Source organism: Patella vulgata, chromosome 6 (assembly GCF_932274485.2).
Source record: "Patella vulgata chromosome 6, xgPatVulg1.2, whole genome shotgun sequence".
In the NCBI taxonomy this organism is placed as follows: Eukaryota; Metazoa; Mollusca; class Gastropoda; family Patellidae; genus Patella; species Patella vulgata.
Window position 1 is genome coordinate 50,017,762 of NC_065884.2, and position 55,360 is coordinate 50,073,121.

The 55,360-nt window shown below is 33.4% G+C and overlaps 4 protein-coding genes across 6 annotated transcripts in view; 2 read left to right on the forward strand and 2 right to left on the reverse strand.

Moving 5' to 3' along the window:
- Positions 1-233: 233 nt before the first annotated feature.
- LOC126823624 (uncharacterized) lies at positions 234-4,310 on the reverse strand. The gene is made up of 4 exons (XM_050552573.2): positions 4,045-4,310; positions 2,861-3,032; positions 2,245-2,370; positions 234-745 (listed from the first exon to the last, which is right to left on the reverse strand). The coding sequence occupies exons 1-4, from the start codon at positions 4,284-4,286 to the stop codon at positions 536-538; spliced, it is 750 nt and encodes a 249-aa protein (XP_050408530.1). The 5' UTR covers positions 4,287-4,310; the 3' UTR covers positions 234-535.
- Positions 4,311-4,691: 381 nt separating this feature from the next.
- LOC126823607 (N-alpha-acetyltransferase 25, NatB auxiliary subunit) lies at positions 4,692-31,501 on the forward strand. Its single transcript, XM_050552534.2, has 28 exons — positions 4,692-4,823; positions 7,469-7,554; positions 8,795-8,933; positions 10,379-10,575; positions 11,121-11,226; positions 11,353-11,433; positions 11,570-11,681; positions 12,959-13,045; positions 13,422-13,597; positions 13,921-14,033; positions 14,492-14,554; positions 14,979-15,114; positions 15,673-15,762; positions 16,054-16,164; positions 16,468-16,537; positions 17,060-17,159; positions 17,501-17,548; positions 17,850-17,953; positions 18,344-18,396; positions 18,750-18,822; positions 19,344-19,386; positions 20,605-20,805; positions 21,735-21,864; positions 23,975-24,031; positions 24,314-24,399; positions 25,104-25,214; positions 26,596-26,745; positions 27,132-31,501. Exons 1-28 carry the CDS (start codon positions 4,769-4,771, stop codon positions 27,252-27,254), a joined length of 2,901 nt encoding a protein of 966 aa, XP_050408491.1. The 5' UTR covers positions 4,692-4,768; the 3' UTR covers positions 27,255-31,501.
- Positions 31,502-33,321: 1,820 nt separating this feature from the next.
- Positions 33,322-37,907, reverse strand: LOC126823626 (microsomal glutathione S-transferase 3). Its single transcript, XM_050552578.2, has 6 exons — positions 37,748-37,907; positions 36,940-37,104; positions 35,892-35,956; positions 35,515-35,572; positions 33,826-33,898; positions 33,322-33,437 (listed from the first exon to the last, which is right to left on the reverse strand). The coding sequence occupies exons 2-6, from the start codon at positions 37,075-37,077 to the stop codon at positions 33,325-33,327; spliced, it is 447 nt and encodes a 148-aa protein (XP_050408535.1). The 5' UTR covers positions 37,078-37,104; positions 37,748-37,907; the 3' UTR covers positions 33,322-33,324.
- Positions 37,908-40,416: 2,509 nt separating this feature from the next.
- LOC126823619 (ADP-ribose pyrophosphatase, mitochondrial) overlaps positions 40,417-55,360 on the forward strand; it is a 22,623-nt gene continuing 7,679 nt past the window's right edge. Inside the window, exons 1-4 of one of the 3 annotated variants that reach the window (XM_050552566.2) lie at positions 40,417-40,513; positions 41,277-41,434; positions 52,676-52,902; positions 54,229-54,327. In XM_050552566.2, the coding sequence (XP_050408523.1) occupies positions 41,336-41,434; positions 52,676-52,902; positions 54,229-54,327 (425 nt within the window). In that variant the 5' untranslated portion in view covers positions 40,417-40,513; positions 41,277-41,335. Of the gene's footprint in view, positions 40,514-41,276; positions 41,435-44,219; positions 44,346-44,455; positions 44,554-52,675; positions 52,903-54,228; positions 54,328-55,360 lie in introns of those variants that run through there. The other 2 variants (XM_050552567.2, XM_050552568.2) reach the window with 2 other exon arrangements.

Consider the following 55,360-nt stretch of genomic DNA (forward strand, 5'->3'; position numbering starts at 1 on the left):
GTGGTCATATATTGTCGTCACCCCTGTCCATCTGGTGTCCACAATGGCGATGCTCTAAAGGCTTAAGTGAATATCCAATTGACTGTAAATTTATGCACAGTATTTAAGGTCATGAGACGAAAATTTCCGATAATTTCTGCCAGAGTTACGACACAAATTTTATAGAGACGGTCAGCAGCAAAAAATAGTACATTGAACTGCATATACTTTATCACAGATATAAAGACATAGAATATTGTATGTACTGTTTATTGTTAGCTTTATACATTTAAATTAATATACAGGGGCCTATCAAATGATTCTAGTAAAGAGTATAGTTGGCAGGCTTGTTTTGATTACATATGTATATCCTGTTTATGTCATCTGCAGAGAATGTTGCGAAATTTTCAGTTCATCATTTTTGGACTGATATTTCTTTAGAGATTCGATATATATACAATATTGTAGTTGGCCAACGATGATCTAAGGCTACAAATCTGATCTGATCGTAACATTGTTTTGTCGAGGAAGTGTTATTAAAGTGTATTAATGAATATCACATTTTTACAACAGTAGGTCCTTTATGGTCATAAAAGTCTAGTCCAATACGCTGAGAAATATTTGAATCACAGAGAGGATAAACTTGTTCACTGGGCGTAAATATTTTCCACAGCCCTTCTCTTAATAACACTTCATGTTCTTGATGAACAAATTCGGTAATGTCCTCTATTTTCACCAACCAATCACTTGATAATTTACGTAATGTCTGTAAATGAAAATTAAAGAAAACATTTAGAAATTAATGTGGTTGTGGGTATTGATAGGGGTGATTTTAGGAGCTTGCAATTCAGTCAAACAATATAATAGGTAAGTAAAACGTTATATTAAAGATACATTATGGGAGATTAGATAAAGAGCTGGCAGTTCTCACTATAGGCCTAATAGTTAAAACTAGATTATTTAAAGGGAATTTGCTGAAAATTTCAGTCAAATTGATCCATTCTGAACCGAGAATTTAGCGATTGAATTTCAGGCCTAGCGTCGATCATTACTAAAATTACTAAAGTCGGTATGACAAAAACATAGTCTTGATTATCTATTTTTTGATTTAATCATCAATGGGCGTCGAGCAGCAGATCAGATTCCAATCCAGTAAATATCGCAGGCTAGTGATGACATCGAGAGTTGATTATGGCCTGGATAAGTTAATTAATGTCTATTTAATAATTTGGATAACATTTCAGGCCTAAAGAAAGACCTGCAATAGGCAGATGTAGCTCTTGTGTAATGTATGTTTAAGCCATTGATGAAAAGTTGTGGTTTGCCAAAATGTTGCATGGTCTCAAATCAGACGAGTATAAGTATTATATACTCTTCAAAAAAAAAGTAGGGGATATTGAAATGCAAATACCTATGCAGGTTGTGATATGATAAATAGTCATGGACACTTGACATGCTTTGAGAGTATGTTCACAGATGAAGAACTTATCGCCCCAACAGAACCACTGAGCTGCCCATGCGACACGCAATAGCACTATACACGCGTGGGAGGTGTTCATTGTCAAATTTGACACTTCAAGGAAGGGTTGATGAAAACTGTCGCTTGCTGGTTTATCCTATCCATGTTTGCTTTCCGAACGGTTCTTGCATAAGATTTACTGTTTAGCGTATCTTTGCTTTAGTGTGTTACGTTTAATTTGATCGGGAAACGTGTTCATCGACGTCACCGACAACACTGCAAGAATTGGCTGTGGAACTGCAAGAGGGGTGGGTCAGATTGACCCAAATCGTGATTGGACGGTTGATTAGGAGCATGCCACGACAAATTGCTGGATGTCTGAGGATTGGTGGAGCAATTAATCATTATTAAGACCAAAATCAAAAATGTCCATTTTCACTTTTGACGGTGTATCTCTTTGTGAGTGAAATGGGGCCGTCAGATAAGTCGCCCATATGAACTGTTTATGTTCATGTGTAGGCAATTAGCCTGTTATTAACATACACTAGTAACCTCTAATAAACACAGCAGTGCATTTTCGCAGTTTTGTATTGTTTCTGAATATCCCCTACTTTTTGAAGAGTATATATCATAACGCAGCAAAGTATAAAAGTGAACTGTTTATTTTGTTCAGTAACAATTACAATTGAAAATACTAACATTTTACTTTGTGATTAGTTAAACAAAAGGGCATAGAGTTTAATGTGATATTGTAGCCAAATTTATTATGGATGTTTATTTAAAAATAGAAATGCGTTCATGCTCACTTCTCCTTTAAGACCGAGTTGAATCGCTCGTCTTCCAAGTTCCTTTTCTCCTGTCGGAAGATGATCTGGATCCCATTGTAATCTAACTTCTATCTTATCTGATTCCAAACCTTTAGATTTCTGTAACTGAAAATGAAAATTAAAAATGTTCATGTTTTCAAAGCATTAGGTGTCTATGAGCTTATACACACCATACTGTTGGCTTTAGTACTCTCTGAACAGGGAGCCACAGTGACTCAGTGAGTAAGAAAAAGAACTGAAATGGGCTTTAAGGTCCTAATAAATATGGGCTTATGCCATACAGTGTGGTGGTGTTGATGCGGTTTTAAACGCTACAATCGTTATAATGCTCAACCTGTGTCAAACATATACCCTGGTTAAGATACGCTACAAATTCTCTCTAGCATCCTCCACACACCCAAAATTTCTCCACTGATCACACAACGAAATCAACATTAAGTGTATGTGTCATTGTGTGTCTATGGTACCCTGTTCCTCATGCAAAAACATGTGTCTCCACGGACTTGGAATGTTTCAAGCTATCTCCCAAATAAAGGACTAGTTTAATTAAACACCCATATGTAAATACAATTCCTCATAAAATGATATACAGTACCTTGGCTGTGTAAGCTTGTGATAAAATTTCTTCAAAACCGGTTCTAGAAATAGTTATAGCTAACACCCTTTGTTGGTTGACTTTTTTCGCCCATCCACACCTATACATCATCCATAAAAAGTTTGTTTTAATCCAAGACATTCTTGTAAAACTGTAGTCGGGGCCTCCAAAGCTATCAATGAAAAAAGACAAAACTGTGAATTGAAGTTGAAAATATGTAAAATCATCAACTCCGCAGCCCCCCCCCCCCATCAAACTCTAGACAAGCCCCTAGCTCCCTGAGAGAGAGAGAGAAATGGGGTTTAACGTCCACTCGACACAAACAAGGTCATTTTGGGACTAACATATGGTTCAGTTTTATTTCAATAATTCGCTTGCGCATAAGGGTCTTTAGCAGTGGGAGGAACCGGAGGACATGGAGAAAACCCATGAAGTTGGACAGGTGACCCTCTTGTCATGGGGAATCAAAACCACACCAGTTGACTCAATAACAGAACTCATGATACAGCGTGCACGTGCTAACCATTCGGCCATCCACCCCCCCACCCTAGCTCGCTGTAGTATTAATACTACACTACCCAACCAATGATATGTAACAATACTGTAGTTGTGGTTAGATAGTAATACTGTGATTCCGGGAAGATGAGTCTAGCATGTGTCTCAAAAACCTCTGATTTTTTGCGTCTCGTCAGAATGGCTATCTCGGCATAAATGGTTTAAATGTGTATGTTAGATCACAATTTAAGGTCTGTCATTTAGTAAAGTGGCTCGGTTTCGATTACCCGCTTGTACCTGACAAGGAGTAGGTCTACGGGTATTTCGGTTTCCTCAAACAGCTAAAGACCCTTTAATTACTAGTTACTTTAGCATATTTGCGTTACTAAAGTAACTATTTAATTACATGCAGGCGAATTATTGACATGAACATAAACACTGTGAAGGGGTATTACATGATATAAAATAAAATGTCAAAATGTGGTTTATGACTGTTTTTTTGCATCCCATTTCAAGTCGGTCAGGTTTTTTTTAACTGATCAAGGGTGATAACTCAGATCGAAATTATGCACATAGTCAGAGGAGGTGACAACAATAAACGATCCTATTTTTAATGTGCAGGGCGAATAAAATCTGACTTGCAATATTTCCTACCTTTTAAAAACAAATGAAGTAAGCTAGCTACTTACGTTTGATGATTGACAGCATATTTTGCAATTGATGGATTAAAAGCTTGATAAACAACAATGGTTTCTTGGTCAAACTGAGCTAAAATATGCTTTCCTTCAGTAGGCCAGATTCGTTTTTGTTCAGCATATAACTGGATCTTCAAGCTGGTTTTACTTTTTCTAGTCTCAATATCTGAGTTTTTATCAACGTCGTCTGCTTTTTGAACTATACCACCCTGTCGATCTAACCCAGAACATGCCATAACTAGTTCAGTATTATTTGAAGATCCGATTTTACAAAACTTCAAATAAGCTTAGGCACGCTTCTGATGTACAAAAATGAAATGAAATAGTTGACGTCGGGGTTTTTGTTAAAATATATTATTACACAGAAACGTGAAATCGCCGCACTTAAAAGTGCAAGATTGGGCTGTGTTACTAAATTTAGCGATGACATGAATTTCGCTGTGTATGGAAATAATCCCAACAGACGAGGCTACACCTTTGTTCTTCTGTGAATACCTCTCTTGAGCACATTGTTTGTCTTAATAGTGGTCAGGCTACACCAAAAGTCGGCTATCAAAGGGTAAAGAGAAAGGCTGAGAATCCGTTTTTTTCTACTCTAGTTATTATTGTAGCCCAGCGCAGACATGTGTTTTCTAGTTTATTTACGTCACGTGGTATTGCTATTAATAAACAGCTGATGACGCGAGATTTGTAAAAGCCTGCGAGATCTACTAGCAAAATGGCGTCGCGTAGCCATGTGGATGTCAATGAAAGAAGATTAAGACCGATTTATGGTAAATTTAACACCAAATGACTATTGAAAAACCCTAATTTAGTGCCAACGTTCTGTAAATTAAAAAAGGAGTATCAGGTTACCCCCTAGCATATTGTTAAGAGTTAATGAAATTAGTTTTTTCTTGCAAACACTGACAAAAAAGTATCTGATTTTTTTTTATTTCGACAATTAAATTTGCTTATCATGTTTTTGTAAATGGACTCGAGTGAGATCAAGTCAAGACCTCAACTGTTATGTCTACCAGTTTAATATAGGTTGATGAAGGATAACAGTTGTAATACACATATCTTCGTTTATAAAGCATAACGGTCGTTAGGATTTTACTCTTTTGACAGATCTGTAAAATAAACCCTCTCCATGCGCTCCAGAACTAGAAGCAAAACTTTAAACTAAATTAAATAGTAAATGAAGTTCCAATCGGAACGTTCTCTAGAGGGACAAAGTCCCAGTCCTTCACATTTGTAAAATTGTGCAGGAGCCATAAAAAGCTCCTGCCAATTTCAGAAATGAGAAAACAACCCCCGTAAAAAACTCTTCTTAATTTGCAGGAGTCTTTAATGACTCCTGTGAAGGAATGTTGAGCCTAAGGTGTGTCGGGAGGACCAGGAGCGAAAGCGCACCTTTAATGTGAAGGACTGAAGTCCTTTGACCGCTCCTTTGACCGTTACTTTTCACCACAAAAAAGCTTTTTTTAGCTCTACATATACCGGTTACAAAATAAGATCATCCTTCATCAAAAATTAATATATTTAATCAATAATTTAATACATGAATTACCTATTCCAAAAAAAGGGCGTCTCACTGTTGCATTGTGGGAGATCGGTGAGCAAACTCACTCGTAGACCGCCATTACTTTGCATTGGATTTCTCTGACCAAATTTCGAAAAACGCCGATTTTACGTTAATTGTAGTGATGGGGGATATTTCATATGATGTGATAGAGACACAGATGGTTGATGCACGTAAAGAATACCTCAGAAAGCACATTTTGAAGTATACAGATCGCAAAAAGGTAAAATTAAAACTTCAAAACAAACAGCTGTCAAAACTTAACCATACAACAAGACTAATAATAGTAATTAATATTAAAATATATAAATGAATAATACTGAACGTAATAAACATGGTTTTTATTAAGCATTCTTAATGTACCCTGTGCTATTTATTTCTATGCAACACTGTACACTCACAGTTTGAGTATTGACCTGCTAAATGTGACAGCGATCAGCTGATTGATAGGAAGGTTAAGTTTTGACAGCTGTTTGTTTTGGAGTTTTCATTTTACCTTTTTGCGATCTGTATACTGCAGAATGTGCTTTCTGAGGTATTCTTTACGTGCATCAACCATCTGTGTCTCTATCACATCATATGAAATATCCCCCATCACTAAAATTAACGTAGAATCTGCGTTTTTCGGAATTTGGTCAGAGAAATTCAATGCAAAGTAATGGCGGCCTACGATTGAGTTTGTTCACCGATCTCCCACAATGCAACAGCGACACGCCCTTTTTTTTGGAATGGGTGATTCATGTATACCATAAATGCATAAACAGCAAAATATAAAAGAATGATCAATCATGATCATGCACTACTAAAATTAAAAGTATAATACAATACAGTTAAACAAATCAGCAGATACATTTAATTAAACATTGTTCAATAATAACAACACATGAAAAATAAAAATGACATTTTTGCCAGCTGGCACGTTATGCTGGTGTCATAATATGTGTTTTATGAATTCCTAGTTTCCTGCTATAAATTATATATCTTTTTATCAAGATTGTTGTTATTATGTCATCGGTGGAGATAAGTTTAACTTCATTGCTGTTGTCAGTTGTGAGAGAAGTCGTACTGCCGTTACGGGACTTGTGCTCGTAATGGCAGACAAATTAAAATACAAAAGATGTTCTGAAAATAGTGATACATGTGTATGTATACTGTACTTAAGTTTTGAAGTCAGTGTCACATTATATACAGATGAATTACTTAACCAAAATCTACTTCTCCATTTATATCATGGATGCATGGATTTGTTGATACTTTGTACATGTAGGTGGTAATTAAGAAGAAAGATGTCTCCTTAAACATGTATTGTGCAAGAGCTAAATCTGCCTATTACAGGTCTTTCTTTGGGCCTGAAATGTTGTCTAAATTATTAATTGGACATTGATTAACTTATCCAAGCTATCAATATTTACTGAATTTGAATACATTTTGTGATGGATAATTTATCGTAAAATCGTTAATCGAGATTGTATCATACCAATGTCAGTAATGACGACCTAAACTAGCCTAAATTCAATGGTTAATATCTTGTTCAAAGTGAAGCAATTTGACTGAAATTTTCAGCATGTTTTGTTTTCAATCTCTATTTTTTAACTTTAGCAAGAACTGTCAAATGTCCCTTGAATTTGAAATTTATAGTTAATTTAAAGAGTATTGTTTTTGTTATCTGTATTTTTTTTTTATATCCCTTCCACAAATAATTTAAAGGGGCATATCAACATCCCTAGGTAGTTTAATTACGAGTATCAATGGAAAAGATGAGTTATAAACAATGCTTTAAGATAACCTATAACATTCCTAAATTACAGCTAATACAGCTAAATGTTTGTTTTTTTCTTTCTTCTCTATTTTTAGATAGCTTAGATAATGGTAACAATAAGAAGGCTATTCAAGAAGCTGAAAAGGTTTTAAAGAAACAAAAAGATTTCCAATGTGCTAAGGTAATAAAGAAGAAAATAATTTGAATTTATCTTCTAGATAATAGGTTTAATATCGGAAAAAAAAACATGAATTAAATAACTAAGCTTATACTTTAAATTGCCCTCAAAGGAGAGCAACCATTCACTCACATTAGACATGGTACAAACCAGAATAACTGACAGAGTCTCGTTTAACATGGTGACTAGGGGGCGCCGCCGCCGTGCCCTGCCAAACTGTGCCGTCTACTGAGCCCAAAAGTTGAAGACTGGGCGGCAACATACATACGTTTTGAAAATCGCTGACACGGTTTTTCTCATGTGCCAATACTATATCATGGTGCGTAGGTTTACAAAATCGTCTTTCTGATTGTTTTATGGGTATATTTCTGTCTGTGGGTCTGCTGTTTTGATCTCGATTTTACAGGGTATTAATCAATCCATGGTTTAACAAGATGCCAAAACTAATAGTGTATCAAATCTCCGAAACTATTTTATAAGTGCTCAGAAATCGATGTTTTCGTGGGTCGGGCTGCGTCCGATATTACCGCGCACAACCAAATCCTTGGGCGAGGCTCTGATAACTTATACAAACTTCGTTAACTGGATGCTTGTCTACTTGGCTCCAAATAAAATTTTGGAAGACTGATTCCTTCCTCTCCTCAAATTTTATAATGGTAAAATTGAAATGTCCAAACTTCTGACTAATCAAAACGTGTACAATCTGCACTGCTCAAGTTATTGCCCTTTGTAAATAGGTCAGTGTTTATGAGATATTTGGGTCGCCTGTCCAACCTTGTGGGTTTTCTCCGGGTCCTCTGGTTTCCTCCCACTGCTAAAAACCCCTACGCGCAAACGAATTATTGAAATAAAATTAACCATATGTTAGTCCCGAAATGACCTAGTTTGTGTCGAGTGGACGTTAAACCCCATTTCTCTCTCTCTCTTATGAGATATTTGATATCAACTTGCCATGTGTTGAACTAGTCATATAGAGTTCGACATTCTGTGACACATATTTTTCACTGTAATTGCTCTTTTCAGAGAAGCTTTAAAGCTTCTGACAAATTTGCTGAGATTGTTCAAAAGGTTTTGAGGGAGAACTGCTAAAACATACTGGTTTTTATTAAGTGATAAGTTTATGCTGGAGAAATTTTCTGTTTTTGGAAAGTTCATGCAACTTGCAATTGGCTGCTATTGTATTATGTTGGATGTAATTTTTCATGCCTGGTCCAATAATTACCTATCTTATTTATTTTCTTAGGTTTTAAAAGCCTTGGCTTTATTAAGATTGAATCGTCATGAAGAAAGCTCTGTTATTTTACAAGAGGTTCATGCCCAACACCCCACAGAAGATTCAACATTACAGGCTATGTCTATTTGCTATAGAGAAGTACATAAATGTAAGTCTGTATATTTCAAGTGTATTTCAACTTTTAAGCAGTGACTTAACATAGTAGCTGCATTTAAAGATACTTTCCCCGCGTACAAACTGTGTGATTTGATGATATATTTGGACTAAAAACATGTTCAAACTAATTAATCTATCAAAAATTTGATTAAAATCCCTCTCAAAACATTGAATTCGAATTAGCAGCATTTTTCCCTGCGTACAAATTGTGTGATTTGATGAAATATTTGGACTAAAAAAATGTTCAAACTAATTAACCTATTAAAAATTTGCCCTCTCATAACATTGAATTCATTGGGAGATACTGCAAACTATAAATAAACTGTTGTTGGATGCCATGCCATGTCAGTCGGCTCAATTCATTGAGGGAGGGTCCATTTTTTTAGAATGTATTTTTCGTTACTTACCCTCTATTTATCATACATATTGAGGCCTAAGTAAATTCTTAATTGTTTTCTGTTAACTACTTTTTCTGAGGTCTTTTGTACATTTTTTTAGAATGTATTTTTCTTTACTTACCCTCCATTTATCATACATATTGAGGCCTAAGTAAATTCTTAATTGTTTTCTGTTAACTACTTTTTCTGAGGTCTTTTGTACATTGACACCCCTCAATGTTCCCAAAACTGCCTAATCATTTGATAAAGAAATAACAAGCGCTCCCTCAGTCAAGCTAGCACACAATAAGCCGGCAGACAACAGTCGGGTTGCCAGTTAGTGATACCCTGACATTTTTGCCCAGTGCTTGCCCCATTGGTTTTTTTCGGATTATCCAGTATTTTTCTAGTAAGATTGGGCATCTATACTTCCATATACAGTAGAATCTGTATTAAGCAGCCACTCAAGGGAATTGTCATGACTTGTCGCTTAACGGGAGTGACCTCTTAATAAAATCACAGTGTTTGTTAATGCTGACATCAAGTAAATTATTACGCTTGGATGCATTGGGAGCAAACATCAATACTTGCATCAGTAGATTTGGCCGTCGATGAAACTTTCTTAGAACAAAAATTCTCAGATATATCTTCTGTAAACATTTCATTTTGTACCATCATTGATACTAATGTATAATTGTGATGTATTCAATTCAATAATATTTATCCATTTTTGTGAACGCTTACAAGGAATTGTCGCTGAATAGGATTGGCTGCTCATACAGATTCTACTGTATACCAAATTTGCCATACTTTTATTGGAAATAACCGCCTGATAAATACTTTCAGGACAATGTATCTTTAACATGTATGGTCAATTATTTCTTAGTACCAGTACCTCAAGTGTTACGAAACATTATCAACCCAATGAAATTAATGTCATAATCATTGTATATAGATAATACAGGTCATTTTATCATGTTGTTCAGATTTTAATTTGAATCTGTACAAATTAAATCAACACAGAACCATTTGTCTGATACTCTAAAACTTTACTTTTCAGTGGATCTTATAGCAGATTTGTATCAGAATGCTTTCAGTGGTAAACCTGATAATGAAGATATATTGTCAGCCCTATTTATGGCACATGTACGTCTCGGTGATTATAAAAAACAACAGCAAACAGCCATGCAATTACACAAACTCAAACCACATAAGAACCCATATTATTTCTGGGCTGTTATGAGTATAGTCATGCAGGTAAGATAATTAATGACGACATATCAGATATATAAGGGGTTAGTTATGTTTTTGTGAAAGTCTTTTAGAAATCAAATCTTTGACTGGTCCTAAAAAATAAACGAAGCTCTTTGGTACATTTTTTAGAAAATACAGACTTCCAATTTTCTTAGATGTCATGGTGATAAGTTCCGCACTGTTTTCAATTGACTAGATACCCATGTCTACATGCTTGCCTAAGTAACGGTGGTAAATGATCATCACGATTATCATATTACTCATGCAGTCAATAGATTTACTTAAATGTGGTTATGTAACCCTTTTAAGCAAATTCCAGCCATTGTTTCAGGCAATCTACATGTATTTGGGTTTTTTTTTTGTACATTTGATATGTATAGTTTACTTAGACTCACTTTATCAACAGCTTCTTTAAATGGATCATGTATTGACAATAATATTAACAGTTTTGTCGTGGTTTTTGACTGATAATGCAGTGGAGTCAGGTTTTTCATATAATCATTCTGTATGATCGCGAAATGAATTTGATTGTGGATTATTTTTTTTAGGCTCATACCTCACCAGATAAAAAATTATCAGAAAAAATGTACCTACCATTAGCTGAGAGAATGACAGAAAAATATATTAAAGATGATAATATTGAAGCTGAAGCAGGTACGGTATATCAAACAAGTCTCCAGATTGGACATTTCGATAAAACTGAAAACTGAAATAATTCTTCGGTAATGTCGATGATATTGGTTTAACTTTGAGTGAATTATTTTTTCTGTTCCTTTTCAGAGGTGATGCTATATCTAATTATTTTGGAATTGTTAGGCAAATGGCAAGAAGCTGTTAATCTTTTGGAAGGTCCCCTAGGAGGTATGGTTAAATTATAAGTTTTTCCCCTTAATTTTTATGGTTGATGAATGTTGAAGCTAAAATTATTCCTGGTAAAATCATAAAGTCATTTGATTTTGTGTTTTTATGTAATAATAGATTGTGGGCTTTTTTTCAGGAAAGTTTGTAAGTGAATTTAATTTAAAGGATATAAAACTAGCCGAGTTATATAGTAAGTTAGAGAACTGGTCTAAAGCTAATATCATCTATAAAAGATTACTTCAATACAGGTACAGAATTTAATCTTATGTACTATTCTACATGCCCCATTATCTGCAGGTTTTCCTTTGTGAATTATTATATGTGACCCGTGCTGGAAAACTGTGTCGCAATAGTTTATTTTCTTGATTATCAAAGAAGCAGTCACAAGATTGAATTAAAATAAGGATTTGCGTGTACAATAGTCTATTTTTATTTTCAAGTACCGTACCGATATCAAAATATGAATTCCTGATAGACTGATAGAATGATAGAAATTTCAATTTCATTTGTAAGAAATGCTTATGTTCACTTTCATGCATTTAGGCGGCGGTGTAATGACACAAATAATGTCAGACTCTATCAGTAAGATTTTCTTCGAAAAGAAAATTATTGGCTATTTGGTTTCCATTTATATTAGGGTCTATAAATTATTTTTTTTTTAAGACTAAACGAGGTATCAAATAATCACCGCTTGTATTGATTATTTGGAATAATGATTTGTCAACGGCCTTATCATTGGTAATTATCAATCATCTAATCATTAATCTGTGACAATTGATTAGTATTACACAATGACACGATCCGAGACTTGCATGTACCCCAAAAAAATTATTGCCAAAAACAAATTTCTATCGTCAGCTTGAGCCTTGAGACAGCCATGATACCATAATACATGATATTTTTCTTCAGGTATATATGATCAATTGTATTAAACTATGATAATATTTACTCATTTTTAAAGATATTTCACACTAATCTATAATGTTCAGAAATAGAATGGAATAAATTGTCTGTAGGACTTTTAAATTCCATAATGTATGTTATTAAGAGAGCATTAGTAAATATTTATCTGAAACTACTGAAAAACTGAAGTTTATTTGGGTTACCACTCACCCATAAAATAATGTTTATGTTGTTAAAAAGTATCCCAGGGCTTCAGATAGTTCACAAGATTGGGATAAGAGTTTGCAAGAGTCATTCACCAGAATTAACCAGTTTTACTTTCTATAATATATGTGATCTGCTCCTACAAAATCAGGCTCTTGGCCATTTTTATAAAAATAGAGCTGGCAGCATATTTGAATAGTCCACACCCAAGACTTTCAAAAAATGCAATTCTTTTTAAATTTGTGTTATCATCTGGAGTTGAGTTCGGCTCATTCACAACAACAAGAATGCATACAGTTTATGCTTTTGTGCCCGTAGTACAAAATGAAGTTGTGCGACCTTTGCCTAGTTTCGTGTGAGCGGGTCACATATGTAGGACTTCTCCTTTGATTGTATCTTGTTTGTTTTTGTATTTCAGTCCTGATCACTGGCAATATTGGTTAGATTATTTAAAGTCTGCTCTAGCTCTCATAGAGTCTAATGATCAAATAGAAAATCAAAATGGGTAAGATTTATTTAGAGGAATTTTAATATGAGGCACTTGTAAAATTATATGCTGTGTTTTGTCATAGTTTGTAAATTGGTTAGGTGCTAATGGTAAAAGAATACGACTGCTTTGATCTAAGTAAAAAAAGTTAAATTTGATGCATCGGTAGAATTGCTTGTATCTGTTTGGTTAATTGTTTGGCACATTTACAGAATTTATATCAGAGATCTGCAGTTAGTTCTTTTTGTTCAAATAGTCATTTTTGTTGACCGTCTAATTTAACAATGAGGGTATGGCTGTTCGATACTTGTATGTGTAATATTTTACAAATTGATCGGACCCAGGACCTATTCCAAATTACCTTCCATAATTTGGTTTTAAATTTTGTTTACAGAAAGGACGAAAATGAAGAAACGGCTGATGATTCTGTTGAAAAGATTTTAGAATTAATTGAAGAATTATCTACCAAAGGTTGTAGTCCAGACCATTATAATCGAGGGCCATTCTTAGCTAGAATAAAACTAATTAGTTTATTAGAGAAAAAAGACCCAGAAAAAAGTCAAGATGTGGGTAAGTTAGAATCTCATTTCTGATTTGAACTGATTACTTTGAAATAAAAAGGAATTGGAATAGTTACTCCCCTACCGAAGGGTGATATAGGTTTGTTCTGTCTATCTTCCAAATTCTCGGAACAAATAAAAAGAGATAAGTGAATGAATCCTGTGATGTAGTGAATCAAATATATTTTTCATCAGATTCAAAGTGGTCGACATACTGTCAGAACTACAATTATGGCTTGTTTTTGTTTTGATATTATGCTTCTGTTTATAGTCTATTATCTAAATGTATCTTAACTGAAATGCCAAAAAAACCCAAAAAAACTCTTTTTCCAGGTTCTACTTTGCAATTGTTAATAGAACATTTTGAGAGATTTGGTGATCGTTCTTGTTGTTTTGGTGATTTTACTTTGTTTTTAGATCAACTTACCGATTCTCAAAAACTTCAGGTAATAATTACATCTGTCATTATATACAGCCATATCCTAGTCTCTACATATATAACTAGTTAGTCTTCATCAAGTATTGTTGTTTTGATCCATGCTTGTAGGTGACAAAAAGTTAGGTTACCTGCCTAACCTTATGCTAAAGAGTCCTACATGTAAACAAATTACTTAGTTAAACAGATGTTAACTTCAAAGGCTGGAAATCAAAATTGCATTTTTCTCAGTCAGTACTGAAGCAGCTTAGCTCGGATGAATTTAAAGATTATTAAAAACATAATACAACTAGATTAAAACGAAATAAAGAAAAGTCAGTGGCATTATGTCTGTGATAATTAAAGTGTTTAGTCATACTATCTAAAATTTTGGTTGATGAAAGAGTAAATTATCTCATATTAGACGTTTTATGTTATTCTTGAAGTAGGAATGATCAGTGCAGGAGTTATTTTTCTGAATTATTTCAGTTTTTCAACAGTATTAAAGAGTCAATTCCTCTAAATGGAAAACCCAAAGAGCATGCACAGGATGTAAGTATCATTTAAAACCTTATGTCTTAATTAACAGATTTTGAAATCCGTAATGAATATGTATTTTAAACATTTACAGCTTCATACTTTGCAACTGGATAATCTAGTCTTTTCTTCTAATTGAGTCAGAGTATAAGCAGTAAGCAAGATGATTCACAACTAACTCAAAAGTAGGGCAAGGCTCCAATTAAGCTGAATATTTCTTTTATCAGAAATTGATAGTAAAAATATAATGTTCAAAAAGAATATAACTAAACTACAATTTCTTGATCATATTCAGACTTTAATATTGGGTTTAATATATCATTTGTTTATATCACAATGCTAGTTTAATATATCATTTGTTTATATCACAATGCTAGTTTAATATATCATTTGTTTATATCACAAGGCTAGTTTAATATATTATTTGTTTATATTACAGGTTAAGTTATTACAGAGACATCTAATAGTGTTACAAGTAGAGAGATATTTAGGTTATTTAGATCCCCTACCTATACCAGATAAATTAACATTAATACATGATCTTATAGATAGATATAGACAAGGTTTACAACTTAGTAAGTACACTTTTCTTTACATAATTTAAAATGGTTTTAGTTCTTGCTGTGATTTAACAGGACTACCTTGGAGTTTTATGAGTTGTCAGTTGGTACAATGGAACTTGATCTGTTTCAAGGGTGAAAATGGGATAACATATCAGATTTTTGACATTGCTATATTTATTGTTACTTATATAATTATTGATAATTGCATGATTTTCCTAGATCTGTATACATGTATCAACATGGTTGTGTGTATTCATTTTGATTTTTTCTTATCATCATTGTGTCTACTTTTATATTTCGGTGTAAAAAAGTGCACTTGTCTTTGGGATGATGTTTACCTTGTGGCAAATGCTGTAGTATTTGCATAATAGCAGTTACAGCAAAAGTATGAAATACTAATTTTTGGATCATAAGTCAGTGTGTCGGGTCAAAGGTCAGCCCATTGAGTCAAAGGTCAGTAGTGGGTCAAAGGTCAATAATAGGTCAAAGGTTATTTGCATAATTACTTAATTATGTCTTTATATTTTAAATCTAGTCATATATTTATATACTTCTATATGTTGTTTACAGGTCAAGATTTATTAATAACAGATTTACAGCATAGTGATAATTATCTTCTATTAGCTGTTCATTTATTGGTGGATTTATGGCGGGAAACTAGTAAGTATGTTTTTGTTGGGTAATTTGTAGGTGTTGTTTTGTTCACAGTATTTTTACTGTGTTTCATGTTTTGTCAGTCACAGGTCAACTGAGTATGAAACAGACTCAATCACTGTGGCTGAGATAGTTCCTCACAATTTTACAGTTTGATTTCCACTTGTCAGTGGTACAGGATGAAGGAAAATCATCCTGTTTACTGGATGAGATGAAAAAATCGAACTCCCATGTATGCTATTGGAATAGTGTGGCTGTATTATAACAATAGAACAATCTTTGTTTTTTTCCTTGTAGATAAAGATGAATATATCTGGCAAGCTCAGGTTCAGTTAGAACAGTGTATTAAAAAGAGCCCTTCAAACTTCCAAGCTAAATTAATTTTAATTCGTCTCTATTGTACTATGGGTAGGTAATTATTAATATTCACTTAGAACCGTTTACTATTAAGTTTAGAAGAAAAACATTAAGTTAATTAATGTCTAATTAATAATTTAGATAACATTTCAGGCCTAATGAAAGACCTGCAATAGGCAGATTTAGCTCTTGCATAATGTATGTTTAAAAGGTCATTGTTGTGAGCTAGTTTTAATTCCAATCTCAAATCTTTTCAAATGTTGTTTCTATGACTGCTGATTATTGTGTGGAACATACTGCTTTATTAACGTTTGTATTATTATTGTTAACACGGTTATTGTTTGATGTTTTCAGGTGTATTTGGACCATGTCCATCCTTATATGACAGTATAGAAATTAAACATATAATGAATGATTCTTTAGGGTAGGTATTAGTCACTGATACAGGTATTTATTTTGATATCCTTGGCACAGTTTATTTATAAAATTTGTAACATTCCCATAAATTTTTATTTGTCATTACCACTAATACCAGTGCATAATTATTTTTTTGTTTTTGCACTATGATTAAGTGGCCTTCATATATCTCAGAAGGTACCTGTTCATTACAGTCATGCTGCCTGAATAGGAAAAAATTGCCCAGTTTCCTTGTCTGAAGGTTTCAATTCAAAATATGATCGCTAGGTTTGCTCAACAGGTTATGTAACTCATTTTAAGAATTTCATTGTTTAGTTATGTGACTAATGATCATGGCGATCAGTTTGCACAGTAACTTTGTAAAGTATATAGGTATCCACTCATTTGAGATATTCAAACTTTCTGTTCTTTTTAAATTAGGAATGGTTTTTGAGAAAAAAATTTTTTTTCGTAAATGGACTGTGTTAGTAGACCTATTTTATTTGAATATATTGTTATATATATTGTGTATTTTATTTATTTTTTACAGACATATAGTATTTAATCATGTAGCTAGATTAGGGCATTTTGTGGCAGCATGTGCAATGTACGGTACTATGTTACGTTTCTTTACTGTTAACCATAAAGAGGTGGGTTTCTTTTATTTTGGTTTAATTAATTTATTGTCCATTTTGATATCTAATGATTGTTGGTATTATCAGAGTATTATATTCTATGTTAGGGATGATTTAAAAGGCCAGATTAGTCTTGATTTACATGTTTGTTGTTCTAAAATCGGATTACATTCAATTTCTATTTAAATAAAATAAGTTAGATTAGTTCAGGAGTCAGCTGAGAAAAATGCTGTTTTGTACATATATTTATAATTGTTGAAATATCGCTGAATGTTTGATGTTGTAAATATGAAATATGATATTAATTAAGAACAATATTGTATGTACATCTGTCAACTAATCATATGATATTTCAGACAACAGAATACCTCATTTCATCTTATAAATATGGCTCCTTCAGTAAGGTAGGTATTCCTGGCGACATTCCTAAAAGTTCTAAACGATGGAAAAATATTTACCAATCCTAGTTGAGTGAATGGAGAGGCACCATAATGAGCTATAAATATACAAGAAGCTAACAATCATTATACTAGCTAAAATGAGTCATATTAATCCGGTCTCCTGTAGTTTGCAATGTATTCCTAATTTAATTAAAAGAAGTTACTATTCATCCATGTATAGTTGGATTTTATGATTAGTTTCACTATCAAATGAATTAAATTATTAATATTGTTATATCTCTTATGCTCATTTATATTCTTGTAGATATATGAATTTGTAAAGTTTCGAGAAAGATTGCAGAATTCTTTACAGTTTGCTAGTGCTACAGCGGAACGTTTATTACTTGATCTCATCTTTGAAACAAATAGGTAAGATTTACCCAAATATCAGATTATAAAGTTGGATCAAATCACTTGTTAAAGATATGATATGAATTTTTTAAAAGTTTGCTGGGAGACCAAGATACAAGTAAAACCGATTAAAATGCAATACGACCAGATTCTACATACCTCATGTTATGTGGATAATCGGCGAGAATCCAATCTAAAGAGCGGTTTCAGTCTACACCTCGAGCCAAAAAACAAAACACCGAAACACATTTTGATGAATATTGAAAATGCTTTTGATGTTTTCTTTTTAAATTACATCTAAATAATGTGCAGAAATTGTGTAGAATGTGGTTGTGTGTGTATACTAGGTATTTATAATAACTTCATTGATCGTATACGGTTTGTACTTATTTTTTTTTTTATTTTCAGTCATTCAGTTACGGAACAAATGATAATATATATGGAAATTAGTCCTGAAGATGGTAAGGATTATTAATATTTTCTTCAAACACAATTTCTCTACTACAGGATGACTACAGACATGCATTGTGTTTGGGTGGAAGATTTATTGATTTCACACTGCCATTTCTAATTTCTTAGACCATCAGTCAACTACTGAAAATAACTCATCCACAGTGTGGTCGCCCCCGTCCTTCAGATGAACCTATCTTTATCCATGAACAGTGTTTTGTTTTTATCATCTATATTACTGTCCAAGGAATATATTTTGACTTTTGTTTTTGTTAAATTTGAATATCAAAAATGATTATTGTTAGCCCCTTGGTTTTATGTAATGCAATATGTGTGTGTAAAGAATATGTACTGTTCATTTCAGATAAAACTAATTTTGATGAACTAAGAGATAATCGTGATTATAAAGTAATGCTCAACTGGGATAATCCCTCAAAGTAAGTATTTATTCAAAATTACAGTTTGAGTTTTTTAAATGTCCTAGATTAGCTTTAAGATACTTTCCCACAAAAGTATTTATTGGGTTGTTTTTTTCCAGTAGAAGTATGTCATCTTTGGTATATACAAATACAATGTTTTTGAGAAGGATTTGAAGCAAAATTTTGATAGATTAAAAATTAGTTTGAATATGTTCTAGTCCAAATATATCATCAAATCACCCAGTTTGTACGCGGGAAGGTATGAGCAGATTTTAAGCGAGTTACTTTAATCCATTTTGGGAGACCGGTTTTCGAAAAGAAACATTTAACTATTTAATGAAATAGTAGACATTGGGTAGTGTTCACAATTTTCACACCTCCTGTCAAATTTTTATAAACCATAGCCTTGAAACAAAACAAGATGTCTCTATGAGAATATCAAAGATACTAGTTCTTTGTATAAAAAATGTAACTTTTAGGGGACACCCTCATCTTATGTGATTGTTTTGTTAGTATTATACATTTTTATGTTTTTACAGATTCAATGTAGAAGAATTACAAGACAAATCTTTTGAAGAAGAGGTTGGTATTAATATGTAGGACTACTTTTACAATACTAATAGTTTGGTTTAGTTACTTTTGACTGTCAATATTACAAATGTGACTGATGGCAGCTGTCTTACATTAGCTAAATGTCTTTGATTTAGATCAAAGTAAAGTGTCTAATTGGGTTAATCTGATGTCCTAATTTGATTACTGTTAAATTTGAGCTTACTGTACTGGTAGAATTCAAAATCTGTTGAATTTATCTGGCTTTATCTATAGACGTAAAATTTTCAGTGAAGACAGATGCAGTGGACATCATACGGGATCGATACGATATGTCGGATTAAGCAGAATGTCGGAATACTCAGTTTTCTCAAATCCGGAAGTATTTTTGTAACTTCGACAACCGGAAGTATTATTATTATAATGTAGCTTCGAATCCCCAGAACGTTATTCCCTTCAAAAATGATAAACCTTTCTGTACATTTAAAATTTTATTACATTCATTTTTAGTTCATTTAACATGCGTAGGCATTTTGAATAGGTCATGTCTGTCGTTAATTTATCTTTTTCATCGTCTTCAGTTGATCGCACACTTGTCTTTGGTGTCACGTGTTTATTGATAATCTGTCGTTCTATGTCCAGGTCATCGTCACACGGTTCTGATAGATCCGCAGGGTGAACAACCTTAAGTATTCAGGTTCAATCGGCATGCGCAACGAATGTTGCCAACAGGTGCTAGGAATATTTTTACGACTGAATAATTCGTGGGTATTCTTGAGTATTTGTCATAACTGTCTTACAAGTGATTATAAAATTATCAAAATAATCAAGAAAGACCTGTGCGAGCGAGTTTTAATCTCACCGGTGATTGCTTGTTAACCTTTTGTGGCTTCACACACCGATTGAAGGCCAGATTATACAGTGTTGATTCAATGGAAATCATGTGACGGGACGACTGATGTCGTAATTCGGAATATTCAGAGTACTGATTACTCATAGATTATTTTATTGAAATAATATGGAATTAAATCGGGACATGAAAATGATGTCGGATTTCAAAGAGTGCCTGAGTATTCAGAGGTCGGATGTGACAGAGTCCACTGTACATAACAAATCAACATATTATTATAAACCCTTTTTTGTTATACCTAATTCGAAAAGGTCTAAGTTTGGGAGTTCTCCTGAAGTACAATTCTCAACATATTTTTCATTATGTATAACTTGCATTTCCTGGATTTTGTTCATTTTCAGAAATGTTGGTTACGTGTGCGGAATTATTTACTAAGGATATTAGCAGCAGCAGTTTTGATTGGTCAGGAAGCTGGAACAGATGGTAAAATGAATGGTGTGACAGAAATAGAAAAGGAACCTATGACACAGACATTACAAGAACTTTCTGCTAAACTAGAGAATCATATAGATGATTGTGTTATGTATAAAGAACAATATCAGGTATATATTGTCATCATTGTTGACTTTTGGATTTAATCAAGAACCTTCTAGTTTATTCAGTACCTCCGTTTGAACTTGGCAGGGGTGATGACTACAAGACTGAAATGAAATGGGGTTTAACGTGACTACAAGACTGAAAATAGGGTTTATTCATTGATGGCATGAAATTACAGATCTGATGAATTAATTGATAGTGCACGTAATTTGAAGTAGACTAGATCTATTGGCTGACCATTGGCAGTGTTAGAACAGATCCCTATTGATCAAAGTTTGCATGTTTTTATCTCCAAGTTGTCCCTGTCCCTAGCATCTTTTACATTTTCTACATTTTCTAAGACTTCTTTTTACATCGAAACATGTTATTACCATTTTGCTACCCTTCACAATGCTGTTGTTAATTACCTAACAACACCAATCTGATTTAAATACAGATCTATATTTCGTTTCGTTTTGTTTTTTTTTATACTTTCGATGGCCTACACTACTTGAAGATCTGACAAGTTGTACTCGAAGGTTGTGTCAGGGTTCGTACAAGCGACTTTCGACCCTATGACGTCAAACATTGATTAATCAATCAGCATTGGCATTTCTAGTGCTTTACCCACAGTTCCTTGCATGGCATGCCAAGAAGTTTTTGTAACAGACTGTTTCATTGGCTTATCCCTCACTTCAACCAAAACGCTGGTAATATAACAACTCTTCCATATCCTAGTGTAGGAAAGACTTTGAACTATAAAAAACGAAACGAAAAAGGATCTTTGTGTTAATCAGATTGTAACAACACTATATATTTGAATTAGATAATAAGAAAACATTGTCCGAGCATGCATAACACATGAGGTGTGGATAATACATATGAACTGTAATTCAGACTTAAATGGTAGAAATGAAAAACAATGGGAAATTGTTAATTGTTTCTTTTATTTCAGGTACCGTATGTGTTACAAGCTCCATTTAGAACTCGACTATGTTACTACCTCATAAATGACCATCATAGAGTACTAATAGAGATGGTGGATGCTGTTTTATATACACATAAATTACAACAAAATAATCTAGGTAAATTAAAATAACCAGCTTGTTATAATATCTTTAAGCCATTGTTAATACCACAATATTAGTGTTGATTATAGCAATTTTATTCCTTCAGACAAAACACCACCATCAACCGCATATCCATTCGCACTTTCCGGTCACTCGATTCCATTCCGTGGCACATACTCTCCCAAATAACTCACTTTACATCATAGACATTAATGATTTACGTTACATCATAGGCAATACTTAAACATCAACACAGATAATTATTAACAGCCATAAGATTACTGAGGATATTTCAACTTTTTTTTTTCCACTTGTCAGTGGATGTAGAACAGAGGACCTTGTCAGTGGGTGTAGAATTTGAAGTGTAGGTGAAAAATGAAATGAAATGGGGTTTACTGTCCCGCTGTTCTGCTCCGACTGGACTAATGAAGACGGGTATAAGCCATACAGTTTGCTATGAGGGAAATTTTGCACAGACAGCGGTGCTACGGCCTACTCTTATATCAAATTCCAACTGTCAAGGGATCTTTTGAGTGCACCCCAATGTGTACATGGGACCTCCGTTTTTCGTCCCATCTGGATGACTAGACAGTTGTCCTTGTCAGTACCTCTGTCCTGCATCACTGACAAAGGGAACCACACTGGAAAATCTCAGCCAATGCAGGTATCGAACACCCAACCTCCAGGCTAGCGCCCCAGTGTCTTACGCAGTTAGCCACCATGACCCCTGAAGAGTAGGTGGAAACTTCGCTGTCTGAGCATGGCGTATTAACCTAGTTGGTGCAGAAAACCAAATAAAAAACCCAAACGACAAATAAAATTCTCAAAAGATTAAATAATTTATTATTTTTCACTATAAAAGATGATACGATGTTATATTTGCACTTTATTATAAGACAGGGCAAGTCACTTGCTATAGGCAACATAGGTACATCTATATATATATATTTGAGACTGTCGTTTGTCTGTCTGTCTGTTCGGGGATGGCGGCTACACTAGGTCTGCCCCGAGTCTGAAATTTGGGGTATAGGGGTAGCTCGGATCGGGGAGGAACATAGGCCAGGTGGCGTTAGTCTACCACTTCTGGTTTCGGAGTTATGACCCCCGAGCGACCAAGGTCTGTTTGGGGTTGGCGGCTACACTAGGTCTGTCCTGAGTCTGAAATTTGGGGTATAGGGGTAACTCGGACCGGGGAGTAACATAGGCCAGGTGGCGTTAGTCTACCACTTCCGGTTTCGGAGTTATGACCCCCGAGCGAAATCTGTCTGTTCGGGGTTGGCGGCTACATCTGCCCCGATTCTGAAATTTGGGGTATAGGGGTAGCTCGGACCGAGGAGTAACATAGACCAGGTGGCGTTAGTCTACCACTTCCGGTTTCAGAGTTATGACCCCCGAGCGAAGTCTGTCTGTTCGGGGTTGGCGGCTACACTAGGTCTGCCCCGAGTCTGAAATTTTGGGTATAGGGGTAGCTCGGACCGGGGAGTAGCATAGGCCAGGTGGCGTTAGTCTAACACTTCCAGTTTTGGAGTTATGACCCCCGAGCGAAGCCTGGTATCCTGCTAGTAGAATATAAATCATCATGCCATGATTGTAGTACAACAGAAAATATGATTACATACAAGAAACACAATTAATAGGAACACACAAGCTTGCGTCTATAGTAAGTTCGGGGGGACTGCACCACACATAATTTACACAAAACAAATCTACGGACAAGACACAATATGCAGAAATCACAAACAAACGTATATATCAAATTAAGTGAATGGATCCGGGGGCTAGCTGTAAGCATCCACTGTGCTGTACAGTCCATCATCCAATTTTGCTTTTATTTACATCTGTGTTAAATTGTGACCTCTAAATCACAGCTTGTGCCGGCTCTACAACATTCGAAGGACCTTCAGTTGAGGAATGTAGCAAAAGTTATCATGTCCCGTTTTGTAGATGGTACCTGTTAAGTTGATATTAAAATTGAAAAAAATTCAAATAGCTTTAGACATAAAACATTAATTTCATTGCACAAATACTGTCAACTAAAATTTATACTATTTCAACAAATAGATACATTGGTTACTTGATAAAAGAATGCAACTGTTTTATCACACATTATTTTGATCTTTTACAGAACTGAATGATGTTGAAGAAGACAGAATCAAGTCTGCTATACCTAAATTAGTTGCTGGTAAATATCTATTAGTATATTCTAAATATATTACAGAAAATAACTTATTACTCATGGCTAAATGAGATTAGTAATAGTACCTTTAGTACCGACAATAATTTTGAGTTTGGTTCACCTTATCTTATGATGTCCGATTGGGTATATTCGCAGTCAGACTTTGACCAATCCACATAGAATATGTACGACATGTGAATGAAACAGAATCCCATATAGAAATATGTTTTTTTTCACCTTATTTAGTTTATCATCTTGTATCAGTTAATAAAGGATAATCTATTACAGCACTAGTGAATACAGTTGAAATATCAGATAATGGAAGCACCAATCTCAGTTCTTCAGTTATAGAAAATTTAGTTCTTTGTGCAGAGGTTAGTAAAGTCGAGGTTTCTGAAAGTATGATATATATATATATATATATGTGTTTTAAGATTTTTTCCCTCTCTAAAATCGAGATCCTAAATATATGTAACTATTGATTTGAAAATATAATCAGATAATAGTATGTTTGTTGTTAGAAACTGTAGTCCTTGTGAGATATTTCCAGACAGCCATTCAATTTATCATCATTAGGTCCTGTCACTGAGCTAAGTTGCGTGGTTTCAATCCCATGCTTGTACGTGACAACCTCATGTTTTTTCTCTGGGTCCTCTGGGTTGTTCACTGCTAAAGACCTCTATGAGTAAATGAATTATTGAAATAAAATTGAACCCTATATTAGTACTGAAATGACCTAGTTTGTATTGAGTGGATGTGAAACAAACCCCTTTTCTCTCTCTCACAATTTATCTTGACATGTCACTCTAATTGTAAGTCAGGGAGTGAATGACATGCTACAGTAGTGGAATTATATTAAGTGGCTGCACTGACATTTACTGTGTAATTTACTTTGTTAATTTATTTAGGTCCAATCATGTAATTGTGTCTATAATTTCTATTTTTCCTGATCGTTAGAAATATACTTTCAGGTAAAGATAAGTATTGTGTGTTGAAATAATAACCTAATTATGTTCAAAGGAAAACATCTTTAAAGAAAATTAAACGAAGTCCTAATATAGATACTCTTCTATTGCAGACATTTTCATTTACAATCATATTAGCAGGGGTGTGCAATAGATTTCTTAAGCCATTGAAAATTGCACAAACAAAGAAATTGAAGAAAAAGAAAAGTCCATTAACAGAACTTGTAAGTATTTTATTTAAATAATTCATCTGAATTTGCTATGATGAATTTTAGCTATAAAACTGATGTATTAATAGACAATGCAATTGACAGAGCCAAACTATTCTATAAAACTTAAAGGAGCTAAATCACTAATATTTGGGACCTAGAAATTGACCCGAATGGGTTGCAACGCATATAATAATGTAATCTGACTGTATATGAACTGATTTACATTCAATTGTTTCCGTTTTGACTCAAATTTCAAATCAGTTAGGTCCAGCGAAATATGGCATGAGTCTCAATCGAATAGAAATTTCTAGCGTCTGTTTATTCCAGTCTATTGCGCATGCTCTCCAGATAAGTTATGGCGTCGCCGTATGACTTGAGTTGTAGAATATGTCTAGCCTCGCTCTTTCTGGTCATTTGTTACAAATGACGATGAAATGCACTATGGTACACGATTCGTGTACCAATGGTAAAATGTTTATTTTGTCTTAAATATTGGATATCAGAAGCCTACCTTTTCCTGGTAAGATAACAACATCAATGTTGATTTGAATTGACAAATAATTTGTGTTTTCAACGTGTAAGACTTTGGATGATATTGAGTTAGACTTCGCTACTTTAAAGAACAATAGCATACACTCAGTAAGCAATTAGTAAGGTCCAAAATGTCAAATGAAATGAAATGAAATGAAATGAAATGAAATGAAATGAAATGGGGTTTAACGTCCTACTGTTCTAAAACCTATACTGGGCTAATGAAGACGGGCTTACGCCATACAGTGTGCTATGAGGGAAATTTTGCCCGGGCAGCGGCACTATCGCCTACTCTTATATCGAATTCCAACTGCCAAGGGATCTTTTATGTGCATTCCAATGTATACACGGGACCTCGATTTTTTATCTCATCCGAAGGACTAGACAGCTGTCCTTGTCAGGCCCTCTGTTCTGCACCACTGACAAGGGGAATCCACGTCCGAAAATCCAGATGAACTGTCTCGGCCAATGCAGGGATCGAACACCTGACCTCCAAAAGGAATTTGAGCTGTCCCTTTTCAATGAGCTTATAGTTTTGGATAGTATAAGAATAGTCTGAGTCATGCATGACACTCATCCTCATGCATTAACCACATCATGTGTAATACTTACACAAATATATTCAAATAGGTATTCAATACGTTATTCAATGTCAGTTAAAACTAAAGGACTTTGATCTGTTTCTTACTTCTGAAATATTAAATAACATTTGAACTATTAAATCAACGAGTATTCAAATATAACCAAACTGATCAAGGAAAATAGATTGATTTGAAATATTTATAGTTTCTAGAAATCTGAAAATGTTTCAAAACATCCAATGATTTTAGTATTTAGGAATATGTTCTTTCTTCTTTTTTAGCTACCAACATTTGAAAATTTTAATGAATTATTAAAATGTTTAGAAAAGGGTGTAGCATGTCTTCATCTTGCCTGTAAACAGATAAATCCGGGTTATTTAGAGCTTGATATGTCGAAACTTAATCTCTCTCAACCACTCACAGATCATGCAGTAAGTTCATAAATCCACATTGTCAAATGTCCTTATATTTAATGTTGCTTTATGCTACAGAACATATTCTGTGATTGGTCAATTCTCCACAACATTGACTATAATTCAAACCGTCACTGAAAAACAATTTTTAGAATTGATCCTTTACCAATAATCCAATGATAGTATGGTTGGGATGGCAAAATGTGCCAGCAACCTTTTAGTGGTGTAAAAATATGGTTGGTATATTGCAACATGCCCTGTCTTTATATACAAACGACTACCAGAAAAAACACTTTCACCTTCAGTTCACTCCTTGAAGATCAGTATGTAATGTTAAGCTTAAAGCAGAATGTTTATGATATAAGAAAATTAATATTTAGTAATCATTTGCTCTTTACTTCCAGGATGATGCTATTTATGAATCTGAAATGTGGAAAAAGGTGGAGAAAAGCTACGAACAAGCTGCACAGGAAATTTCAGAACTTTTGCATAATAAACTTCAGTACCTCCATACCTTAAGGTTATGATGAGATGAACTTTGAACCTTGAATAATGTCTATATAGTGTATATATAGTCACCTACTGTATTATAAGAACAACATCAACATGGTGCAGTCATGTGAACGAAATCCAACATTGTGTGTGTGTATTTATCCTTCAAATGACAATCGGCTATATGGCTAAAAAAAACAACCTTGTCTTGTGAATCCAGAACGTTCTGAATTGAGAGAATTGCAATCAATTGAAAATAATTCAGTTCAGTCATAGTTTCACTAGTCCCGATAACTGACATACTGTTTGTAGAATCGTGATGTAAACAAATACAGCATAGTTTCAGCTGTCATGATTGGTTAAATATTGCTGGTTTGAGCTTTGTTGTTCAAAGTCCTCTTTTTCTCTCATTTGTTACTATTCGTGAGATTGTGAGAATTTTACTTACAGAACATTCAATGGAGTATCCCCAGTGTTCTAGCTGAGGTGAAGTCTAGCTGATTAGAAGGTTAATTTAAGTTAATTTGTGAGAGTTATAAAATAGGAATAGACTGTACTGAACAGATAATACAGTTACGAGATCTAAAAATATACGTTTCATATAATTATCATTAAATTTATAAGAGCAATAGTTGATCTTTTTTAAATGCTAAATATAAATGTGGATTTAATCCAAATCTTCAATTTATTGTTTTGTTTCTGTTCTAAAAACAATCACTGTTTTGATACCAAATAATGCATTTTGTTTTTAAAATATCAAATCATCTTAAAATGCCAGTGTTGGGCTAAAATTCGTTTTTGGGGTGAGTTAGTTGAACCTGTTGGGTTACAGTTACTCCTTATTATATTTTGGAATTAATCTGATCTCATATCTTGGGCTTTTTAAATTTTATTACAAATCTGAACTAATTTTATGTTCTTTGTAACAAGATGATTTGAATTTTGTAAACTCTTTGAAAATAAGACTAACATTTAATTGGGACAATTCTATTAATATTTTCATTACAATATATTCAGATGGTCAGTCCATTAACATCTAAGAATATGTATAAGAGAAGTATATTCTGGGTCTGTGACACCATTATAGGCTAATAATACCTTTGACAGTATTTTCCATATCACGATTTTGATTGGTAGGTTGATCTGGAAACAACTAATCACAATCTGCATATCACTGAACACTCCTTGTAAGGATATCTATCTTCATTAGCCTAGTTGGTACAATAAAGTAGGATGTTAAACCCATTTTATTTCCTATAAGGAAATGTTAAAATAAAGTGGAAGGTATAATTTTAGACAATTTAACAACACCTGACCGACAAGACGAGATGATGATATTTATGTAAGTTTATAACATGATGTAATATGACCTGTGCCTGTTGAACATTGTGATAATTTTATAACCTATAGATGTAATAGCTGTTAGATATAATATAGTTTGTGTGTATTTATAATTAATTAACTGTATTATAAAATATTCCAGTTTCCAGTCTACAACCAAAAAATGCAAAACACATACTTTACTCGTTTATAATCTATACTGTTCATAATACAGGTTTTTTTTAGTCATCATTATCACAAATTGAAATGCTTGATTTCATCATTAAATATATTATTTTGAAATAATCTATTTATATAAATGTATTGTGTTAATCTCTTAGTGTCATTTTTCATACGCCCACATTGTCATCCGGACAATTCTTGTAAATAATCTACAGGTTAGTTTTTGAGAGATTCTAACTTGGTGTGATTGTTGGACTAGGTGTAAAGAATCAAACATTAATTTTATGTTGGAGTATTTTAGAGACATTTTGTTTTTGAACTTCGATGTTTGACCAGTCAAAATTCAGTCACTCATTGATGATTCACCTATACTAAGACCATGCTGTTTTTAATATAATGGTAAACAGTATGGTCTGTCCATCATTAAAAAAACCCAGCATCCATATCTATCATCACCTGATTTAAATAGTCATTTTGTTATGGGAAGTTTAGATAATGCTAGTAATTACGATACATAAATTCTCCAGAGTTAAAGATTTCTGAGATCTTCATCTCTGCTTAGCTGCTTTGCTTATGTATTCATCAAGTCATCACAAATTTTTTTGTAAGATTTATTTCAGTTATCACTTTTTGTTGTGTTGAGGATACTAGCATTATTGAATCTCATTTCAGTATGTTGGGCATTCTTTATAATAGCAGAAATTATTGACAAAGAGAGTGTTAAAGTTGCTATAGTGTAGGTATACATAGTTATGCTGGCACATGACTAGACAAAATCAACTATCCGTGATGTGTGATTCATAAAATTGAAGGTCTCAAATCTACAGTTAGTTTTCAGACTAAAAATTGTGCAATGAAAATTAAAATGAAGTCTCTAGTAAACCGGTTTGTGTTTCATCCCAGGTTTGTCTTTGTGCTTATATGGGGGGGGGGCGGCGAATGGTTAGCATGTGCGTGCTGTATCTTAAGGTCCGTCATTGGTATGGTTTCGATTCCCTGGTTGTACATGACAAGGAGTAGGGTCACCTGTCCAACCCTGTGGGTTTTCCCGGGGTTCTCCAGTTTCCTCCCACTGCTAAAGACCTGTATGTGCAAGTGAATTATTGAAATAAAGTTGAACCATGTGTTAGTCCCGAAATGACCTAGTTTGTGTCGAGTGGAGTTAAACCCCATTTCTCTCTCTGTGCTTATACGAAATATTAACTTAGGTGAACAGCCAAAAGGTGTTCGAATTAGATTTCGAACTGTTGTGTTCTAATTTATTTGGAAGGAATTATGGCCAGATGGGTTATTCATTGCCCTCTTAACTTTGAGTCATTCAGTTATAAAATAAAGTTGAGTTGCTGTTGTTCAGGGATTTCATGACTACCGAATAGGTTAAAGACCTCAATAGTCCAATTAATAAATTATAGTCTATTTCTGTATAAAACGAACGCTACCTGCAATACCTCTCTTTTGTCTATAATAAGTGGCTTCATGTAATGTTTACATCAGTAAGATATTTACCACTAATTATTGTATAGTTTCGAGGAGTGTTATGGTTGACAATACTACTGATTGGCGGGATAACTAAACAATACTTTATTTAAGGCGTTTTTATCGACCACTGATTAGCCAAAGTGATTTGCATTCAATCAAATTTTCATCTTTAATCTTCATCTAATTCAAATTGGTTGCCCTAATCAACGAATTTATCGACACCGATTTCCGAAGCGATTACACCAAATCACTTCAGGGTGCGATTTGATCGGGTGATCACGTGTTTTTTTCAACTGTGTCCAGCCACAACAATTGATTACAGCTAATCAGAGCATTTAACGAACTCGCCAAAGTAATTTGAAATCGACTATACTGTCACATGACATCTCCACTAAATTCAAATCGATTTGGCAAGTCGATAAAAAAGCCTTTAATTATATAATTGTCTGGGATATATCACCCTGTTGGAAACAGATTCATAAATAATGATTATGTAAGATTTAGAGTGGTTGTATTTCAAATATATGCTAAATGAATATATTGAAAATTTCACCCAAATTACTTTATTCTGAGCAAATTAGGCACTGTCTGAAGTTTTGACAAGCTGTGGCATAGATTGTTTATTATCGTAACGATATTTGTTATTCTAGACTTGGCCTCGCTTTGTCATTTTTAAATTAAATCTTGAAATGGTGACTATTTTCACCACCCGATGTTCTAGAGAATTGATTATAATAATTTATATAAGATCTGAAACAAAAATAATGACCTGCAATAGGCTCTTACATAATGCATTTTTAAATTAAGCTATATGACCTGATATCACCCTGGTGGAAATGATGTTAAAGCTATATGACACATCATATTGAAATTAATCCAATTAGTAAAAGCCCATGTTAAGTGCATTCATTTCTTGTTTTCAAGTTCGAAATTCTTGGATGCATTTTATTAATACTAATGACCTAAAGATAATTGATAGAATTTATTTTGGCCTAAAGCAGATCAATATTTTTTGTCTAGTTTACTATTTGCAATAAAATTGTAAAAGCCAAGTTTGTTTGCATGTCAGTGTTAATCTAGGTGTGAGGTTTGGAGTGATTTATTTAAATAGTAGTGTTTTATATGAATGAGAAAGATATAGCCATGTTGTATATATTTCTATCATAATAATTAATGCCATTAAGAACAGCTTGGTATAATTTTATGATTTTGTAAATATGTCATCATTGAATGTGCTAAATATTGTATTATAAAACAACTGAAATACATTTTTACTTGTCATAAATGGCTGTTTTTGTTATTATTGGATCATATAGTCTGTTCCATCCCAGCTGTTTCTTGTCCCGTCCAAACAACTAGATACTATTCCTTGCCAGGCCCTCTGTCTTCCACCACATACAATGGGACAGCAAGCCGTAAAATCCAGAGGATCTTTATCAAGATCGAACTCATGATCTCCAGGTGCCAGCACCTTACTAAGTGAGCTGTATAGAAATGACAACAGTTGAGTGACACATCTTCCTCTTTTGTCATTGTGAATCACCATGGTTACTGTACACTTGCCTTTCTAGTATACTTTAATTCCTCCTAGTGTATTCACTATACATTCAGGAAAGTCTTGCTGATTATTTGTGTAGAATGTTGTCATTCTATGGATATGAATTCGGTGGTAAAAACACTCTCTTAAAGTCATAGACATCTTAGTGACAATTATTTGATCAATTTCGTAATTTATACAAAAATATCAGTCTTTTACATGTTAAGCACTACCGGTTTACCTGATGTTGCATGGATATAGGCCTAAGCTGAAAGAAGTATAACTCCGAAAGTGGTATTGCAAGGTCACGGGCCTAAAACTCCATGGCTTGAGCTGTTTTTATACCCCAACTTTCAGCCTCACACTAGTGACTCACAGCAGTCCCAGTCGAACTGCCAAATAACAAATCTAATGGAGATGCCAACCCTTGAACAGACAAATGACAGTCACAAACATATGTATATAAATAATAATAACCACTATAATCAATTATTTTGTCAAATGACACATTTATTAGTTACACCATGTATATGTCTTTGAGCACAAAATTCATTAGCACATTGATACAAATTTACTAGACAAGATTGGCCTAATTAGATTAATGCCCAAGCTAAAAGGTTTAACAAATATATATGGTTATATTAAACAAATGTATAATGTATGCATTTTTTAATTTGCATACTTCAATTACATGATATAAACATTGACATCGTGCTGTATATAAAACACCTAATATATATTGTTATTGTAAATATATATATCTAAATCATATGGCATATTCTTTCCTGAAATTGAAAAAAAACAATTAAATAGTAAACTGTTGCAGGAGGACTGCACCAATAAGGACAACATGAAAATTTGAATATTGTAAGCTGTAACTATCAAATAAAGTGAATATAGTCTTAAGTCACCCTGTAAATGGGTCACATTCAGGTTTTGCAAAACATCCCGATAAAATGTTATATTTCTGAAGGTTATTTGTACATATCAGATTAAATACCGATATCCAGGGTAGAAACACCTAGTGTAAGTTATTAGTATAACTGTTTCGGAAATAATTACATTTAGTGGCTTTGATTTCATAGATCCGACATATTAGATGTTAAGCAATTATTCCGAACAAATATGTAACTAAACATAAAACAAGTCACAAATTTGACTTTTTGAAAGAAAATGTTGTATTTTGACACAGTATCTACAAAACCCTTTTTATTGGCTTAGAAATACAATAACTAGATGAAAAGAATTAATGTCAACTTAAAATGACCCCACCTTGACCATATATGCCTAACAATTAAGGGAGCCGTGTTGGCTCAGTGAGTAAGATGTTGGTTCGCTAACCTGGCATTGACCGAAAAAGTTTATTGGTAATTTCCAGAGTAGTTCCCCCTTGTCAGTAATGAGTTCAAGAACCCTTGACAGTTTGAATTCGAAATAAGACTAGGCTGTAGTGCCCCTGTCGGGGTCAAATTTCCCTCATATCGGTGCAAAACAGTAGGTGGTTAAACCCCATTTCATTTCATTTCTAAAAATCAAATCTGTGTATCTCAAACTGAAGATTTATAACTTGTAGTAAACCTTACTTTTTAATTACATGGAGCCCATCTTAACTGATGGAATGCAAAAGAGATGACATTGCCCAACATGACCAACTGACTGAGAGAAAGGGGTATACTTCCATATCTTCTTTTCTCAGGCTCTATAAAGAAATTAAATTTATTACCATACATTTCTACTCATTCTCAGACTATATAGAAATTAAATTCATTACTGTGTCTTTGGTGAAGGTAACAGTCTCGAATTTAATCAAAAACAGGATTTTGGGAAGATTTAAACATCCAGGTATTCTATTACCAATATGTTGTTTTTTTATGTTATTCAGATTTGTGTAGACATGAAAGACGCTCAGATCCCAATCTCACATACATAAACTACCAAAATAAAATAATTTTCTTCTTTGTATTAAAAAATCAACTGCACTTAGGCTAATGATCAGTCAAACAATTATTGGCTATTAGAACTATGTTCTTGGTTTATTTCCACAATTAAAATTAAATAAACCCTAATATTAATCAAACTATCATTACCTCCTGTGTAGTAACCAATAGCATATGCAACTCTTCCAACTAAATACACCAGACCCGTTGCAGCTGTAATTTTCTGAAACACAATTCAGATAATACTTTAGCATAAAGGAGGTCAACATAAACTATTGAATTGAGTTGATCCAATGTGTTATTTCAATAAATGATGGGACAAGCTCAATACAATTAAATTTTCAAAAGGTTTTTTTCATTTGTAGCATTTCTTACAGAGGAAAAGAACATTGGGTATTTATATCTCAACACTGGTTTTATCTATAGTCATTATTTCAACGGAGAAAAATCCACATAAAATATTCAATGAAATCTACAATCTAAATCTTGTCCCTATATGATTGAGATCTAATCATATTGTAGTTAACTGTAGTTCCTATTATTATCTTTTCAATAACCGATGCTTGTTTATTGCTTAAAGTTACAATTTCATATTTTTTAAGTTATACTTTTAAAATGTATTAAAATAAAGACCCAAAATAGATGGTATCTATAAACAGTCCTACCTTGTTAAAGAATAATCCTATAATTCACTATTGCCAGTTGAGAAATTGGCAAAAGTGTCATTTTCAACTTCAAATTCAAATGGGGAATGGGAAAACAAGGGAGGTAATTGTGTTATTATTTCCGGTGTGAAGATTTTTAAGTGTGAGCAAAATAACCTATGATCGTATAATAGTGAGTTGACAACCTATTGCGCAAAAGACATAGAAATAATTATGTTTTGACTTTCTTAGATTATATGAAATTGTAACTTTAATCAAGTTCATTTGACTGCCACAATGCTAGTTCTAAAGCATTCTACTACCTCTATTTCATATTCGTTATTTACATTTAATATTGATACAATGACAATTAGTTCATTAATAGTTTACTATTAATTAATATTCATGGTTAAATGTGTATAGTGACAACTTTTTTTTATTGAAAGGTCAAGGTCATAAATCAGATGTGTACAAATGAACCGTTATATATGTGGAATTTAGCTATCATGATCTAACAAGACATTTGTCTAAGAATAAGGTTTCTAGCTTTCAGCAGATCTATATCATGTGTCACCTAATATAGTCAGAATAACTAAAACTTAAAACACTGTTTTTATTAAAGATGCATTGTGTTAGATTTAGATAAAGAACTGGGGCCTGTTTCACGAAATTTTAACTAAGATAAAATCCAATTTTTAGTAGTTTGATTGGATAATATTAGATTGATTTTAGTACTTAGCCAATCAAAATTGAAGTATCTACTAAAATTTGGATTTTATCTTTAGTTAAAATTTCGTGAAACAGGCCCCTGGTCGTTCTTGCCATAACAGTTCAAAAATAGACAATGACAAATTAATATATTGGAAATCTAATTCAAATTACTTTAATCTGAGCAAAATTATGTGTGTTGGAAGATTGTAGATTGTTAATTACTGTAGTAATGGTACTGGAGAAACGAGACTAAGTCTCAATTTTCAGTTTTATCGTTAAATTATTGAATCTTGCTGGTGTTCTAATCCATTTAAATCTCTGCCATCCGATGATCTAGAAAGTTGATTATGGGCTGTCTAAATAATAGTTTATATAAATAACATTTGAAGTCAAAAGAAAAACCCGCAATAGGCAGATTAAGCTCCTGAATAATGCATCTTTAATTGAGGTTAATTTAATACACGATATAGTTTATCTAACTTACAGGATACTGGAGTCCACCAACAAACAACAGCAATAAAAACTGTGGGTAACCTTCCAAACTACACAAAATAAATCAAGTAAACAAATTAGACTATCAGTTCATAATTAAGAATAGAAATGAAATGAAATGGGGTTTAACGTCCTACTGTATTAAGAATAGAAGAAATGGAATGTAATATACAGAATCTCTATTCCAATAGAGGATAGTAATATTTGAGTATAATTAAAGAATGATAAGCTTTGTCAATTAATCACTATTACTTATCCTTTGACCTAGGATAATTTCTCTCTGATTAGCTGTGTATCTTTGGCAGAGAATCAAATATTCTTCCAACTAGGTGAGCTTAAACATTAAAAAAAAAAAAAAGAAGAACTTACGTGTTTTGGTGGGCTCTCTGAATACAGTTAAATTCTTTATTTGTTGGGCTGTAAAGTGTTGGGTACTACAAGAAAAGAAAGAAAAACACAGTGACACAACTTACACAAATGGTTTAATCTAGAAAAAGTAAGGTAATAGATAGACTTTATATATAGCTTTCATGTTAATGATCATCCACGAATCTTCTTTCAGTAAACATCAAGATTACCTTCCCTAGTTTAACCCCTATAGTGATTCATAAGGTAATTATATAAAATGCGTGTAATGATTAAGGGTGTCAAGTAGTCTTCACATTGGATCATTGACGTCTATCTAAGTATGACATCAGAAGGAATTCCCTCTACTTATCTATCACGAATGGAACATGGTTGAATTTCTTTCATTGATGTTCAAAGATTACTATTTTTTGAATACATAACATGATTTTGAGTGCGGGAGTAGTGCACTGAAGTAATGATTTACTTTTACATCTGAATTGTAGTATTTTAAATCTTGTTGTGTACATTTTCAAAGAATTAACCCAAAATCACAAAATCTCATTTGAAGGTAAATAATCAACAAAGATTTTAAAATACTTTGAGTTGATATTTTACAAAGTTTTTGGTGTCAAAATTTCGCTTATAACCTCTACTTTTGATTTATGGCGTGGATTATAGATACATGTATCTCTTTTTAGCATGTATTAATTGAATTCCCAAGAAAACTCATTGGGTTTTTTTTTGCATTTCCATGGATACAGCCTGTAGGAAAACATTGTCCTGTAGCTTTTTTGGACTTGCAATTATCATATTTCATGCCAAATTTGATAAAAATTCATGGAGGCATAACTGAGAAAGTTCGACTTTTGTTGTCATCAGCACCCTTAATTATAATATCATTCTCTTGTTAGTAAATAAAATTGCTATTTTTTTGGTTATTAATATGTAGTTTATCTCCCCAAATAACAAAAAAAAAACCGTCATATCTTATCAACAAAAATTACAGTGCTAACATATAAAATGTGCATTTTAGACTGATCAATGTGACTAAAACATGTCTTAAAATTACTTCAATTTCAAACTTCTTTCTTGCACGAACAACATTGATGGCCATCCACATGTTGACAAATACACTTCCAACACCAATTAAAACAACATGACCATAACCCTCAGGTAGAGATTCTGCAAACCTTGACATAACAACCATCTTGATCTGTGTAAATGCTTGTTCTCACTACAACATAGAAACATAGTTTGACAGGCAAAGCAACATACGCCCACCATAAGCTTATAAATAAGCTTCATAAAAAAAATAGTTATGTTTTTCTAACAACATGCACAAGTTTTCAATACTGACCATACAGTAGCCTACTGTAAATAATTATTTTGTGAAAAATGGTTAAACTTGAGTGAGTAGATTAGGCTAATGATTAAAGGTCAGTCATTGACCATAACACCGGATGAATAGTAGTATTCTGAGAACTCTAAAAACTGATCGGAATTAATATGAATTATATTTTTCCCACAACTTACAAGACTATTCCAGAAATTGTTACGGAAATCAGCACGTGAGGTAGTAAACTATGTATAACGAGTAGGCTACAGTACAATTACAATCACATTATTAATATACGGGCATAGCCTCCATCGATCAAAACCCAGATGCAACATCTAGGTAGTAGGTTTAAATGTTAATTATGATGATCATCAATGATGACTGAGTAAGTGTGATCATGAATTGACTTTTTATCAACTCCAAATTCCAATTAAATTTAAAGGTGTATTATTTTTTCCCATATTAAATGACAATCTGAATTTGCCTATTATGTCAACAAATTATTTTTAAAAAACTCTGAAATTCTGTTCCCTTCACTTACGTGTTGATAAATAAAGTGCTAAAGTCTTAAGAAGAAGCTAGGCCTAACGCTTCTCTCACGAGAAATCTGCAAGAAATATTACAGCATTTGCCCTCGACCTTGAACAATCTACCAACTTCCGGTTGTTCAAAGGAGTTATCGTTGATGGATATGGTTGATTGACATTCGGCAAACCTCGACAGATTCGGTTGGTTGATCGATGCGTTGATTCTCTTAAAATATTTATGTCACTAATTTCCTAGTTCTCTAAACCCAATAGGCCTACAATTTAAATTAATTTTCAATATGATTATGACAGGAATCTATTGAAAAGAGGATGTAAATTCTATTATTACCATTATATATTTTTTTTAAAAATAAAATTGCTGTTTATAGGCCTAGTTATTTTGAAGGTGTTTACAAATTGTCATAGCAACTATAATTATTCTATGGTTAAAATGGTAGAGTTACTTCCCCGCATTTAATTCTTCTTACACTAAAAGCAGTTTTCGTGACAACCATGATAAACAGGTGCCACTGAAGTTGGTACACTATTAGATTTTAAACATTTGGATTCGTATACTACAAAAGATATAAAAAAGCGGTTCAATGACTGGCTGCCCGCGATATCATCCTAGGTGGAAACGGACCTGAATCCCCACTGGCTGACTGACTGACTGGTTAAAAATAAAATAAAAAATAAAAACTTAAATACCTAAAAACTCAACCTAGAAGTAGAAAGAGGTTAAGGTACCACAATTTATTATGATGAATTCTTTTATCAAGACAATTGCAAAATATCATAATCAACAATAAAAGTATTGGTTTTAAGTCTATACAAATTAATTACGGAAAAATTATGAATAGAAGCAGGGGTTGGCCGTTAAAACCAAAATTCTTTGGCTGTTATGGTTTAGTGCTGTTATGCCCATAACCCCTTTATAAAGATTCTCACCTGGTCTTTAAAACCAGATGTCAGTAATCAGGATCTAGGCCTATGCAGTATCATGCAACATTTCCATTTTTCTCATTTGATTGTAGCTACCCGTAATATTATGTCACAATCAACCCGGATGAAATTATTTCAGTATTCAGGGGTCTGGAGCATAGAGGGGCCCAGAGTTATACAGAGTAATGTGGTTATTTTTTTAAGATTTAAATATAAATTAATAAAAAAAACAAAAAAACTGATGTATTATAGAAGATCGTTAAGTAGAAGAAAACCGGTGATATTTCTGAATGTGGGTACCTACTATCTATAGTTGTGTGATTAGCATTAGAATTGGATTCTGTCAGTACACTGTTTTTGGAAATATTGGTGAATTATAAACTATAAGCCACCTGCTCGGGCCTTCCGTTTGAATCCAGTTCAACATGATTTTGGGTATTGAAAAAAATAAACGAATAGTTATGTGACGAAGAAATTTTCTTTTTGATATTTTGGCTTCTGATTGTACATTATAAGGTCCATGCAAAAACATAGTAGGCCTACATAACTTTACATGTATTTGGTTTGTCATATGTTGTGTTAAATCTCAGTTGTTTTAGCAAAGTGACCTCCAGTTACCCCAGATATACGCCAAAATGACGTTATAGTGACCATGTACTAGTATCTTTCAAAAATTGTTTAGCCCGGTTGGAGTTGCTTGTTCCAGGGCCCTGAATAAGTCACAAACATTGAGGCATATATACTAATGTCCAAAAGAAAGTATACACTGTGCATTTTGTGCTGCATCGACCAAAGTCGTTTTTCCATGGTATACCGTATTTGGGTAGAATGTCAATTTGTTTCACATTTTTATTTTGCTTAGAAATGTTGAGTTTGGACGCAAGAGACAAACTCAGTAATGCTTTATCAAATGTTTTTAATCTAAACAAAACTTAGTCATACTTTTAGTGTGTATACTTTCTTTTGGACATCAGTATACATATATATATAACCCCCTTTTAACCTGTCATTTCATCGTGCCAGATTTGCCTTTCTTAAAGCTTTTTTATTTCACATATTCAATATATCAGGTACTATATCAATTTTCAGGTACAACTAAAACTTTTAAATAAGAAGCTAAATCGCTAATATTTGGGACCTAGAAATTGACCCAAATGGGTCGCAACACATAAAATAATGTAATCTGATTGTATATAAACTGAATTGTTTCCGTTTTGACTCAAATTTCAAATCAGTTATGTCCAGCAAAATACGACATGAGTCTCAACCGAATGGCAATTTCTAGTGTCTGGTTATTCCAGTCTATTGTGCATGCTCTCCAGATAAGTCTCAACCGAATGGCAATTTCTAGTGTCTGGTTATTCCAGTCTATTGTTCATGCTCTCTAGATAAGATATGGCATCACCGTTTGACATGAGTTGTGGAATATGTCTAGCCTCGTTCTTTCTGGTCACTTGTTACAAATGACACTGAAAGGCACTATGGTACACGATTAGTGTACCAATGGTAAAATGTTTATTTTGTCTTAAATATTGGATGTCAGAAACCTACCTTTTCCCGGTAAAATCACAACATCAATGTTGATTTGAATTGACAAATAATTCGTGTTTTCAAGGTGTAAGACTTTGGATGATAATGAGTTAGAGACTTAGCTACTTTAAGTAATAACTTGTATTATCTTAAAATGAAATTCGAATATCGAATTTCTAATAGAGAACCAATATCATTACCAGAAAAAAATTGTAAGTTGAAAAACTGAAACATCTTTTTTGTTTAACGAAAGGTTCATTCTGCTTTATTTTTTTTATACTTGAATAGGCAACACCAGTCAAGATAAGGTATAGAGTTCATGGATCTGTAATAAAGAAAACAAATAATACAAGTTGACCAAATCAAATGAAAATAATGAATCAGAATTGACGACGCCAGATATGATGATAATTGATATTGACTGAAAAGGAATGGTTATGACAAATTAATTACCGAATATGACTTTATTTTACATCTAAAAGATATTATGTACATTTGGGTTTCTATCGATCGGGACATTAAGATTGCTTCCTTATGGTTGCTTGAAATAAATTCTTTGGAAATCATCTTCAAATTGTCCAAGTATATAAGGAAATAATGCACTCAACTCTACAAAAAATCAAAACAATTAAGACTGCAGATGATATGGCCTACAGGGCATATATGCGGTCGTGTCTTATACTATGACTGCATGCATTAGTTAATTTTGTAATATAGTGGCTGGACAATACTGAGATGATATCAAGACCAGATGGGTTACTAACTAACTGCACAAATGACATCAAACACACCAGGAAATTATTAGGCCTACTGATATTACATATTTTTTTAACAAGCCCTCAGCAAGTGGGCTTTTGTAGATCTTCACAACAAGCTGAACTATAAGCTCCTTGTGAAGTTTTTATATATATTTTTGCTATCAGATGTTTGTCATAAAATGTTGCAAGTGTTGCAGTTTGGAAAAGGTCTATAATTAATCAGATTAATTAGTTTTAACAAAGAGAAACTGTGATACTTAGAAAGGATAACAGACAGCATTACCTATCTAATAAATTTATATCTATTTTTCAGTGCAGTTGTGAACAAATAAAAGTTAGAGGATTCTTCTTGTTTGTGTTAATTGAATTTGGATGTATCAATATTTACCGGTATATATTGGTTTAGCTGTTATTGTTGTAGCAGTTGTGTTGCAACACAAATATCAAATCCTTCAATTTTTGATTTTTCAGGTAAGTTACATAGCTATATTATGTTCAACACAATACAGTTCAATTTTAGCTAGGGCTTTACATTCCACCCTATCTGTCCATCCGTCCGCCTGTCTGACCGTCACACTTTTTGGGACACAATAACTCTCCTTTTAATTGAGCTAGAAGGTTCAAACTTGGTGTAGGTGTTTATTAGGTTGATGCCTTGATGGATTTTGAAGATGCACATTTTCTGCCGAGGGTAAGCAGAGATAAGCAATTTGATTGGTTGATGCTTTGGGACACAATAACTTCAGTTCTGATTAAGTGAGAGTGACCAAACTTGGTGTATAGTTTCATTACATCAATACCTTGACTAAGTTTGATAATGAACATTTTCTGCTCAGGGTAAGCAGAGCAATAAGCAATCTGATTGGCCGAGACTTTGAAACACAATCATTCTCCTTCTAATTGAGGTAGAATGTTCAAACTTGGTGTAGGTGTTCATTAGGTAAATGCTTTGACGGAGTTCGATGATGAACATTGTCTGCTTACGGTAAGCAGAGATAAGCAATTTGGTTGGTTGATGCTTTTGGGCACGATAACTTTGGTTATAATTAAGTGAGAGCTATGAGACTCTGAGTATAGATTCATTATATCATTTACCTTGACCAAGTTTGATGAGAATTTTCTGCTTAGGCTAAGGAGCAATAAGCAATTTGATTGGTCAAGACTTTGGAACATAACAACTCCGCTTTTGATTGAGGTAGAATGTTAAAACTTGATGTTCATTAGGTGAATGTCTTCACTGAGTTCAATGAATAACATTTCCCGCTAAAGCTAAGCAGAACTAAGCAATTTCTTTGACTTTGATTCTGTCTGATAGAGAGTGATGAAACTTAGTGTATAGTTGATAATCAGCTTGATTTCTCGATACGTTTGAAAAAGATAATCATGCAATTAATTAATATGTGTCATCTATTTATTTCGGGATTTCGGCGGGGGACATCAGCCTTACTGTTGGCATGATTAAATACCGTAACGAAAACATAGTGACATACCTGGAATTGTCATCGCGTTGCTATCTTCATCCAGCCTTAGATAAATCAGCTGTAAATAAATATATAAAAAATATTTATCTACATTATCTCCCTTTGGGGAGATACACTTTTTAGCGTATAAAGTTTATGACCTGAAAAATATGGTAATTTGGGGGAATTTGAAAAAGGTACGGGTCGGCAGTAGTCTGTACGCTTTTCTTCTATGGTGTTATGATGTCATGTAATTTTGTAGGAATATTATTGACAAATTTGAATACCATACAGGAATTAAACATGAAAAATAACGAGGTGCACCTATTTTTTTTACTATGTATGAATTTGAATATTTATTTGACATGTGATTCTTAATTGTGGTTCGAAAATGCCTGCTTAAATAACGTCTGCCCCTTTATTTTCGGGAAAAGATGTCCGACAAGAAAAATTTTGAAATCCCATCACTGGTATAAACTGAATAATAATTATCCGATTGACACAGAATCAGCATATGATACACCATGACATCAGCTATAATAATTATTGATACGAACTATTATTTTATCTCAATTTAGCTGATATATCTGGATAGCTCTCGTAAATGAACAGAGCAAGGCAGGAGCCGATTTTTAAATTTCTTCTTCCCGCAAATTTTGATTTAAAAGCTAAAACATAACCATTTTCAAAGTAGGCATAACTTTTACATTTTTTGATATTTTTATTCTAAGCATTCATAAACATGTAGCGCTGATACATGTATATAAGATCAAATGAAAATACATGAATCATTTTGACTTTTGCCATTTCTGTGAAATAGGCAATTTTATGGATGTCACTTTTGATCGATTTTTATTAAAATTTCAACCAGTTGATGCTTACTGCGAAGGTTCATTATATGTACATGTATCCTATTCGTCACCAGAAATGACATCATTTAAATTCCTCTTATCGAATAGCCCAAATCAATGCAAACTTACATATCAAAAGATGGTATGTAACTGTTTACTAGTGCATAGATATACAGTCAGGCAAATATCATAAAATAATTTGTAACTTAGTGCATTGCCGAGAAAAGGCTGACTTCACATTTGTCACATTGTAAGTTTTTCACACGTTAATATGTGTTTCAAAATCAATTCAAATGCTAAGGCTTTGTTTGTTTACTATTTTGTCACCGTAAAACATGTCACAGGATCGTCATCACTGCCACAATGTACCCCCCCCCCCCCCCCTTGCTAAAAAAACAAGCCCCAAGGAAGTGGAGTAAAGCCCAATTTAAATTGAACTGAAGCCTATAGTAGACTAGAATTCATGCCTTTGACCTGTAATATTATAAACTGTATATAAACACCCATTACATATTATACATGTAGTGCCATATTTGTTAGAAGGGGGCGGGAATTAGTCCGTAAGAAATCAAATCTACATTTGGTCTGTAGTACATTGTATGTAATTTCCAAATCCTTAGCCCAAAAGCCTATATTATCCAGTCTTAACATTAATCTCTTGGCCGAATGATCTCATGGCCCATTGATCTCTTGTCTATTAATAGATGAACTTTTCAATCAGATAGTGTGTGATAACAGTGTGTGATTATAAACAATACTGATAAATTTTGTAGTACTACTTCTTTATTGATTAAATAAGTTAGAGATCAATTCCTCTTGATGCAATTTATTTACATAGTTGTCAACAGCAACCAAACCATAATTATGTTATACACCAAAAAAAACAAGGTTACCTTATAGTAGCCCTGATTATCTAGTGATATATATAGTCAGGTCTTAATTGGGGCAATACATGCATGTAGATTAAAGATAAGCCTGCTTAAAATGCCTTCAGATAAGCATGTTATAGCCACAAGAATTTTCATAATAGGAACAGTTAGTGCCCTTTTGTTGGGATATATTTGGAAAAAGGTATAAATTTAACATTGTTTGGAATAGGTGTTTAGACTGAGACACAGTTATTTTGGACTGATAGCTTATACATGAACTTTTTACCTGTATGTCAGAAAAATGAAGCAAATTTGTGTGATGTTTGATTTTTTTTTACATGTTCAGAATGAACTATGTTTTTGTTGTTAATACTGTTGAATGAAATACATCCTTGGTACTATAAATAAGGGTAAGTTTTTGTTCTTAATACTGATACTGTTGAATGAAATACTTCCCCTTGGTAATATGAATAGGGTATAAGTAATGCTTGTTGTCCAGTGTGAGATGATTACAAGTAAGGTATGTGATATAGTTAGTTGTAAAGGAGCAAAACTTGCTTGATATACATTTACAATGTAGGTCAATGTAAAGTATTTTATTGGGTTGATCTGGTCAGTATGAGATTAATGATGAGTGATGGGACACATTCTATACATATAGGATAAAAGCATTTTTTTTCGAAAGATTAAAGATAGGTACATTATTGGAGATTAGAAAAAGAGCTGGCAGTTCTCACTATAAAACTAGATAGTGTAAAGGGAATTTACTGAAAATTTCAGTCAAATTGATCCACCATGAGCCGAGAATTTAACGATTGAATTTTGGGCCTAGCCTCGATCATCATTACTAAAGTTTGTACGATAAGATTAAAAAACATAGTCTTGATTATCCATTTTTTGCTTTAATCAACAGCAGCACACAGGGTTCCAATACAATAAATATCGCAGGCTAGAGATGACATCGAGAGTTGATTATGGTCTGGATAAGTTAATGAAAGTCTAATTAATGATTTAGATAACATTTCAGGCCTAAAGAAAGACCTGCAATTGGCAGATTTAGCTCTTGCATAATGTATGGTTAATAAAGTGTGCTTGTTTACTAATTTTAGTTTCGTTTTTGGCTTACTGTGATACCACATAATCAATAATAATCTCAACATTAGCTTTTGAAAGATTAATTACTGTGTCAGTATAGGAACAAATAATTCATTAAATTTTAAATGAAAATAGATTGTCATTTCATATAAATAGTCTTTGAGTATTAAAATTATCATTTCACAAAGTAAATGAATTCATAATATCCAATAAATTAAAACATCTTAGTTTTGACCCTTGCTATAGGTGTTGTCACTCAATACCATTTCATTTATCTAGTTGTCCCCCGCCTTTCGAAGAAAGCAGGGGACTATTAAAATGAGTTCGTCTGTCCGTCACACTTTTTGGGACACAATAACTCTCCTTCTAATTGACCTAGAATGTTCAAACTTGGTGTAGGTGTTTATTAGTTCAGTGCCTTGATGGAGTTCGAAGGTGGGTTTTTTTCTGCTTAGAGTAAGCACAGATAAGCAATTTGATTGGTTGATGCTTTGGGACACGATAACTTTAGTTCTAATTAAGTGAGAGTGATGAAACTTGGTTTATAGTTTCATTAAATCAATACCTTGACTAAGTTCGATGATGAGAATTGTCTGCTTAGGCTAGGAGCAATAAGCATTTTGATTGGTCAAGACTTTGGAACATAACAACTCTGCTTCTAATTGAGGTAGAATGTTTAAACTTGATGTAGATGTTCGTCTTGACTGAGTTCAATGATTAACATATCGAGCTAAAGCTAAGCAGAGATAAGCAATTTCCTTGGTCGATGCTTTGTGGCAAGATAACTTTGATTCTATCTGGCAGAGAGTGATGAAACTGTATATATTGTTGATAATCAGTTTGATTGCTCGATACTTTTGAAAAAAATAGATGTGCGATTAATTAATATGTTTCATCTATTTATTTGGGGATTTCGGCGGGGGACATCAGCCTCACTGTTGGCTTGTTTAAAGTCCACTTAACATCAAAAATCTAAATTTCATGTATGTATAGCCCATGGTTACTATATCAACTTTACGGCAAGTTCACATCAATCTGATTAGAATTAAGTCCGCTGTTAACGTTTAAGTATCCGACACGCCAAAACGCTTTTCGATTTTTCAATTACGACCTTAATCCGGTTGATTGGCTGGTGATGTCACAGGCACTACACATAGGATATACATTATCTATACAATATCTCACCGTATGTACAATATAGCACTATCAATACACACGGCAACTGGGCAAGCGTCTATTGACGGTCCAATTACCACGTGACTGGCATAATCATAATCACCGAATTATCGTCTTTTATTGGTATAGATTAGACATTTGTGATTGGAATATTTTAGAGTGAATTTAAAATGCTGTATCATGCCGTAAATCAATTTAAGCTGCCTTTGTTTAAATAGGCCACGTGTCAAATGAAGATGACTCAAGAAATTAGCGCATTTACCGGTAATTTCGATAACCCCGTAATACTTGATATCCCAAACCTAAGTACAGAAATACAAATGGTGCCAGTCATTTGTCGATATATTCATTATTAGCTATATATAATAATAATAACCATTTCTATACATAAAGAACAACTACAGTGAATATGGAATTTTCTGATGAATATGCATAACATGTACAATAGATCGCACTCATTTCTCTGCCAATCAACGCTTGGTATCTTATTATCATGTACCGTTCCATGTACTACGGGTGTAGTAAATGAGGTTAAACTTCTCCGCGAAAATTGCACGGGATCATTCGTGGAGTTCCTGGCTTGAAAATCGTTGTCGTGGGAAGAGAGGGCGGGTCATTTTCTCACTTTGTCATAATGAAAGTTAAAATAGGAGATGCAATTGTAAAATACTTTTATTATAAAGAAGATAACCGATGTTAGACATTATAACCTAATCGTATCAAAAACGTTAATCCATCCATCAATTAAATGTTGTTTAAACGCCAATCAACAAACAATACGAGGCTACTTGATTACAAAAACACCGGTGAGCAATAATTATTGGGTATATAGTAATTTTAAACAACTTATTAGTAAAACTTAATTTATTTTATACAATTAATGTGTGTGTGTATGATTCTACCATTAGTTCGTTCGTGAGGTATTACGCACACGTTCCACTGAGAGTGATGTCTTTGATCTGGCCAGCGTAAAAAAAGATAATTACCTAATCAACATTCTTAATCCCACTAACACTCACTGCTAACACCAACTTGAAATTAATTTATGACCCATGCCTGTATAACTTTTATAGTCGGATTGATTAATTAATGACAGATATTAACGACACTACACTTTATGTGGAAAAGCGAAGTGCTCGCAGTAAAAACCACATAACTGGACCCGTATATTTTTTATATATTAAAAGTGTTCGTCCAATAAGTTCCATATTGTAAAAAATTAATTAAGAGTTCAGGACTTCAAAGTTTAAAAGTTGTAGGCACTCTAAATTGGATCTTAAATTAAAATGAATTACAAAACAAATTATTCCGTAGTCAATTGTTTTATTTAATTAGGGGGATTAAGGAATCCTTCAGGCGTTAAAGAATACACACGCCGGCTGTATATAGGTAATTAAGGAATAAACATTCCGAATATGCATTCGGTCACTGTGACGTCACTGGCGTCTGAGGGGATTAAGAGTGTTTTCGATATTGGCAAAGCCGTTTTTATGGAAGGTCTATTTTTACGACTTTGAATGAAGATAACTGAATTAATTTCAACCAGATTGGCGTGAACTTGCCGTAAAGTGGATATAGTAACCATTGGCTACACGTATCTCAAATCTTCCGGGACCATCTTATGTGCACTTTAAGAAGGGAGCCACGGTGGCTAAGTGAGTAAGACAATGGCTGGCCGAAAAAGTTCATCAGAATTTTCTGGCGTTGTTTCCCCTTGTCAGTGGTGCAGGACAGACAGCTGTCTAGTTGTTTGGATGGTATGAAAAACAGGTCCCTTATACACATTTGCATGCACGTAAAAGATCCCTTGACAGTTGGAATTCGATATAAGAGTAGGCTGTAGCGCCGCTGTCTGGGCAAAATTTCTTCTCATAGGACACTGTATGGTGGAGCAGAACAGTAGGACATTAAACCCCATTTCAATTCATTTTATTTCTTTTTCTAGTCTAAGAACACAGAACATACATGTACTATTTATCTCAGAAATAATTTGACAAATATTTGTTACAATTTTACATAATAGAATCTAATTTGAACATCCATGTAGTAATTTTATTGTCAATCAAAAATAAAGTTTTGCCAATCATTGACTATTATTATAGTAAAAGAGACTCGCCTTTCTTGCTTTATTAGTTCCAAAAGATAATTAAAAATTAATATTTAAAGTTTCAGTCAAGTTACTTTATTCTGAGCAAGGTTATGGGTGATGAAGTTTTTACAGTATCGGTTTGAATATCAAGTACCATTACACTATGACAATAAACAAGGTCTTTGTTATCCATTTTTACATTAAATTATTAAATCCATGTGTTTCAGTCCATTCAAAATCACAGCCATCTGATGTCTAGAGACATAATTATGGGCTTGTCATCTGAATAAAAGCCTAATTATATAACATTTGAAGCCAAAAACAAGACCCACAACAGGCAGAATTAGTTCTCATATAATGCATCTTTAAGTCTATTTCAAAAATGCTTATCCAATAAATTAAGAAAATTTTATGGTTTCAAATCCTGACATAGCCGTACATGTATATGTATTTAGAACCTCTGATCTAAACATACCTGTATTAACTTGTATGTAGGCCAAATCAATTTTATTTTCAATTGTTCAGCATTTTGATAAATATAATGTACATGTAGTGTGATTTTGTCATTTTAAGTAATATAAATCTGGAGATTAAATGCGTTTTGATCAGAATCAGAGCAGCTAACTACCGTAGGCCTCTTTTGATTTTTACTTAAATTGTTTTCCTCCAAAGAACTAAAATTCATATTGGTTCTGACCTTATAATGGGTGGATGTGTTTACACAGGGTTATGTCTCAGTAGATATAACATCTATAACTGATTACTAAATACACGTATCACATTATATTTTGTTTGATGATTAAAGATGGAGGTCAGGTTTGGGGTTTATTTTAGAAATTTCTTTTGTATTGTAAACTGAATATCAGCTATGCTCTGTGACTATTGATATATGTACATGTAGGTACAGGAATATGGTACCTGAAATCAGATAAGAATTCTTGGTGTGTTATAGGGTTAAGAATATTCTCTGATAATCAGAAATTCAGTCATCACTGACTATCCTATAATAATAATATGTAACTCACAATTGTTATGTAGGCGTTAATTCTCTTGGAGATATTGAACACTCAAGTTTTATTTTTATGTTGTTTATTTTTGCACCAGTTGCATTTATTGTTCATTTATTGATAATTAAAGATACATTATGTAAGATTTAGATAAAGGGTTAGCCATATTCTTGCTATAATAGTTCAAAAATAGATAATGCAAAATGAATAGATTGAAAAATTTCATTCAAATTACTTTATTGCAAGCTATAATATTCGCCTTTAAAGGGTTGACAAGAGGTGTTCATTAATTGCAACCGCCGTACTGGTTGTTCGAAGCTAAGCCTTGCTTCTCCATTTTTAAATTAAATCAAAATATGGCTGAACCATTCTTATATCATCCAGGGTTTATGGACCTGCTTATAAGTCCAATCTAAAATGTATTCGTTCAATCTAGTTGGTGGTTTAAGATTGAACATACAATAATTGAACAACTCACTTCTTCTTGGTATGGTACTCTATTCTTGTAACAATACTTGAACAATAATAATATATACAATAATGACCCACAGGCTAGGTAACATTAATTTTAAAATATATAATTATTATTTATTGGTTATTTTTACCAAGTAACCTCTAGTACTAGTAGGGGTATACTAGAGGAAAGATGTTGCAGATGATAGGTAGTTGACCACAGGCAGGCAGCAGGACATACTGAACGGCAGGCAGGTCTCGGATAAGTTATTTCTTAGATACTGTCCTTAATAATATTTTATAGTTGTTAAGGGGTAGTATTTAGGTGACATCCATTCATTCATTTACTGAGGTCAGAGGTGACTACTTGGGTCCTTGATTATGTAATCTTTATAGATGGATTATCTCATTACTACTATTGTCTATAATTTTGTCATAGCTATAACCATTGTTAACTTACTTTAGATAATTCATCTTGGGTGCCCAGTTATGGTGTAAGTCTACCCCTTAATAATTATTGGGTGGATGGCTGTATTAAATACTACAGGTCATATTCTGGTAGGCCTATATTACAGGAGCTAAGTCTCTAATTCAATATTTTCCATAATGTTCAAATTTAAAAACACGAATTAAAATTCAATATTGATCAATTTCCATCAATATTGATGTTGTTATCTTGCCGTGAAACTATAGGATCCTAATATCCCAATATTTAAGACAGAATTAACATTTTATAATCAGTACACAAGTCGTGTACCCTATGATTTCGGGTGTCATTTTATAATGGACAAATAAAAACATATCCTACAACACATTGTGGAAGTAGTTAGTAAAGGCTAATTCACAAACGACAAAATAATTTAAAAACGTGTAGAATACATTAAGCAGACATGAACGACTACCGTTCAATCTGAACTATTCACATATTTCACTAAACATAATTGATTGGAACTTACAATATTTTTTTTTTTTTCAAAAATTGAATATAAATCACTTTACTTACATTCATATTTCATTAATATGTGCTTTTAGAACCATTTTTGTCTATTTCAAGGTTAAAAAATAAGTCATCAGGAAAAGGTGGAAGTTGGTGGGGGGAAGTAATTGCTTCCCTCTTTCTTTGTACTTTTCTTTACCAGTCCGTTTTGGGTTTTTGTAGCATTAAAGTTTCGTATAAGATCTTAAGGCAAAAGATCCTGAACTATCCATTGGGGTTCTTTTACTTCCCCGAGTCGTGTCTTACACCAAAATTGTTCTCTGTATTTACTTGACTGTAAGTAGTATTTTTGTAATATGTCTGTCTTCAATTTTGTCTGTTGAATTTGTATCTCCCATCATTATTAGTATTGTTATTAGTTTGTGCAATTAGCTGACTGTTATTGTTATCATTATTTAAATTAACGTGTGGTTGTGCATCAGCAGTTTGTGATAGATTTTGATTAATCTCCTCTGGATTCAGGTCCATTTGCTGGGCTTCTGGTATCTCAGGTAAATTGGTAGGTCGCTTAGCAGGATCAATGTAAGGCTTTCTTAATCTGTCTGCATAGGTGTTGTTTTTAATGTCATGACAGATATAATATGGTCTTACCCAGTTACGTTGAAGTTTCCTGCAAAATCCTACCTGTACCTTAGTACAATATAACCAAACCATTTGGTCTTTCTTAAAATTTGGTGGTCTGTTTTTTTGTTGTGTTGCTTACTATACTTTTTTTGAGCCCTTTGAATGTTTTTATTTGCAGTATTGTTGGCAGTTTTTAGATTTGTTTGGATCTGCATGCTTCCTCCAGTGTTACTTGGTAACAATAAATAATAATCATATATTTTAAACTTATAGTATTTGGCTGTATTAAATACTACTTGGTCATACTAATCTACTTAATATCGGAGATTATGGTCTTGTCATGTTAATAAATGTCTAATTAATAATTTATATAACATTTCAGGCTTTAAGAAAGACCCGCACTAGGCAGATTTAGCTCTTGCGTAATGTATATATATTTAAAGAGATTGCTTAGAAATTTATTTTGAAATTCTGCTGCGAACTAGTTTGAGTTAGCTCTTTTAAAGGTCACAACGATTGTTTGATTTTATATCAGTACATGTACACCTAAAATGGAAGGTTGAGTTTGTCTTCGACCAGTATTTAGTGTGTATAAATCTTGTTATATGATTTTATTACTCCTATGAACTACCTTCTGTTGGTACGTCATGATAGATTTACATTTCTAATATTGACATCAGCAGAATTTTATTCTTTTATTGCTCCTATAAAAGATATTGACGGCATCAATGGCATCATTCAAAGATATCACCTACTACATGTAGGTCAAGAAAGAAAAAAACATGTGTTCATGGTAACTTGCCCCCAATCCCCCCCTCACCCCCCAAAAAACATAATGTCGTTTGGTTTTGTTTTCTTTTTTTTTTAGGAGTTTGTTATCTATTTCCTAGCATTTCTAGCCTAATTACTAATTATATCTTCAATTCTTGAAGGCAGAAATTGTTCTTTTAAGTTATATAGAGCTATAATAATATGGAGTAAATTTCTGACGGTAGCACAACAAACAGAAATGTATTGAACAAAATACAAATTTTATACAAATTTTAATTAAATTTTTATTATAATAATATTGATTAATAGACTGTAGTTGATGAAATGGTATTATATTCTTCCCGTAAATAGCTAAAATCTGTTGTCTTATACTTTTTCAGGTAAATGATTTCATGGGAGGAAAAGGCTCTAAAGCCGCAGTGAATATGAATAAAAAATTGCATGAGAAAGCGCGATGTGCTATATATCCTAGAACTAAAGACGTTAAACGGTTTGTAGTACCAGATAGTAAAGTGCCATGGAGTGTTCAATTCCCAGAATATAAACCTGTAGATTTTACATCAGAAGGTGTTAAAGCTGGTCCTGTATGGGCTGATAAAGATATCAGGTATACTTGTTTAATTAACTGTATATCTAGTTTCTAATCTAAGGAGAAAATAAACAGTGTCAGATGAAATTTGAAGGTTGTCAGACAGAAATGCCCTTGCCAAGGCATCTTTGGTAGAAGGCTTTAACTTTGTTCATCTTATCAAGGCCTTTACGTAATACCCAAGATATTTCGGTACTGATTTCGATTGGGTATTCACCCAGCTTGAAAGCCTATCAGATTCCTTGATGATTCATCGTAAATGCCAAGTCTTCAAATGTCTACCTGTTATAATCAAGTTGCGAAGTTCAAGGTTCGTTTTATGTCAAGGTTTCCATGATTGGACGCTACTGTTCACGTGTGTGTGCAGTAAATGGAGATAACATAGCTATAAGTTTGGGAATTGTAAAAGCAATCTAGCAACGTCCAGATGCTGTAAAACTTGGTGTCGTTACTTCAGGATCATGTTGCCAAGGCGACTTTTTCCTCCCTTGCATTGCATACCTAACCAAATTTGGGTATTAATGTGTCTTTTAAATAACCTAACAGTGCCATTTTATGCTTTCTTAATAAGTAAACAGATGTCATATGTTTATACATTCTTAATAATCCTCTAGAAACATTTCGCTGTATCATACGGTCTGTCATTGAGTCAACTGGCGGGGTTTTGATTCCCCGGTTGTACATGACAAGGACTAGGGTTGCCTGTCTAACCTCGTTGGTTTTCTCCGGGTCCTCCGGTTTCCTCCCACAGCTAAAGACCCCTACGCGCAAGCGAATTATGGAAATAAAATTGAACCATATGTTAGTCCCGAAATGACCTAGTTTGTGTCGAGTGGACATTAAACCCCATTTCTCTCTCTCTCTCTCTAGAAACATCTAGTAACTAGATAGAACAATAATAAACTGTAACACATACTTATGGAACAGCAAAAAACACTAATTTATTTGGGGATATGTTTTGGAGAGTATTCTCTTAAGTATTATAGTTTATAACAATCTTAATGTTATTTTTCACAATTTCTTAGTAGGATGTTAAACCTATTTCATTTAATTTCATTTCACAATTTCCTGTGCATACTTTACTGACTTCCGGTATATTTTTAGAATTTGTTGTTTTCTCATAACAACTTATGACATTTAACTATTTGAGTTGGATTATGTCATCCATGTCTGGATTAACAAAAAACTTGAAAAAACAAATGGGTTATCCATTGTCTATTTAATCTTCTTACAAGTTAATAGTTTCAACTATATAAATAAATGGTAACTTGTCCATACTAATAATACAGCCTACTCTTTTGTTTTATGTCCTACATTATGGTTGTATACTTGTTGTTGTTACAGAGAACCTAATGCTCCAGTAATTAAATTTAATTGTATAGATGGTGTTATAAATAGAACCAGTTTTACAGGAAAATATGAAATAGTTAATAAATGTCCAAGGTAAGTCAATTATTTTTGATTAAATTTATACCATTATCTTAATTTAATAAATTATATACTATTCAAAAAAAGTAGGGGATATTTGATTTTTAAGTGTTATTAAAGTCACCTAATGAAACTGACGAAGAAACAAATGACAAAATGAAATGAAGTTCACATTCATCGATTTATTCCAAATGATCGTTAGACTAAGTAAGGCACAGACTGACCATTATAAGGGTAAAATGATACCCGGGGTCAAACAGAAAAGTTACCACAGCATCACAACCAAGTCAGTAACGGGTAAATCCTCCTCTGTTTGCCAAACAAGCATTGATCCGACGTGGCATACTCCTAATGAGACGTCTAAGGTCATTTTGGTCCAGATTGTCCCATTCCTGTTGCAACGCAGCAGCAAGTTCTTGGACATTGGCAGGACGTTGTTGACGTTGACGTAACCTCTGTCCAAGCATGTCCCAGACATGCTCGATGGGGGAGAGGTCGGGACTCAGTGCTGGCCAAGGTAATGTGGTGATGTTCTGTTGTTGGAGGTAACCTGTAACGATCCTGGCCCTGTGACATCTTGCGTTGTCATCCTGGAAGATGAAACGGCGGCCATGACGTCGTGCGAACGGCACAACATGGACTGCCAAGATGTTGTCCCGGTAGTACTGGCCTGTAACACGCCCTGTAACAACATGTAAAGCCGTTCTTCCAGCAACAGTGATGCCTCCCCACACCATAACAGAACCACCCCCAAATCGATCATGTCTGATGGCGTTAACGTCTTGGAAGCGCTCGTTTCGACGACGCCACACCCTCCTACGTCTGTCCAAAAAATCAACAGTGAACCTTGACTCATCTGAAAACATCACATTGCTCCAGCGTCGATTATCCCAGTGTTGACGATCCCTACACCAACGACGTCTTGCCTGAATGTGATGATCTCTCAAACAAGGGATCACGCGAGGACGTCGGGCGCGAAGGTGACCCCTATGCAGTCGATTCCGAATCGTCTGGCCACTCACTCTCACACCAGTATCTGTTTGAAGAC

Bases quoted from the DNA above. Each gene is read 5' to 3' on its own strand.
- LOC126823624 (XM_050552573.2), bottom strand. From the start codon at position 4,286: ATGGCATGTTCTGGGTTAGATCGACAGGGTGGTATAGTTCAAAAAGCA. The intron at 3,033-4,044 runs GTAAGTAGCTAG...TTTCATTGATAG, and splicing joins TATGCTGTCAATCATCAAAC to CTTTGGAGGCCCCGACTACA. The intron at 2,371-2,860 runs GTACTGTATATC...TTTCATTTTCAG, and splicing joins CACAAGCTTACACAGCCAAG to TTACAGAAATCTAAAGGTTT.
- LOC126823607 (XM_050552534.2), top strand. From the start codon at position 4,769: ATGGCGTCGCGTAGCCATGTGGATGTCAATGAAAGAAGATTAAGACCG. The intron at 18,397-18,749 runs GTAAGGATTATT...TGTTCATTTCAG, and splicing joins GGAAATTAGTCCTGAAGATG to ATAAAACTAATTTTGATGAA. The intron at 20,806-21,734 runs GTATATATTGTC...CTTTTATTTCAG, and splicing joins TGTATAAAGAACAATATCAG to GTACCGTATGTGTTACAAGC.
- LOC126823626 (XM_050552578.2), bottom strand. From the start codon at position 37,077: ATGGTTGTTATGTCAAGGTTTGCAGAATCTCTACCTGAGGGTTATGGT. The intron at 35,957-36,939 runs GTAATTTTAAGA...CTTTTCTTGTAG, and splicing joins GAAAGAAGTTTGAAATTGAA to TACCCAACACTTTACAGCCC. The intron at 35,573-35,891 runs GTAAGTTCTTCT...TATTTTGTGTAG, and splicing joins CAGAGAGCCCACCAAAACAC to TTTGGAAGGTTACCCACAGT.